This window comes from Siniperca chuatsi, linkage group LG2 (assembly GCF_020085105.1).
Source record: "Siniperca chuatsi isolate FFG_IHB_CAS linkage group LG2, ASM2008510v1, whole genome shotgun sequence".
Classification (NCBI taxonomy): domain Eukaryota; kingdom Metazoa; phylum Chordata; class Actinopteri; order Centrarchiformes; family Sinipercidae; genus Siniperca; species Siniperca chuatsi.
Genome location: NC_058043.1, coordinates 27,805,252 through 27,868,802, shown reverse-complemented (window position 1 = coordinate 27,868,802; position 63,551 = coordinate 27,805,252). Strand labels below are relative to the sequence as shown.

Sequence of the window (63,551 nt, the reverse complement as noted above, 5' to 3'; positions counted from 1 at the left end):
ATCCAAGTGGACTCCTATAACAAAATGTGATAGACAGCAACACACTTTCCAATGCAAAACTCTGAATATTAAAATAAAAAGTATGGAAAAAGCACATAGTATTTGGTGGAACACATATCTTGTCCACATGTTAAACTGAACACAAAATAAACTGCAATTTTTCTTCCGACCAAAACGGTCATACATAGACGAGTTTCCAAGCTACTTGTTTCTCACATGTTAAGTTTTGCCTGTATAACCTGCAGGACACTCAGCTGGAGAAAGGCACGTTTTAGCAGAGGGGGAACTAATTTCTCCTCTGGTGGACAATACAATCTATCTATCGATCTATCAATCTATCTATCTATCTAATAAGAGGCTGGCATAAATCTAGTGTTATAGTATGGTAAACAGCAAGATTTTCATATATGCTGATGTTAATTTTTTTTTCTAGTATTACTTGTGTGAAGAGGGCTTCTGTGCTGTTAACCTGTGCTGCCTGTTGATAGTTTGGGACAAAGTCATTTCTCAAGAGCTTACTTTGCCTAGTCTCAGTTTGCATTATCTGTGCTTCTAGCTGCCGTTTCTCACCATGTGTCATATTAGATAGCAATAACCAACAGATGTCTATCAAATGGTGGCGCGTAGTAAAAAAGATTTGCATTTGCCAGGATGAATACAACATTCAAATTTATCTCATTTTACTGGTTTCTAGGAAGTTCCTTTATTTCTAAATACAATGTGTTATACAATACAGTGTTTGTGTGTAGGAACAAGCTGCTCTGAGTGATTAGTGCTTTACGCATTTAGACACAAAGTTTGTTCCACTGACAGGCCTGGAAAACTGCTCTATCCAAGTAGCCGGCCATCATTCACGCTGCAAATCATGCACGAGTCTGACAGCTTGGCATGGCTCCAAACGTGTGTTTCCATTTGGGAGCCATCCAAACAAAACCTTGAGTGCTCAGCCAAACTCCTAATGAGCGATCCAGGGAACTGGAGGTAGGCTAACGTGAACTCATTCACTTGGATGACCCTGGGCTTCAGGAGAATTTTTTTACCCTAGAATCCAAATACCACAGCAGAGGAGAAGGAATCCACTCCGAGGTCGAACTGAAATGTACTCTGTCACATCAACAAGATTATTTAGCCCTAAAGAACACAGTCTGACAGCTTTGCCGTTCAGTGTTTGAGGTGGAGATGAGATAATGAAGTGCTGAAAGCATTACTTTCAACTCTTTTTCCAACTGGGGATCCTGTGTTGCCAGTATAAATTTGCAACTACACCTCTGTTGCTGCTGCTGTTACTTCTGTCAAATTAAACGCTTACAACACCCCAAAATCTGCAAATCTATCTCTTCCTCTTCACAAAGTGCCACTACAATACAACTCCAGTGTTTGCAGTCACCTGGCCTTGCTGGCAAATATTCGGTGACCTCTTTATTGTGAAAGAGTTACTAATGCAGGAGACATTTTATGCACCAACTACTGAGACAAAGACTGTTTGAAGGAGCAGCGTTCACAGACTGACACATGAGGAGACCATTTCATAAAACACCTGATGTCAGGAGGAGTGTGCAACGTTATCAACTCACAGATAACATAATCGGCTGTGGTTTACAGGGATTTCACCTGTCAGTTTCTGTGAAGTTGCTCATAACGCCCTGATGTTTGTCTGTGTACACGTTCTAGACGATGATTTGGAGGCTTCTGATCTTCATGGAGGCCTGCTGTAGCTGCAGCTGCAGCGCTCCCAACAGCGACTGATAATGAAGACGATGCAGAAGAAGAAGAAGAGGAAGAGGAGGGGGGGGATTTGAAATCTGAGGGGAGGCAAAATAAAAGTGCTTCTGCTGTGACATTTAATTCACAAGCGAGTGGTTGTTATGCACTGGTGTGATTGAAAAGTGCCTTAGCTGCTGCCTGTTTATTTTCCAAGGTTTAAATGTAGCAGTGAAAACCCCTCTTCTCTGCAGCAGGGAGCATAATGAGATGTTGAGAGGAGATAGAGCGCAGTATGTATGAGCCCCAGTCTTATTTCAGGCTCCGATGAGGACGTTTGTCTGGATTCAGGAGCGGGGGCGGAAGAATGGGGGCATATGGGATGTTACAATCCTGTTGAAGATGTCAGTACCTACAAGGGCTGTGAGCGGTGCCAACCGACGGTGCCCCGCTGCCAACTGGCACGGCCGGCGCTGCATATTGAGCGTCTCTCCTGCAGCGCCCACAGAGCAATGTGGGCCCCTCGGAGTCAGCGAGCCAGTGAATCATTTATGTTCTCGCTCCAACTTGCCAACGCTTGTATGACACACTTTTTGCGATGTACTGTAAGGAGATTTAGGGGTAAGACAAATATATCTGCAAAATGGAAATGCTGTAGCTTTGTTTGCAGCAGTCATGAATTGCAGTTTTGTTTACATCACCAACCAAGCAGCCTCCCTCTCGCTTCCCTCTCAGCCTCAGTCAGACTGCTGTTTTCAGTCTTATTGAGATGCAGGGGACTTACAGGCAGAACCCCCCCCCCCCAAAAAAAAAAGATCATCCCACTCTCTCTACATCACCTCGCTACACCTTACCACACCACCCCAACCAGCCAAGACAGAATGAAGTGGAGGGGGTGTCTGTTGGCTTAAAGATAGAAATTGCCTCTGCTCCTCTCATATATTTCATCAGCATTGGAACTCACCTCCATTCTTGGGAATTAATGGCTAGGATTTCTATGAATGTGAAAGCAGGCTGCTGTGCTGTTATGCACCTCTGCTGCTTCGTGCTGCCGTGGAAACAGGGAGGCAGCCAGCTACAGCAGACAGACACTTAACCAAAAATCATTAACACACTCTATCATCTTAGTCAGTTCAGTAAGTCTACAGTGACCTTGTAATGCTTTGTATTTTTTACATTTACAGTTGCTCTAGTTTGCTCTACTCATGTAAAGATACTGTTGACCAAACCATTGGTTCTTTATATTAGACACTTGGTGACTGTGTCCATATTAACAGGCTGCCAACAGTGTCATTCAGTTTCACTGTCAGTGGGTCTACTGGTTTGTGCACCCTTTTCCTCCCAAGTTTGGAATGTCCAGTTACCCTGTGCTGGTGTCCGCCAACAGGTAAAATTTACCCGCTGCTGTTTTTCGATTGTATGTAACTTTATTTCAATACAATATTCAACCCCCCCTTTCCTAAAAGTGTGTTATGTAGCACCCCCAAATTGTCAAGATAAAGCCAGTTTTTAAAAATGGGCATTTATCCCTATAAGCACCAGCGGGTAAAATTTACCCCGATAGAAGACGCAGTCATTTTCATCTTATTAATTTTGTGCATTTAGATTTTAGACATTATTGGCGCCTTTTGTCTACTACACACAAGCAGGAAGAACACCTTAGATTATTGTTCTACATTATTATTATTAAAATTTTCATGTAGGCCTATAAAAACACTGCAATAGTCAATCGTTTTTTCTAAATTGTATGCTGCATTTAAATTCAGACTATGTTTAGAATATAACTACAACAGCGCGGAGTGGATGACATCAAAAGAGCCACCGCGCACGGACGTGCCCCTCAGGAGAAAATGACCTGTATGGTGAAGGTGGAATGCAAACGCAATAAAACATTCTGTAAATGCTGAGTTGCTGTTTGTGGGAAGTGCACACAAAAGGTGCTGAATGTCTGAGCAAAGTGCGTTTGAGCAACACGTAGCAGAAATAATCATAAAATCAATGCGTTCTAGGCCAATAGGTAATATTGGCGGTTTTAGGTGTACAGCGACTCCTGGCGGAAATCGAACCCTCAGCCACCCCTCTGGTGAATGTTTTTCCCTTGCCCTTCTCATCAATGTGTTCAATGACCGGTTAAATATTCGATGTCTTTGTTTTATTTTCTCCTGTTGGAATCTCCTCTTTCTCCTCTTTGTTTGACCCAGCATTCAGATTTACCTGTATGGATCATCCATACATGCATTATTTTAGTGAGTACTAGGGTCAGGTTAAAAAGTCACCTTGCTCGTAGGCCTGCTGGGAATTTCTAGTCCTCTCAGTAATTCCTGGGTCTGCTCTGGGGTCACCTCCTCCCAGCAGGCTTTGCATGGAAATGGAAACACTTCAGGGATATCCTTACCAGGTGCAGGAACCATGTCGCCTCTCAGTATGGAGGAGCAACGGCTTGATACCTAGGTCCTCATGTATCTCTACCACTGAGTGTGAGGCCAGCCATTAGTCTCCTCAGTCTCCAGCTCAGTACCCAGAGCTCATGAACATTCGGGAGGTCAAGGAAGAAAGTAGATCAAGGTAAATCAAGAGCTTTGCTTAGTGGCTTTTCTTTTTCCATTATGGTCTGGAACAATGCCAGTATTGCTGAGGTCACTGCACCTAACAATCCCTGAATACGACTCTAATTCATCCCCTTAAGCCGACCGCTCCCCTCTTACCTGGATTGGACAGGTTTCTGTTTTCTTGCAGAGAACATTGACCTCAGAGTTTGACCTACTGACCTTCACATTGACTGAGGCAAACTATTCTAATATACACTGGAGATTCCAGTCAAGTCTGGTGAAGGGGCGGCTGCATGAATATCACAACCTGCAGAGGGGACCAGACACATCATTGTCACATTCCAATACCAATCTTAAATATACTTGATTTAATATCAGAAAACCCAACACAACTCCAACTTGGAGATGATAGAGACCCACAAAACATTTTGAAGCAGTATTAGCAAATTTCCATTATTCCTCCATTATCTGAGTGGATCAAAAGCTGGTCTACTCTTCTCCAACTTTAGGGCAAAATCTGTATTGTTCCTAAATCTGAGGCTCAAATTTTTGTCTCAGTTGCAGCACTTTGGCATAGGCTTGCCCGAGGAGGCTGAACAGTGTGATCCCTGGACACCAGCGGTGGATAAGCATTTCGATCTTTTACTTAGGTAAAAGCAGCAATGCCACAGTGCAAAAATACTCAAGTAATACAAGTAAAAGCCATGCATTCAAAATCTTACTTAAGTAAAAGTACAAAAGTATTAGCATCAAAATAAACTTAAAGTACCAAAAGTAAAAGTAATCATTATGCAGAACGGCCCATTTCAGAATCATGTATGTCATATTACTGGATTATAATTAGTAATGCATTAATGTGTACATCACTTTAATGTTGCAGCTGGTAAAGGTGGGGCTAATTTTAATTACATTATACACTGCTGGGTAGCTTATCCTATGATAATATATCATAATTTATTACTTCATGTATATTTTGTATTACTAATCTAAATCTGCAAAGTAACTAGAAACTAAAGCTGTCAAATAAATGTAGTGGAGTAAAAAGTACAATATTTGCCTCCAAAATGTAGTGGAGTAGAAGTAACATAAAATGGAAATATTCAAGTAAAGTACAAGTACCTCAAAATAATACCTAAGTACAGTACTTGAGTAAAAGTACTTAGTTATATTCCACCACTGCTGGACACCCGCATTAGAAAAGAAAAGACAGAAAGAAAAATTCTGAAAAAGCATGCTTGTCCTTTGTTGGTAGTCCACAAATAGAGTGGCATTGTAAATTTTCCTCAGCACATTCTCTGTTTCTTTATGTATAACCATGTCCATGAATGATTTCTTAATATCATTAGTAAATATACTGAATGACCAGCAGAGAGACTAATGATTGTGATTTTTAGTAACCTAAAAACAGAATTTTACAAAGAGGATTTCTGGACGTTCAGTTGTGTGTGTGCCTGTATGTGTCTTTGTGTCTGTGTTTTGGTTTTGGCCATTATTAAAGGGATAAACATATACATACCCAGATAGAATACCTGGCAGATGGGGAGTTTTCCTTGAACGTGACTTTGTTGGCAGATTTCTGCCCATCAAGCTTCCGAGGAGGATGCAGACAGAAACAGGGAAGGCTCAATCAGTCAAATACCGTGTATCTGTTTCATCACCAACCAGTAGAAATCCAGGCTCCTTCTCGCCTGCACAGCAGGAGAGCTGGAAACATATTCATTTGGGCTTAGTCTGCAACCAGAGCCAGATTCTCCATGCACTACCAGCCACAAGGAAGCCAGAATAAATAGTGTGATTTAAAGTGAAAACTTGCTAAATAAACCCGTTATTGATGAACATGTTTTGGAAACAAAATAATTAAAGGTAACATGCAATTTTTTTTAAACTGTAGGACTCCCACTGGGTCCATCCACTTTTGACAAACTCAAATCCAGGCAGTATAACTGAACGAGCTGTGAGACATGTGTGTGTGTGTGTGTGTGTGTGTGTGTCTTTGCACTTGGCCAGTCTCCAGCAGTGTGGACTGAGGATGTAATCTTAGAGGGCAATTTTTATTGAAAATTCAAGTATTCCCAACTCTGTGGTTTCGTCTGCCAGTAATTTTGTTGAACCATATCACTGGTGTCGGGTGAAAAGCTTGTATCTCCAAGATGTTGACTTATCAGGATCTAAAAAAAAATTAGCCTTGTGGTTCTGGATGGTGCTGCAGTTTGGACTTTATAAAGTGTTTTGAAAGGGTTTTTATTAGTCTGAGGGGCTAGAAAATGGTGTTAGTCAATACAAAAACATTTAAATTTTCAGCTAATCTTAAAGTGTGAAAATTGTCAAATAAGAGATGGAAATTGCCAACCACAAAGTCCACTCAGTAGCTGGTCTGGAGCTTTTGATCGTATTGCACAGTCTTCCTGAGCAGATGGAGTCTCCCAGTTGCCACTGAATGAAATTTCTTTGAGCACTTTAAGGACTGCTCGTCCATGTTGGCCTAAAATGTGAGATTGAAAGTTCATTCATTTATGTTTCCAAGGTCGGGATTGAACTGGACATCCAAGGTTTTCATATGGACTCTTTGCTCTAATAACTTACAGTACATGCACACTTTTCAAGACAGCCACACATTTTATACAGAGTACACTTCAAAATGCATTTAAATCCCATAAAAGCTAAGGGGGAAAAACTTCACTGGTGTTGTTTTGGCAGACCAGCAGTAATCTCATCTCAGTGAATTTTAACAACAATACATTATGCTAAGAGATGCTTCATCACCACCTACTCAGCTTGATGAAGAATAGTAAAAACTTGATGACGTGAGATAAAACAAAGGCAGAAAAACACCCAGCAGGAAAAGAAAGTGCAGCCTATTACTTTATGTAGTCCACCTCTGCCATCTTGTGGTTAAACTAGTATAAAGAAAGGTTTCAGTTGAACTCCAACCTTGCTTCTGAGCTATAAACCATTTTTAATCCCAGCATAAATCAGTGCTGCAGCCTGGCTATTCCCTGAGCGCTGGACCCTGTTGTGACAGCGGCCCTGGTCCCAGTCAATTAGGCCATTGATTGAGTTGTCAGGGGTGGAGGGGAGTGATGATATGATGTGATCAGTGGTGACACCCAGTGGTAATGTGTCGCTCCTGGTGCTTGCCGCTCCATCCAGCTCATTTGGCCCCTGCATCTCCCTCCGCTTAATCAGATATGACAAGCTCCCCGGGCCTCCACTTACAAAACAATCACAGGCAACTGGCCGACCTGTCGCACCCCAGTCCGTCGTCCTGTTGAACGTTGGCCATTAAGGGGATGATGTGTGCCTCTTTGCTCATTTGAGCTCTCCTCTTAATTGTAAACACATTATTCTCAAGACAGTCTTGGAAACACAGCAGATGTCTAATTGGCGTGTTAATTATCATTATGCTCCACTTATGAGTCTGTCGACAGTACTCTGGCACTAAACCGGAGCTGCTGTCAGATGGTGCAGTTTTTTCAGAGCCATTTTTGAGGCTCCCCAAACTCTCTAATTAGATCCATGCCTAATCATCAAACCATAATATCAAACAGGCTGTGAATATTTGAGCATCTCCAGTTTGAGTGCCTCTGGTTATAAAAATGATTCCTCAAGACTGTCTCGGTGTAACAGAGCAAGTTATTAAAAGTCGTCACTCCATTTCAGCACCAGCTGACCTGACAGGCACTCCGCTGTGCAGGGTTTCGTCTTCAGCTGAGGGTCGAGCATCAGGCAGTGCAGGCTTCTGTCTTCAGACTCCTGTCATCCTGTCTTTCCTTTTCTCACCAGTAGAGGAGGTGCCATTTCATCTTCTGTCTGTCTTCCTGCTGCCTGCCGGTCTTGCTGGAAATATCCTAGCTACAGCTGGCCAAATAGGCTTGTAGTGATGCTGCATTATGCATTTCCAAACATTACATAGAATGACCCTTCAAGATGTAATTCCGGAGAGATTTCTCAACCTAAACTTTCCCAAGATGAAGATCGGGTTTGATTCCAACCTGTGGCCCTTTGCTGCATGTCATCCCCCCTCTCTCTCTCTCCCGCCTTTCCTGTCTATATCTTCAGCTGTTGCTGTCAAATAAAGGCAAAATATGCACCTGCATACACCTGCATTCAGTATGTTTTCTTCAATCATTTATTCATGTTTTCCCTTTAATTTGTCATCCATTTGTGGCTCTGTGCTGCTTGGATCATCCGTGTATTTCACCCCACATCCTTCCAAATTTATGCAGTGCAAACCAGCACTCAAAAATCACTCAACTTTATTTCAAATTGGAACCAAGATACATGATATGGATGTTAATTTCTTTGACATCATCAGTCACGCTAGTGGCTCTAGGGATGGCGATGTCAGTCAGTCCACCACTTTGGTACAGACTCAAATATTTCAACAACTACCGGTGTGGATTGCCATAACAATTTGTACAGACATTCATGGTCCCCAGAGCACGTATCCTACTGACTTTGGTGGTCCTCTAACGTTCCTTCTAGCGCCACCATGGGGTGATTTTAAGTGAAATGTCTCGACAACTACAGTATTTTAAAATTCACAGTAAGAACACACCATTAACACACTGTTCCTTTTCCTAAAATAACTATGGAATAACTACTGTTTTAGGCCTTAGATTTCACAACTTAAATGTATTGAATTTTAAATGTGGGCTCTCAAAAAGCCATATGTCATGCCACAGATTAAGTACAGTAATTTGTCCTCTAACATGAAATAGTGGGTCTAAGTTTAGCGCACACAGCACTCCAAATCCCCTCAGATGGGTATCTCCTCCTTTTAACAGACTGATATTTATAGGGGGGCCATCTGAATAATTGATCTGGAAGTTGAAGTAGCCGGCCACTGCGTCACGAGGGCACAAAGAAAAGCCTGATAGCTGTGCCGGATGGAGTTACTGGAGCAGAAGTTTCTGACAAAGACGGAGGAGTGAGTGCAGCACTCTGCTCCGCTCTCTGCTGCTGAAGCTGACAGCTATTTGGAGCTTGTGGTTGGTTCTTTTCGTTCTTCATTATTCTCCCCTATGTGAGCTAAAGATCACAGTCGTTGTTCTGGAGCGTAATTTCATTTAACCACATTATTACACATGTTTGAACTCTGGCACAATGTTCTAAATTTGCACACATTTGCACATATTAAATTACTGTAGGGGGAATTCTAAATGAGTCAAACATTTACACTGCAGAAAATGCAAACATGTATAAAGAAGGTACAGCATGTTCCCATGACAGTGCAAGAGCAAAACACTTTTCTGTTTCTTGTTGACCTGCCTTTTCTTGTGTTTTCTCACTGCACAATGCAACCCCCTTATAGTGACTCAACATTGGTGGCCCCTTTCATTTTGCACTAATAAGATCCCCTTCATCTTTAATGAACATAAGCACCAAGGTCGTGTAATTGGTGAACATGGCATCATCATAGTGTGCAGCAAGATATTGAAAAGTCATAAAAATGTCATATGAATATTCAGGCAGCTCCACGCTGCCTGAGATGGACAACAACAGCTGTGCCCTTACATCTTCATCCTTCTACATCATCCTAATTATGGGGATATGTTAATTGGGCATCTGTTGCCTGGAGTCAAATTCATCTTTTTCTCTCTCTCTCTCTGCCTTTCTCCCTGCCTCTCTCTCCCTGTACTCATCCCTGCTTTCTGCCTCTCTGACTGACTGAGCTGCCTCTGAGGTGGAATCAGCTCTCTGTCCAAGCGTGCACCACCACCAGCATTACAAATGTGCACATACATGCATGGAAACTATAAACAGCAGCGCCACACATGCACTCCTCTCATGCATTTTAAGTCGTGCGACTGGCGAGATGCATGCACGCAAATGCAGCATATGGAGGTGGTGGCAGTCTTTGTCAGTTGTAAGTGGTTGAAGGCGTCAGCTTGAGCTGTGAGTCAATTAAGGAAACATACAATTTTCAGGGAGTAAATATGCAAAACACCGGCTGCTGTTCCTCTCTTCGACGTGGATCTAACGCAACACACATTCGGTGGTTGCTTTTATTCAAAGTGACTCGCAGTTCTGTGAGACCTTCGATTTTTAGCGTGGCAGCGAATCAAGCAGTGTTGATGCAGGTAGGGAGCTACACTGTCTAGTAAAGGCTAGTGTAGTAGAGGTTGCTTGAGGATCAGTGTTGGAGCGTAACGTTTCACAGAGAAAGTGAGTGCTGGAGTGTCACTTTGTGATAAATGTTTAAGAGGCTCTTCAGTTTCCTGTCCTCGCATGATGTCTCGGGCTGAGAGGACGGGATCCTGGTGTGTGTGGCAGCCACAGAGAAGCGTCTTCATCTCCTCCCATGAACCCCACTGTGACAGGCTGAAAGCATTCCAACCCAACCTCAGGTCTCAGGTACACGTTCCTGTCATTATTTGGTCGATGAGGCATGCTCATAACTTTATGCTTCATGTCCTCAGTATTGTGCCTGAGTAAATGACATTCTATGTTTACAAACAAATTACGGGTTTTTTACCAGTGGTTCCCAAACTTTTTGAAACCATCATATGTCACATTTGACACATATAAACTAATATCAATATTAAATGAAACAATATAGGCCTATAGTCAAAAAAAGGTCAGCTGTTTTATGTTGCTGTGCAGATTTGGAGATAAATATCACTGCCGCATCTGACAGTTTTTTCTTGAAGATGAGCTATTCCGGTGTGGGACATCTAGCTACTATCCACAGAATCCACAAAAGGCCATAAGCCAATAAGCTTTCAGTCTATTTTCAGTTATTTTGGCTGGCTCAGGTTCGGTCATCTCAGACCGTGATGAGGGCTGAGATGGTGTTTCTCAGTGGTGACAAAGCTTTCCATGGTTTGCTCTAACAGTCGCTATTTCTGACCACTACGTACCTGGAAAACTCTGTATATTTTACAGGGTTTTAATACAGTGATTTCGACGTTTATTGCTTATTTCTTCCATTTTAATACATTTGATACCATAATATGAAAATGTAGTTAATGTAAATGTCACCTCGTTGTTTTTAATGAGGTGAAATGTAATAAGTAAATTAAGTAAAATTAATAAATAAACAGTTTTCAGAAAGAAAAACGTGTTAAAATAAAATAAACTAAAAATATATCAATGATAATTAATTATTGGGTCTCCATAAAAATTATATTCCTGACAGTGTGAAGGAGAACATTAAAGGTCTGTCAGAGGAAGCAAACTCCGGCCTCTGGCATAAATGTCAATGGAGTGGCTACGCCCATCTAACCTGCGACCTCCACCCCCCTCACTTGTTACATATAGGGCGCAGTACTTCCTAAAGGGTGGCATTGGATTCAATCGTAATTGTCAATATAGACTTAAGAAGTAGAGGTCTTCATAGGACCTCAGGGCTGGGTCTAATACCTGAGTGGGATTTGTGTAAACTCAGCTCTGATAATGTGGCACATCATGGAGAAAAACGTTTTTTTTAGGTGAGATGTAGTGTGTAAAAGGTGGAGTGAAGGAAAAACTACTGGCTACACTCGGATTAGTTGATACTGATACTTTTATTCCAAATGTGGATTCTAGTTGAGCTCTCTTGACCTTCACTGCTCAACATTAGTAGATCCTTTTGATTTTTGCCTGCAATAGTCATTAAGCTCAAAATATTTAATAGAGTTCTGATTTAATGCCACCAGACATTGTTAATACAGGTGTAAAGATTCCTGTGATGGCTGATAAGTCACCTCGGATCAGCTCGTTTTCATAGTGGTGCCTAAAATCCACTGTGCACATCCAGGTATTAATTAGAATTCACATTTAAATAATTCTCACCTCTGAGCAGGAAAGAGAGTTCTTTTAAACCACTTTAAGTACAATTTTTCACTTGTTGTTCTTTGACAGCAGCGACACCTCAAGCTCTCTGTTTCCTTGGACCTTGGAGGCTGTACAGGGTTCATTTGTGGCTGTGTTACATGGAGATTTGCCGTTCTCTGATGATACATCCTCTGCTCAATTAGCCGTGCTGACGCCAACGCCTCCCCGAAGATACCTTGGAGGCAGACAAGATGAAGCAACACAGGATCCTGGGAAGCCAGGGGACTATTTTGAGTGACTCACAGCTTTGGCTCACTGCCCACATACGAAGGTGCGATCGTGGTGTGTATAGAGATGGGGAGCGAGGGGAGAGCGAGGCCCACTTGTGTGACTGCTCTCCCAGGTGAGAGAGGGAGTCCTTGAGAAATCACGACACATTGTTCTCTGAGCTTTCCTGCAACAGAAAGGCACACAAATCCCTATGCTCTGGTAGACTTTGTGTTTCTAGTAGGTAAAGCAGGAGAGTATTGTAAATGCAATGTTGTATTATATGCATACTTGCATGGATATATACTGTATATATATATATAGTAAGCATTGGTCACACAGTTAATCTGTGCAAAAACACCCAAGCGAGCATTCAGCACCACAGATGAAGACAAAATATAAAAAAATAATTGGATCTGCATTAAAATTGCGACAAAAAGCCTGGTAAACATAACATGATTGCAGAGAATACAGAGAAATAGTCTACAGCCATGCTAGCAGCTCTGTGCTGCACAGTGGCGCAGGTAGTATGTTTACCACGTTCACCATCTTAGTTTAGTGTGTTAGCAGGCAAACATTTGCTAATTAGCAGCTGAGACTGATGGGGATGTCATAAAATTTTGTCCTGATGATGGCACTAGATGAAAAGTTAAGGGATCACCAAAGTTTTTACAAATCCTCTGGGAACCATTAATGTCTGTGGCAAATTTCAAGGCAATCAATCCGATATTGGTTGAAATATTTCAGTCTGGACCAAAGTGGTTGATCAACTGACTGACCGGCAAAAAATACACTGAGACACACAGGGAAACATGGCAATACTGATGCAGACAGATAAGATGCAGGCTTACATTAAAGTGTGCAGGATGGGGAAAAATCATATGTAAGTGGACAACAAAGCAAAAAATATGCTACATAAAATCAGTGACACAAAACTGACAGATTCTCTGCAGAAGGGTGGAGAAAAGAGGAACAGATGTGTGTCATATTCAAAAAAAAATCTTGGAAAATAGTCTCTTGATAAAGACAGTAAGCATAGCTCCACTTTAGCAAACAAAAAAACTGACTACAGAGGCACATCGGGTTTCACACTGAGCTTTTCTTTTATCTTGTGCTGTACTCACCACACAACCCCCCAGAGGATGTAGGGAATCTCTGCTCTATATCATCTTTTTTTTCCCCCCTCTCGCAGTAAAATGTCCTGCCGTGATTCTGGATATCACAGCGGGCCAGTTGTTGGCACAGCACTAGAGAGAGAAGTGCTATGCAAGGGATTGTAGTGCTTCTGGTCATTTCTCTGTATCTACACTACTTTGCAGTCCAGGAGATGGGAGTCAGCCAAGAACAATGTAATCACACACTGAAAGCAAGAGCAGGAGGTTGATCAGACAAAGAGAAATGCATGCTTACAAGAATATGTAAAAACATTTCCCACAATATTCGACAGATGTGGTGGAACTTGATAAATAAATATATGAGTTATTAGGGTGGGAAAATACATCCTCTCTCTCCCTCTCAGTTTGACATTTTCTTTCAGTTTGTTACCTTTTGCCAGAATGAAACCTCACTTCTTCAATGGTCTCCTTCACCTCTGCAGTGTTTGAGTAATTCAAGGACGACAGAAACATCTGGCATACTTTACATCAGAAAAATATACATCACCAGAAGGTCAGCTATCTACTCGATGCATGGCTTTCATAACTTACATTTCATTATTACACAGGTATTGCAAGGTAACTATCTTAACTAAAAGAAGTAAATCTGCTGTGTTGTGTCACATTGTTTCATCACATCCAAGGGATGTTTTTGTTTATTCACCCTTTTTCTTCACAAAGCAGTTCCTCTGAGACTGAAGTCTATTTTACAAGAGTCCATGAATAAATCACTAAAAACAAGTACAAACAAAAAAAGACACAATTCTCACAAACAAGCTGTGCAAAACACTGACACAGTCACAGTGAAGACGTTGAGAATAACAAAGAAGCAATGTTTTGAGGGAATGAACAGGAGGAAGAATAATAGACAGGGGTACAGTATATAAAAGATAGGTGTATGCTGTCACATTTTGTAGCTCAAAATGATCCGTGGGACTCCAGCAGGTGCTCAGTTTATGGCCCAAGTTCTGTCTCTGTCTCTCGGCCCACAGACACTCTCAATATCAAAGATATACAGTATATATACTATACATATATACATATATATATATGTGTGTGTGTGTATATATATATACTATACATACATATATATATATATATATATATCAACAAATCAACAAACCACTTGCTATACCACACTGTGCTACACATAGCTATGCTATGCTATGCTATGCTATGCTATGCTATGCTATACTCTACTATACTACACTATACTATGCTATGTTATACTATACTGTACTATGCTATGCTATACTTTCCTACACTGTTATACTACATTATACTATACTATGCTATGCTATACTGTGCTATAGTATATTATAGTATACTACACTATACTATACTATTCTGTTATATCCTATATTACACTGTGCTATGCTATGCTATACTATACTATGCTACACAATGCCATGCTATGCTATACTATACTGTTATACTATGCTACTATACTATACTACTATGCTTTACTATACCATGCTATGCTGTAATATACAATATCATACTACACTACCTTTCATACCTTTCATGTTGCCTATTGAAAAAAACATCTTAAAAATAAGTCTGTATTACAAAAAAAATGAAATACTAATACTAGTCTAAATACTTGAGGTGGTCTTACAGTCCCATGGCAAAACACGCTTGTTTAGATAAATAGCACATAAAACTTAACAAAAGACTTTTTGTGGCATTAGGTCTGAGAGTCTACTAGTCCAGTAGGATCTATAATGATGACATCTGGAGCACACAGTTATAGTATTAGCTTTTTAATAAGGTTTCGATATAAAGCATGTCAGTTGTCCTGTCTGTTGAGGCACCGGTTTGAGATCTGAGTTGGCTGATGCATGGAGATTCCTTCATCCTTAGTTTACTGGTCCAATGTAATTTTATCTTTAGCTTGTTTGCAGTACTTCATGAGAGAAACTATTGTCCTTTATGGTTTTTCCACTTGGATTTCCACATCAATATTCCCTGTGTTTCCTTATTCTATGTGTTGTTTATAGGCCACATCACTTCCTGGGATGCTTTACACCGCTCTGGAAGAAGTCTATTTCTTAGATAGTTCACTTACCCCCCTTCAGAAATCAACAGTGATTATTAAATTAGTTGCAGTGTGGAGCCTAGCTCCACTCTTGAAGTCATCATTAAGCATTCCTTTGATTCACATTGACTCAGAGAAAAAGATCATCCCTGCTCTGTGCCCGTGCTCTCCCGTGGCTTTGTAAAGTCTAATTTTTGGCACAAAAATTGAAAACTCAAATTGCGTTGGACCTGCAACCGGCAGCCAGCTCAGTGGGACGCCTCCATCCTTTTAAATTCAGTCTATATGAAGGGCAAGTAGGGGTTTTTAGAGCAGCTTTGTTGACAGTTTTATTTTATTTCTTTCCCCCACATTTAGAAAATGTGTTTCTCTGTGTAGCCTACTGTTTACATCATCCCTCTGCTGGAGTTTTAGAAGAATCTCTCTTTTCTTCTGCTTTTCTGTGAAAGCCCTTTTCCCCCCTCACCGTGTGCCACATCCCCCAGAGCTCTCAGCTGTGTGCCCTATTTTTAGAGGAGCACTCTGGCAATTTAGCTGAACAATGCTGCAGTCGCATCTTTGCTTCCATGTGATCTGGTGGGATGTTGACTACAGGCATTACATTTGCATTGTATGTTTGGGTGAAGCCTATATTTCCGGACCTAAAAGCCTCTCTTAAGTATTGATACATTCAGTAAAATCTTATTCATTATAGCGAAAGGCATGCTCACAGAGTAATGTGCAAGCGATAACTGGATGAAAAAAACAATTAAGGTTAGGGATTTCTGTCATGTAAGAGCAATGTTTTTTCCACACGCTACTCTGCTGACTTTAAGACTAAATAAATCTCAACTAGGAGCACAAACAAATACCCTAGCTGCATATAAAAATGACTATGAGTGTCCCGCCCAAGGTTCACCATTATTGAACTGCATTACTATATTAACAGCCAGGCTGGGTTAATTAAATGGAAACCCTGTCGTGGCCTATAATTCAATGGAAGCAAGCTCAATTAACCACCTAATTAGAAGCAGAGCTTGCAAGAACCATGTGAATTCACCTTGTGTCTAATCCAATTTATTGATCGATGCTGCTCTGATAGAACTAAGAGTCACACAAAATGCAATAAGCCAACAGAGACACAAAGAGGAGGACATACATTGATCAGAGTATAATTAATAAATGATGTTGTTCTTGCTTATTTGTTGTTTTTATTTGCCTCCTAAGTACTTTTGTTGGCTGAATGAGAACCAGGATCTTTAGGTCAGTGTGCTTAGCTGTCCTTGACTTCCTGCTCCAAAGAGATGAATCCAGCGCAGAGATGTTATCGTCAGCGCATCTTGAAACAGAGCACTTACCCCTGAAACATGAAAAAAGTACTTGAAGAGCTCTTTCCTTCTGCTGAACATGAATAAACACAGCGGGGTCTTTTTCAGAAGATGCTAGATGCAAGTGAAGGCAGGCAGGGAGAAGCTGCAGGTGGACGCTGTACTCAGAGGAGTCCTACGTGGGAGGAAGGGAGTCTGATGAATGGGATGAGAGCCATTAAAGTGACATTGACAAAAAGGCAGGAAGTCAGATTATCATCTGGAGAGAGGGAAGTGTATTAGAGGTGATAGCCTTGGCCGGCGGCAGGTGAAATGCAGAGATCTGGGAGAAGTAAACGGCAGGCTGGGTCTTTAATCATCAGGCTTCCTCCGCGTGAGCTGGGAGTTCAGAGCCAGTGGGACTGGAGAGGAGTCAAGAACACCTTATATTTTTTTATACACAGACATACTTGCACATATTGCTTTTATGGCCCCGTGTTGGCAATAGCCATGGTGAGAGGCATTATGTTTTTGGGTTGTCCGTCCGTCCCATGTCTCAGGAACGTCTTGAGGGAATTTCTTCAAATTTGACACAAACGTCCACTTGGACTCAAGGATGAACTGATTAGAATTTGGTTGTCAAAGGTCAAAGGTCAAGGTCACTGTGATCTCACAAAACAAGTTTTTGGCCATAACTCAAGAATTGATGACCATATTTTACAGTTGGTCAGACAATAAATTGGTGACACTTTTGACTCAAAGGTCACTGTGACCTCAATATGACCTTGACAAACACGTTTGGCCAGAACTCAAGAACTGATGCGATAATTATGACAAAATTTCACACAGATGTTCAATGGGATACAACGATGAAGTGATGACTTTTTTACCCAAAAGGTCAAAGGTCAACTTTACTGTTTGTACTTTTTTGGCCATTACTCAGCACCATAACTCAGGAACAGAAGGGGAGATTGTGACCAGATTTCACAGTTGGTCAGACACTGAATAGGTGACACTTTTGACTCAAAGGTCAAAGGTCATTGTGACCTCAAAATAGGATTTTAGCGTTTCGAGTGTCATTGGAATCACATAACTGTAAACAACTGTGAGTGAGTGAGTTTCAACTACAGCTCAACTACAGCTCATAGCATGGTGGCCCTGAGAGTCAAAACACAACAACATTTCACAAAACATGACATTTCAAAAAACAAAACAATATTGGGATCACAGGCACTCCACCATTTGAATTCATTCATTTGTGGGACTTTAACTGATCTTTTATTAGGAGACCATGTGCTCTTTTGTTCTGTAAACAAAGGAGAGCCATGGAACTCAGTCTCCCACATTTCTCCAGGTATTCACATGTAGGTGTGAACTCCCCCCATGGACCCATCTTCCAGCTACTATTGGTCTGGCTGACCTGTGACCCATGATGTCACCAGGTCAATAAAAGGGTCACCGGCCATTGTTCTCTCAAGAGTGAATCATTTGCCAACCTCTATGTTGAACTCCAAATCCTTCAACCTACTAGCTATTAATGGTAATTTTGGTTATAGTTATTCATTTTATTATTAATCTGAGTTCCAAATTGATAGTTTAGTGTATTTTATGAGACTGAATCAATTAATTAGCTATCTTTTTCTCTTGTTTATCCCAACAACAACATTTCACAAAACACAACGACATTTCACAAAACACAAGATTTCACAAAACACAACAACATTTCAGAAACCACAACGACATTTAAGAAAACACAACATTTCACAAAACACAACATTTCACATAACACAACAACATTTTAGATTACGGAAAAAAGAGGGACAGCACTTCTTGTTTGTGATTGGACAGAACCCAAGTTCTGTAGACAGTTTAATGTCATTTCCTGTTTGTATAGCCAAGCCAAACCTAGCCTACTGCTCTCGGCAAGGTCCTTGCACAAATCTTAAACTGAGTTTGAAAGGCTGGAAGAGGAGATTGAAATCATAAGAGAATATTTTAACAAAGGACATGATGTAACCTAATTCCTGATATGCTTTCAACTTATCATGACATTAAAATGTCCCATGGGACCAGGGAGCACGCTTGAAAGAATTAGGACTGAGGAGACGGGGTGGCTAGCTTACCCTTTAGAATCATACTATTAGAGCGCAGACAAATGTTTGGATACAGAACTGGCTGACTTTACAGCAGAAACATAGCCTCTGTGTTAAAAGGGAGACAGTAATACGAATGCTTCGTGAACTGAACCCATGCGGAACTTTGTCACGGACACATCGTAGGCTTGTAGACGGGTATATGTATCATGACCTGGTTTATGTTTTCCTGTTTTATTTTGTATACTCACCTCTCCTCATGTGTTATGTAGTTTCACTTCCTGTGTTTCCTGCCAGTTTTGATTGTTTGCCCCGCCTTGAATAGTTTCACCTGTCTAATTATCTTCCCCCACTTGTGTATTTACTCTCTGTGATTCCTTTGTTCCTTGTCCGTTCATCTTGGTTTGTGTGACTACATTCCAGCCATTTCCCCTGTGTTTGGTCCTTGTGTTTTGGACTGTTTCTTTGGACCTTGCCTGTTCATTGGACTTTGGATTTTCTGCCTGCTCCTTAACAGATTTGGTTGCCTTTGTTTGGACTGACTTTCCTGTTTTTGATCTCTGCCTACCAGCCAGCTAGTTGCCAGCATGCTAGCCTCCGGACTGCTAGCCTCCAGCATGCTAGGAACTGGACTACTAGCCTACAGCATGCTAGCAACCAGCATCCTAGCGTCCAGCCTGCGACTTGGCCTGCACACCAGTCTGCACCCCAGCATGCTAGCCATCAGCATACTAGTGACCAGCATGCTAACCTGTCGGTTAGGCTTGGGTTTGTGAGCTTGCAGCCTACAAGTCCTGAGCCGGCTCCATCCCCAAACCCGTACCTGGGCACCCGCCTGGCCCGGGGAGGTCCTCGGAGTATCAGCCAGTTTTCCTGTCTTCATGGCAGAAGACAAAACCTCTCCTTGGGTCACCTTGCCACCATGTCGGTCCGGTCCAAGCCTAGTACAGTCAGCTTTTGATCCTCACTGCTGCCCAGCACCATGGAGGTCCCGCTGCCCAGCGCCCCAGAGGCTCAGCTGCCCAGTGCCACAGAGATTCAGCTGTCCAGTGTCACAGCTGACTTCAGTCCTGCCTGGTCCCCAGACTGCGGTCCGGCTGACTCCAGCTTCTGGCTCTCCATCTGTGGACTGGCCAACTCCTTCTCCTGGTATCCAGTTGGCAGCCTTGCCGAGACCCAGTCTCGGTTGGGCCACAACCATGTCCTGTTCCAGTTGGGCTGCAACCACGTCCTGTTCCAGTTGGTCTGCAACCACGTCCTGTCTCAGTTGGGCCGCAGCCACGTCCTCTGCTGGTTGGGCCGCAACCACGTCCTGTCCCGGTTGGGTTGCAGCCACGTCCTGTCTGGGTTGGACCACAGCCACGTCCTCTCCCAGCTGGACCACAGCCACCTGATCCTGTTGGGCTGGAGCAACTTTCTGCTCCTGCTGGGTCGCAGCAATCTCAAGTCCCCGCTGGGCCGCAGCAATCTTCTGCCCCTGCTGGGCTGCAGCAGTCCTCTGATCCTGCTGAGCCTCTGTAGTCTCTTGCTTCCTGCTGAGCTGCAGCAGGCACCAGTTCCTGAGCTACAGCTGTCCCCTGTTCCTATGCTGGAGCAATCCGTTATTCCTGTGCTGCAGCTGTCTCCTGTCACTGAGCTGCTGCTGTGTCCAGTTCCTGCAGAGCTGCTGCTGTGTCCAGTTCCTGTGCTGCAGCAGTCTGCTGTTTCTGCTGAGCTGCAGCAGTCTGCTGTTTCTGCTGAGCTGCAGCAATCTCCAGTTCCTGTGCTGCAGCAATCCACTGAGTCTGACCTGCATCAGTTCCTGAGCTGCAGTCATCTCCTGTTCCAGTGCTGCAGCAATCTGCTGTTCCTGAGCTGCAGCAGAGTTGATCCTGAACCTCCTGAGCTGCAGCAACATTTTGCCTGCCCTGCCACTTGTCTCCAGTTCTGCAGCCCTGTTGCCGGCCTCCTGCTCAGATCTCTAGCTGCTGGTCTCTGGTCTGGCACTCCATTGGCTAGACCCCGGTCCTGATCACCAGCCATGTTGCCAGTCACCAGCTCGACCTCCTGAAGAGCTTTGCCTTCGCCACTGGCCTCCAGCCTGGCCTCTAGAGGGGTTTCATCTTCACCGCCAGCCTCCAGCCTGGCCTCGAGATGTGTTTTGCCCTTGTCACTAGCCTCCTGCCTGGCCTCTAGTTGGGTTTTGCCTTCGTCGCTGGCCTCTTGCCTGGCCTCCAGAGAGGTTCCGCTTTCGCCGCCGACCTCCAGAGGGGTTTTGTCTTCAATGTTGGCCTCCAGCCCAACCTCTATAGGCGCTCCGTCTTTGCCGCTGGCGTCCTGCCCTACCTCCAGAGGTGTTCTGCCTTCGCCACTGACCTCCAGAGGGGTTTGGTCTTCGCCTCCGGCCACCAGTCCGACCTCCAGAGGGGTTCCGCCTATGTGGTCAGCCTCCTGGTCGCCCTCCTGAGTGGCTCCATCTACATCAGCAGTGTCCAGGTTGTCGTCCAGACCTGCTCTGCCCATCTGTCCAGGCATCAGACCGTCCGCTTGAGGCCTTCTGCTCCGCACCTATCCAGCCCCCAGGCCATCCACCTGAGATCTCCTGCTCGGCCACGGTCCAGATCTCCATTCTTCTGCTCCCAGGTTACTTGCCCCTGAGTCCCTCCTCCAGACCCCCTCCTCCCACCACCCACCCAGTTCGACTTGGTTCTTTGAGACTTTTTATTGAGGGGGGGATACTGTCGTGTTGACTTTCCTGGCCTTTGATCTCTGCCTGCCTGACCATCCATGTAAGCCTTCATCCATCATTAAATCATTGAACTTAACCAGCTCTGTCTCTGTGTCTGCAATTAGGCCAGATTCCTCGTTTTACCTGTTGCCCTGTTTTGGCCCTCTTCTGAACGTGATAGTATGACAAATTAAAACCATTTGGACGAGTTCTCCTGCAGAATCATGTGGCTCAAATGTGGACCAACAAACAACAACCCTGAATTAATAAAAAAACAACTTCTATATCCAAACATTATTGTTTAGTGCAATGAGATAACTTCTGTTATGAATTGGCGCTATTATAAATAAAATTGAATTGAATTGTTTCAGACAGAGGGTTTAGTAAAAACTTAACTAGTTTGTTAACAGTGATATGTGGGAAACTCTTTTCCGTTCCAGAAAGAGAGGTAACTTAACTGACTCTGAGCCTGCTCGCTGGCAGGTTTACTTCAACAACATGACTGCTTTCACGATCAATCTGTCATCAATGTAAGGACAGAGACAGCAATCTCTAGACAACATGGATTCATCCTCAGCTCTGAATAAAATATATACATTTGTCGCGTGGTTGTCACGCAAGGGAGCAGTAAACACAAGGAATAAGACCCAAATGCAGGCAACGGAGGCAGGCTGGTAAAGTGCAATGATTTAATAAAGAATAAAGGCTTCCACGGGTTTCAGGCAGGCAGTGGTCAAAACCAGGGAATCAGTCCAACTAGGCAAACAAATCCGACAGGGAGCAGGCAAAGTTCAAAATTCCATAATCCAGGCAAGGTCCAAGGGAACAAAGAATCAACTCAACAGAACTCACAGATAAGAAATGCCAGGATGCTTGACACAGGGACAAAGTACAACCGAAAATGCACATGACAAGGACAACGAAGTGACAATGAACAAAGGAAAAATCCCAGACTAAATACACTTAGGTTGGGGAGACAACGAGACACAGGTGCAATCAATCAAGACGGGGTCAACAATCTAAACTGGAGGGAAAGCAAACAAAGACAGGAAGTAAAACCACAAGACACATGAGGAGAGGAGAACACTACAAAGTAAAATAGGAAACAGGACAATACCCCCAAAACTATGACAACATTATACAACACTGTGACTGTGTGGGCATTACAGTAAGGCAGCTGTCAGATTGTCAACAGTTCCCCTGTACTGAAACAACTGTATGATCATAAGTATTTTCAGATTTTTATATTTACATCAGTACCATAACGGTTGAGCTCAATGCAGCTGGCTACATGGCTAGCTATCCACAAGTACCTCAGCGAAGTGTCTCATAATAGGGCTAACGTTAGACTGCTATATGAGATGACACCCTCAATAACAGTCACGTTTTGGGTCTAAACATTATAATGAGCAGATTTACAGTAGTTCTGAACTTTAATTTAGTGCGCATGCGCCAATGTGCATGCTGCCTGTTGCCGTAGTTATAGTGTATTATATTTTTTGCTTAGTACTTCTATTCCTGTGTGCACTGACGTGATAGTGAGCTGCTGTAACAAAAGAGTTTCCCCTCGGGGAATCAATAAAGTATTTCTGATTCTAATTTTAATTTACCTTCGACATGCCTTATTGGCAATATACTGGGATCCCACGTCCACTCTGTTCTTAAAGATGAGCAACCATCTTTTTATAAGCGGACCAGTCCGGCACAATCAACTTGCCCTGCATAAACTTGTACTGGCCCCAGGCCATCGGTTATGTCGGACCCTGGCCCACTTCCAAATCCCCTCTGATATGCATCTTTGTTAAAACGTTAAATTGTTTGAGGGAACTATAACTTTAGGTAACTGGACGCAACTGTCACTAATGCTAATGTAGCTCCTCAGGGACTGTCGCTGTTATTTTTCTAATTTTAACAATCTATCCGGTGACAACTCATTAGTTAAGGTTGTAAGGACTATGGCTATCGGTCGTTGTTTATTTTGTTTAAATATACAGAACTGTCATTTTATGGGTTATTGTTGTTCGGACTATTAAGTTAAGATAGCTATTATGTGCTAACGTCAGTGTCCGTTTTTTCCACACTAACTAGCAACTGGCAAAAATGAAATAAAAAAAGACTTTTGACAAAGGGCATTTGGTTAGTTTTGGTCTTTTCATTGGATTTGCTGACAATATAGAATATCACCACCTTTTCCTTTAATGTAACTTCTTTTTTGCATAAAAGCCATTAATGTGATAATAACTGTTATCCTGAATTATCCTAACTTTTTCGTTAATGTAATAAACGTTAGGCTGGCTTTTTTATTCTCTTGATATAATAGTTATATCTATTACTATAGCTATTACATAAACAGATAGGTTTGCAATGACACTAACATAGCCTCAAATGTGTAAAAAAGTTTTTAAAAGTGTACCAAATTCCTATTCATTTACTACTACTTTCCATAAATGACACTAAGTTAGATGGTTTTAACATTATAGGCAGAGGTGTTTATATTTAGCATTGCTGAAGAAAAGAAAAACTGTTTACCCTTGAGATTTCTAAACCCTTTTTTTCATGTATTAAGCAAAGTGACAGAGTGAAGGCTTTGGTTTGAAATGTTTCCAAGTGTCGCATCACCTTAGCAGCAGAGAGGAGTGTGTGTGTGTGTGTGTGTGTGTGTGTGTGTGTGTGTGTGTGATGTCCTGCCACGTCAGATCCAGGGAAGTCTGTCAGGAACGATATAGTGCTATTCTGATTCATCCCATTTTAAGCCCAAAAGCATCAACTGCAATTCAACCTTTAAGCTCAGACACAAATATATAAATAACTGTCACAACTTCCCTTTTGTTAAACTTCTTCTGTCCGTATTCATATTCCTTATTGTCAGACTGGCACATCTGCACAGCCTCCATCATAGAATCAGGACAAAGCAGTCAGCTGTTCCCCTGTAGGCATATACATGCTTGCTTAGCCATCTTTGAGTTTTTATATCAGTGTTACACACAAAGCTGCACGTGTCATTGTGAGTGTGAGAAACAGGGACAGTGCTTGCCTTCAGAGCATCTTTGATCCCCCTTGTGCTGCTGTCACAGTCCATCCTGTGTGTAGTAGACACTGGACATTTCAATATAAACAATATTAAAAAACCTGTAAGATGGCTTTGTATTCCTGTGCTGATAGCCAATATTAATCCAGATGACTCACTACATATACTGATCTTCATCATGTGTAACAGTTGGCAACAGACATTATGGGCAGACGATTTAATTTGGCCAAATATGAGCCTCATATAATATAGAACAAGCACAAAACCCAAACAAGCCCATATTACGTTCAAGGCTCATGTTATTAGCTCAGTACAGCTAAAAAGTAGAAATAGGTGATATGGCTGAAAAATAATGTCATGATATTAATCTTAATTAATCTTTGATGAAATGGCTTCATAAAGATTTTTTATTCAGAACAATAAATTATATTGACCAGTCATTAAAAAATGAAATTAGATTTACAGAGTTTAGTGAAAACATAATCAAGCATTTTAAAGACATATTTTTGCACAAAATATAATAATAACGCACCAGGACATGTTGTGTGTACCTCTTTCTGACCTTTGTTTGGATAGACACAACCTTCTCATATGGTGTGGGACAAAGTGACTAAAATGAGTAGTATAGAAGGCAGAGTGGTGGAGACCTTGTTCAGAACTGCATTTGTCAACCCGTTAGCCATGTCACTGAGCTGCTGGGAGGGTCTGGTAAGGCAGGGGCGGGGTGGAGAAGCCCTGCAGGAATTTTGGCACTACCTCAATCACCACCTTTAGGTGGCTAAAGAGTTTGGAGCTGGGTGCTTCCAGGTGCTTCTCTTTCAGGCTCATGCCAAATTCATACGTCTCATCTTAGGATGTCAGTAGGTAACAGTCATTAAAACTGTTTAAAAACACTTAAGTACCACCAAGACACCACAACCATTGTACTTGCAAGCTTGATGGCAGAGGTGATTTTGGACGATTCTGCAAAACTCCGGATTATGATGAGTGACGACGCTGTTTTACGTTCAGTGGCAACGTGTTTAAAATTCTCCCTTTCTACAATATCTGTGTATGACAAGGTTAGGGAAATATTGTGCTTACTGTTAATAAAAACACAAACTGCAGGTCTGTGAACTCCAGTCTCCTGCATGAAGTCTTATATGTCTTTATTACAGACAGTGGAGAGCTGACAGGAAATGAAGGAGAGAGAGGTGCAACAAAGGTCCCCAGCTGGATTCCAATCAAGGATGTTGTGGTTTGTGGTCGGCATCTTAACCTTTAAGCCATGGGGGTACCCCTGGACAAAAGCTTTTATAGCTGGTCTGAATGGCCGCTGGGTGAAAAGCCTGTCCTCATAGAGAGGGGGGGAGATGTGAAAATCGTTCAGACAGTCTCTCTTCAAAGGCATTCATGGTGCTGCGCTTGCTTGAACACATAGAAAAAAAAGAGAGCTTGAGAGAGATCTTAGATAGGTGGAATTTGAACTTCGAAGTTCAAATCCTGCATACTTTCTCACCTCAGCATACCTGGCCAATCACTTTGTGAAGTGGGCATGAATATCTGTTTGCCCGTTTAGTCAAAAATTGTCAGATGCAGTCTCCCCTATCCCAACATCGGAAAGATATAGAGAGATCTACTGACCACCTGACAGGCACTTGGTAAAAGCAATTGTATAATGTGGACATAATTCCTAGGGATACTACATGTTTTTTAAATGAAAACAAGGAGTGCTGGCCTCTGGTGAGTTGAGGACCATTCAGGCTTCATCCTCAACATCCCTCATTTTCATGCTGACATTCACACCCCACACCAACAAGATTTGAGATGTGATGTGCAGCTTTACATATTCACATGTTGACCTTGTGGCACAAATGAACAATGTGTCTTCATGGTGAACAGATTGTGAAGTCTTCACTGTTACACTACATTAAACTATATACTGTATTTCAGCTTGACCATCTCAATAAAGAATAACTAGTCCATAGTCCACCTTGCATGAATAAGGGCCCACCCAGGACCCCCTTATGGTAGATCCAGGCATACAATAAGGGTCTATAGATGAGAATGTTGGTGTGAAAAACATTTTATATTTTTTCACAAGACACTCTCATCCCAAATGAGCAAAAAGTGAAGAATCTGATTTCCCGGAAATAGAATAAAATGAAAGGATAATCAAATTGTCTGCAAAGATAAAAGTGAAAGGCAATGTACTATTCCACAGCATCTTGCATAATATATGTGATGCTCTTGTACAGGGCGGAAATTGTCTTTCTAAAAATATTAGGGGAATAAAGGGAAATGTGTTTGAATGGGAAGCTGGGAATAATTGCATGCCCCTTATAACCACAATATAACCAGAGTTTTTCTTTTACTTTTTGTGATAGATTGAATAAAATAATATATTTTCTAACTTTGTGATTCAATTGTGTCAGACATGCAGCATTTTCTTTTTGACTCAGCACTGAAGTTTGAGCAAAACACTGAAATATATTATCCACGGTTTGGTTCATTTTATGTGACAAGCTTTATTTTAATGTGCAATACAGTTTTTTCTTGGAGAGTATGCTGGTAGATTTTAATGCAATTAAGCTAAACCGTATAGAGCGCGTACCAGGTATTATTACCGCGTGTATTACTGCATGTCATCTCCTCTCTCTCCCCCATCTTTCCTGTCTTTATATATTGTCGCTGTTGAATTAAAAAAAAAGCAGAAATGCCAAAAAAATTTAATTATAATAAATAAATAAATAGTTTAGTTATTACACTTGTGATTTGTATCAAGACTGAGATTTTGTTTTCAGAAGTTACAAATCTGCATGTTATAGATAACAAACTTGGGATTACTAAATTTTGTACAATTTCAGACACAGACCGAATTTTTTACAGAAAACATAATGAAGGCTTATACAATAACAATGTAGTAATAGTACATTATTTATTTCCGAGATAAAGAATGCATTTTGAGCAGCTTACGAGTTCAGACATGCTGGGCTGCAGAAGTCACACTGTCTGAAACAGCCAGTACACTCACACCTCTCACTGTGAATTCACACTTATTCCTTGTATGATTCATTCACAGAGACAAAAAAAGCGGAGTATTATTTCACAGATTAAACGGTGGGTAAAATGTGGGTATTATGTAGCTTGATCAGAACTAGCGGGGTAACGCAAAGCTACTATCTGTAGCTATATCTGTTTCTGTCACAAAAAGCTGTAATGATATCTGGGGCACGTTCAATCTGAAAACGGTGTGGTGGGTGTGTCGCAATCACAACGATGTGTGTATAAACCCCGCCGTTAAATAAACTAATGTCTGAACTCTAGGTTGAACATATGGATTTTATCTCAGGCAGACAGCAACTTCCCCATCAAGAAGAACAGTGTTGGCGAGGTTCAAGCGAAGGACTGACAGATGTCATTTCCATTTGAATTTTGACACCAAAACAGCAAGGTGACAAGTAAATGTAAATGCAACAGACTGGGGGTGCTGTTTCGCTGACACATTGAATTGCCAATTGTAAAATGAATTGCCATTTGAATAAAGAAAACCAGAAAACCATGGCAATATGAAATGCAATTGCGTGAGCTTATATTTAAATTTTTATTCAAAATAATTCAAAATGCATTTTCAAATTGGCACATTGAATTGCCAATTGCAAAATGTGTTACTATTTGAATAGAGGCCAAAAAACATCCATAGAGGTTCGACACAAAGAAACAAACTTACCTCGTTTCTCAATGTTTAGATCCGAAGGTTTCAGCTCTAGTCAAAGGATTCAAGTATCAACAGACAGCAACGTTTTTAATCAACATTTTAAAGTGGAAGTAGGCAACTTTTGATCATAACAGAACACAGTAACTTTCACCACTGCTCAGAGTGGTGAGTTATTTGTGTACCTCCCCCCTATTAATACTGTGAAGTGATTCGCTGAATTAAAAAGTGATTGACAACTGGTTCAGGTGGCGTATTGGTGAAATTAGTTTTTGACTGACAGTGAATTGTAAGACACTGATTGGCCAAATTAAAAAATGATTGACAGTTACCACGCCCTCTCAAAGTCTCTCGTCTGCAGAGATACAAACTGGCGTGGCTTATACAGAAGTGGTTAGAAATAGTCTCATCTGCTACATTTCTGCATTTCCAATCCATTTCTACTCCTCATACATATCTCTATATGTTAAGCAACAAAAACAATACAATATTTTAACCATGTACCTGAATTAATCTAATAACACAATGTATTTGAACACCACCTTCAAAAAAATAATAAATAAGCCCAAACTGAGTCTAAATAACTGTTAATGGTCCCATTGGAAATTATAAGTGGAAATAGAATGGGATGTTAGCAGAAAAACACAAGTCATCATTGAATTTCGTCATATTGCATGATTTTCTTTATAAACTGGAGGTGGAGTATGGTTGCCCAGATGAATGTTGGTTTGTGGTGTCTATGATGAAAAATGAGAAAGCTAGTGACAAAAAAAACGGGCCATAACCCTATTCTGACTAAGGTTTATGGTAGGCAGAGATATGCTGGGAATTATGAACGTGTCATTTGTCCCACACTAACAGGTGCAACAAAGCTAACAAGAGAGCGAGGGAGATGTCAGTCAAACACAGACTGGTTGCACCCACACAGTCCTGAAAAGAGGTCTAATCAGCCAAATAAGTGAAGTCACCTGTGTGGGTGTACCTTGAGCGTGAAGGCCTTTAAATAGTTGTTACGATTAACATGTTAGCCTACTTACACAACCAGCACACGTAACATTAGCATTCATTTGGAGTCCTGTTTCTGTCACCTTGACGAAACTAAGTCCAATATTAACTCTCCTTTTAACCTTGGTTTGGTCTCCATCAACTCCTGTAAATAAGTGAATTCCTCATTATTATTTTTTTAGCGATAACTGTTCTTAGAAGAGCTCCTCATTGTCAAACGTAGCTCATCAAACCACAGAACAGGCAGTTTTTCTTCATGCTGTGGTGTTGTTTCGTTCCCTTCACAAATGACTGTGCAGTCAAGTGTGGTGTTCCCTTTGTAATTAAGAAGCCAGACCTAGCTGCTGTAATTCTGTACATGAATAACAGCGCTCATTAACACCCAGTGAAGCTATCTATGGACCAGTCTGCATATTTATGCACAGTAACTGCTGTTCCAATTCTCCCCACGGACGCTGTGTGTTTACTCATTGAGGTTGTTCGACATGCTGCACAACCTCTCAGGATATAGCCGTGCATCATGTTTTTACCCTCCTCAAACAAATGTGTTTGAGGAGTGATAAAAACAATTTGTAGTCGGGGTCTGATTCCATTACAAGATGCAACAGCGAGATTAAAACAAAAAACAAACAAAACAAAAAAAATCAAGGCTCCCAGGCTTTACCCAGATGAAAAAGAAGAAGCACGCAGTCACTGAAATATCACTCAGTCACAGCTTTCATACTTTCCATCCATGAACCCTCTGGAGGGTAGAGAAGGAGGAGGGAAATCTTCCTCGATATACAGGACACCTCCTGTATATCAGGGAAGGTTTGCCAGGTCTTGTCTTTAATGAGGGGAGCATGGTGGTATCCAGGACTCTGCTGTTCATCTCTTACCCTGGAGCGGTTGTCTTGGGTAAGCAAGCTGAGGACGGGTGCCAAGGCTCAGAGAGGCAAAAAATACATGAAAATGTATTTGATTAAAAAAAACTCTTTAATTGTATTAATTTGAGGAACATCATTTTAATGCACAGTATATACCTTTTGGGCATCCTGGCCTACCAAGACGCAGACCATCCAGTATAATCACAGTGTCCCCTGTTGGATTCTGGCTGGGGACCTTTGTTGAATGTCATGTCCCTTTCACTCTTCCCACATTTCCCATCTATCTCTCAGTGGTGAAATGTAACTAAGTACATTTACTCAAGTACTGTACTTAAAAAAAATTGAGGTATCTGTACTTTACTTGAGTATTTCCATTTCATGACATTTCTACTTCTACAGTACTCCACTGCATTTCAGAGGGAAATAATCTACTTTTTACTCCACCACATTAATCTGACAGCTGTAGGTATAAGTTACTTCACAAAATGGACCTACCCAGTGGTATGTAGTAAAATTTGAGCTTAAATGATTAGTTGATTAATCAGTTAGTTGATTAGTCAATTATCAAAACATTCACCAGCGACTATTTTGTTAACTGATTAATTGTTTAAGTCATTTTTCATGCCCAAATGTAAAACATTTCATGGTTTCAGCTTCTCAAATGTGCCGATCTGCTTTTTCTTGTTTTGAACTGAATCATTTTGAGGTGTGGACTGCTGGTCGGACAAAACATGACATTGTGAAGGTGTCACTTATAGCTCTGTGTAATTGTGATGGACAGTTCTTAATATTTTCTTACATTTTACTAATCAAATGATAAATGGACTGATCAAGAAAATCACCAGCAGATTAATCCATAATAAAAAAATAATGATTAGTTGCAGCCCTGTATAAAATAGTTAAAAGTGAGCTCCACCTCAACCACCTACAAGAGTAAAATGCTGCTTCAACATTAATGCATGAGTAACAATAATCTAATGAGTATTTTTACGGTATGGTAATGGTACTTTTACTTAAGTAAATGATCTGAATAGTTCTTCCACCTCCGCTATCTCTGCTGTAAAGGCAAACATGCCCCCCCAAAAACTACATACACATCATATTCCAAAATGACATAAAATAGTTTAGATCCATCATTGTACTGCCAAATAGCCTTAGGAGGACACCACTTACACCTGGCATTAACATGAGATCTGTATCTCGATATCCTTAGAAAAATTGCACGTTGCATGCAAGTTGTAAATGTAGTCAGAACACACTGGGATCGGAGTGCAATCGGATGGGACAGCCCACGTATGGAGGTGGTCTGGCTCGCATTGCGATCAGATCTCAGCCAGGTGTAAATGCAGTCAGTACTGTGTGTACACATTCTTCAGAAAAAATCTGACCAGCAAATTGAAAGGTCAGATAACTCCACCTCCTACTGTTAGCTCAAGCAAGCCCGGCAAAAGCTACAAGTAGCTTTTGTAGTAGCCGTAGCCGTAGCCGTAGTAGCTAGTAGCCGTAGCTAGCAAGTCTTCCCTCACAAAAAGTGATTTGAAAATGAATGACATCCATTCATGGCATTGCTTTTCTTGACTCGACCTTGCCTTACTATTTTACACATTGAGATCCAATCAAAATGCAGCAGAATCAAGATAATTGGAAAGCTTATTGATACTGAGTGTAAGGCCCGTGGATCGGATGTCATTATCCAGATAATGTCTACAGATAGAGATACAGGTCCCATGTTAATACCAGGTGCAAATGTGGCCTAAATGTGTCATTCATGAAAACTAGATCCCACCTGAGAGCTAATCTGTCCCAAATTAGATTGTAGCAGTGAGATTACAAACTGTAGAAAAACATAGACATAATGTAGACATAGACATAACATAGCATCATCCATAGCTTTCCTAAGAAATGTTCTGAAGCCTGCATTTGGATTTAGTGCTCGTCACTTGTATGGAGCCTGGTTGGAGGTGAAGTGGGACAAGCAAGCAGCAACCACCACATCTGAGTGTGCTAGGCAGAGACAGCCTAGGGCACGTCCCGAAATGTAATTATCTTGATCAATTAAAATAAATAAACAATTACCCAAGTGCTTGCACAGCCACACATGACTTAATCAGTGTGAAATAGGTCTTTTAGCAGCTATGGTGAAACTTGGTGCTGTGCTGTTCTGAGCTCCAGAACATCCAAAAGCTGACACCTCAGGTATCAAACCTGTATGTACTACTTTTTTAAACATTCAACCTCAAAAGATAAAACCACAGAGGAAAGGGAGGCAGATTAGGACCCCGATGTTCCTGAAGGATAACAGATATTTAAGGCCACGATTGCCTCCTTGGAAGGAACTGACTGACCCACGTCTGCACTTCTGCTCTGTTCGTGCGTGGTCTGCATCTTCAAATACACTCCCTACACTAATTTTGCAGCTCCAGCAAACTTAGTCTTGACAAGTTGTTTTTGTGTTAGTCTGTGCCTCAGAGACTCTATTGGGGGTTAGTTAAGGTTGTTTTCTTTAAATGTAAAAACCTCTTTACTGGAGTCAAAGCTGATGTGATTCTGTCAGTCCAAATGGAGAAAAGCCTTGAAACTTTTTGGGAAAAGATGTGGGACATGCAAAGTCATTGCTCTGTGGCTTAAATGATGGTTGCAGTGGTCCTGTGTTATTGTAGCATTTATTATGTGTCTTCCCAAGCTTGCAAAGTTCCAGCATATGGAGACTGCAGTCCTATTTCTGCTGTTACAGAGAATACCATGTGCATAGCGCCATGTGTATATGCTCGCTAGTTACTGAATAAGGTCATGAAACTCCTGGGCACAATTAGTCTTCATTAGTAATGCACAGGTCAGCTGTGACATCATCCAGATCTTCCCGCATATAGAGCTCAGCCACCCGTGTGCCCAACGTAATTAAGTTCAGAAACCTGCAGCTGCATAATGATAATTTATTAATAATGCACTACAAAAGGTGATCTCTAACCAACAAAAACTGAATGCAATAAACAATGTTGCTGCTATGTATATGAATGGACATTAGCTTATAGTGACGGCTTCCTAAATGAGTAGCTCAGACCATGCCAATACATGGCGTGGGGCGGGAGACTCTTGATGGACCGCTACGACCCACAAGGCGAGGATCACGTGACCAACGCAGAGAGCCAAAGGCATCAGTAGGCACATTTTTCGTTGCCTTGCTTGTTTACTTGCACTGTTGAAGAAAGCAGCAGGTTTGAACCCAAAAGCACGACACAGTCAGAGTAAAATAAAACTTGTCAAAAGCAGGCATGGGTGAAAACTAGGACCAAGACCGTCAATAACAGGCAAACCTATCCAGACAGGGGTAAGACAGAGAATCATCAATCCGAGGGTCAGGCAATAAGTTGACAGGCAGAATTGTACAGGCAAAAACATGGGCTGGAGAGCTAGACGGATGCATACTTGACAATCTGGCAAAGACAGAGTGGAAGTGGACAGGTATATATATACTGCCAGGTAGATTAGAGAAATGAGAAGTGGGTAACTGGAGTAACTGGGTGGGGAAGGTCAGGTGAGGGGAATGGCGGGAAAGGGGTTATGAGTGTTAGTGGATGGCAGAGAAAAACAGAGCAGACAACTGAATGAATACTAAGATCTGTATGAAGTCGTGACAAGAACCGTCCCCAGAAAATTTGTAAAACTCTCTACAGCAAAGGGAAAAACAGAGTAAAGCCCGTTAATGAACGCGCTGCATTTGATTATTGAGAAATCTGGGGGTGACTAAGGGCTTCATGGGTGTAATAGAATTTATGACACTTTGAAGTATGGTTACAAAAAGGAGGCCTCAGGCCCTGTGATTATGTTGTTTTGGATTATGGGGGACTGGATGTTCCTATCATAAGACAGAAGCGTCCCAGAAGTCTCTGTTCTTCTTATACTGATAACTTGGAACGGAGACAGTCTCTTTCTTTGTCTCATCTTTCTACTGATTTATGATAGATGATGTAACCTATAAACCACCACCGTTCTGCCGTTCTGTACCTTTCGGATGTAAACTAAGTATTGTGTTGGCTGTGCACTGTGTATCGTGTACATGCTGCCCCAATGATTCCCTGTCGACAGATACTGTATGTTTTTAATAAACCCATATATTCATGTAAGGACAACTGAGGTTCATCGAGTAATTTCTTTATTCAATTGAGCACCATCTCTTCAGTACAAGTTTTTCTTCAACAATTATTCTTTCACTTAGTTTTGACAAATTGTGATTTGAACAATGCAAAAATGTTCAAGTGTGAAAACGATGATGATCACGAAAGAAACAAACTAAAGACTTGTTGCAAGCTAACCGCCCTCCAAAACATCACATCCATTATGAATATTCATGCAAACATTAGTTAATCAGATTTTGAATACCCACATTTAGGGAGCCTTTCAAAATATTGCTAGTTACTTTTCAATTTCTATATTACAGCTCTATTATAATGTATTGGTCGGATGCCCTTCAAAAGACTTCCAGCAGCTCTTTTCACAGTGTCTGCTGAAGAAATATCAGATAATCAAGAGGACACAGCTCAGTGCCACTGTAACTTTTAGACAATAAATATAATTTACAATAATCAATCCCTTCTGAAATGTGACAGCCAAATAACAACTCATAAAACAGCATTATCAAACATTATCAAAGTGACGTTTTCAGGGAATGTACACTCTTGAATACATTGAGGAGTGAGATAAGATGCAACAGTTTTCAACCTGACTCAGTTAGTCTGATTGAAAGCTCCAGAACAGCTCTCACCTTGGGGTGGCCAGAGTACGAGTCAGCAATAATATTTTAATAAAATATATTTTAATAACATATGAAGCTCTGCAGACATGACTGCTTTGGTGGCGTGCCACCTTTTTCTACCTTTGAACTGATTTGTATTTTTCTTCCTATCCTGTTTCAGTTTCATTCCTTGAAATTATTTTGTGCTTGTGTGGCGCACCTTTACTGAACTATACATAATGCAGCATTTGTTATTTACACAAACAGAGCCCAAGGCCACTAAAATGCACAATTTTCATAGTCATCCCCTTGATAAATATCAATCAACCCACATGTTGTAGCTCTGTAGGATCCTTTACACATCATGTCATGGCCCGGCTCCGATCACGGTCAGGACTTATCCGCCATGACAGTCCACTTACTCAGGCCCTCAAATGACCTAACCCATGTGATGAAGTGTCAGGCCCAGGAGCCATCCGAGCTTCCCATGCCACTGTATGTTAGCATCTTGCCTCAGCGCACAGAAACACAACATGTATCCACCAGTCTCAGTAACTCCTGTGGGTTAACTTACAAAGGACCTGACCCCAGCATTCTCTGGCATGCCTCAAGTGAGAGATATGACATGTTCCCCATCCTTTTAGCCATGCACAGGAAGTCATGGTTGAAATTGCACAAATCAGCTCATATACTTGTACACAGGCTGAACTATTATAGGTATTAAGGCACTCTTTTATGGAGAAAATAAGAGAAAATTCTGGCAGAGAATTAAAACAAGAATGTGAAAGTCGTAATAGCAATAGCCTCATGCATTTCTGCCATCTTAACCTTTTTGAAATCATGTCTATTAAAAACTACTTCAACTTTTTGAGAGCTTGGCCCATTGGTCCCCTCGCACGACATATGATGAGAGGATTGGCACAAAAAACACCCCTGTGTCTCCAGTGGCTTTAAAATACAGCATGTCAAGTAGCTGTTGTGAGTTAATGAGCATCTGTAGCATATATCTGTATCTTGGCAGTCTTTTTTAACTTAATGAGACATCTAAAGCTGCCAGGCTTGTTTACTTGTTTACATCACTAACAATGTCTTCATCATTAGTGAACTCCATCATGAATATTGGGGAAGGTGACCAAACTCCCAAAAGTTCAGCATAGTTCTTTAACAGTAAATGCCTATATCAAACTAGCACAAAGATGTGTTTGGTTTGGCATTTTCTGTCTTTTGCTGAAGAACCAAATCAGCTGACACATCAAGACAACTATAAACCTCACTGGAACGTGGCAGCGCTATTTGCACACGTTTCCCTCTGCAAAGAAAAAAAACATTAACCAGACAGACAGATATTGTAGACCCGACTCACATTGAATTTTGAATAGCAGATGCTTTATGCACACTGAATAGCTGCAAATCATTCTTTGTACTCTCAACAGCAGCCCTCTTCTTTATCATATGTAGACACTCAAACATGTAAATAGATAGGTGGATATGAATGTGAGTAAAGATATATATAATGTATCTGCCAATTTAAATACTTACATTCTCTCAGGCTTTTGTTTGTATATTTATGCCCTTATCATCAGATGAAGGCAGCCATGTTTATATAGGAAATTAAGGACATGCCACACAGAAAGCACCAAAGCTCAGTTTCAAACTGTCACTGTTGGGACAGGGCTAACTGCTGATAAAGATATGTTGCGCTGTGGGCTATTTAGTGACACTTTCATGTCCAACCACGTTTAATCATATGTGTGTCATGTATCTAACTGCTTCGAACTTAAATGGTTATGAGACTGTGGGATCTATCAGTGGGAATCAGCACAATGCTGCCGTCACATTATCATCATCTTATTGAAGCTACAATATAATGTGACTGTGATTTACTGTATCAGTATCGCTGTATGAGTTTACAAGATGATCAAACCATCACCAATGACAAATACGATTAATTTCAAGAATCAGTATGTCATCTTGAATGACAAGCCATTGAGATATAAATAAAATATTGCATAAATGCATGTCAATACATTAAAATTTCAACGTGATAAGTACTGCACCATTAAGGGACAATATTTTACACACATTTGCCAAGATGTATATATAATAGTTAAGCACAAGGCTTCAGACTTCTCAAAACTTGTAAAAGGCATTAAAATTGGTAATTCTGGTTTACTAAATAATAACCAACGTCGTAGAGAGTGAAGAGTAAAAGAAATATGAAATATGGTCCACACATCTGACTTGACACTAGTGTGTCTGTTGAATAATGATGGAAACTGGAAAGATGGTACATTTTTTATGCTACAATGACTTGGGCTTTACATAGCTGATTGCTTTTTATTAGTCTGCGCTACAGATGTTTCCTAACAACCGATTTACACATTACTAAAGTCTTTACTAGCTCAGACATTTCTGTAATTGTAATGCTGCAACCCGATTTAGTAAACCACTAGTTTGACGCTAGCTAGTAGTTACTAAGAACTTAAGAAGGACTTTATGACCAAATTTAGTGATGGGTTTACAAATGGATGGTTCAACCCAATCCAATAGAGTCAACTTAAACTTTAAGATATACATTTCAGAGCAGGATCCTCATTGTTTGAGGCCATCGGAGCTATTGCTGCCTTTCTCTTGCTCATTTACACTACCAATGTTACATTTCTTAGATAGCACTGATTATAAAATTAACTCTCTTTGTGCTGTGTTTCGACTCTCACTGTTACAACCAAGCTAATCTTGAGCTCCAGTAAATTAGCATAATGTCTGAACATGATGTGATGATTTACAAGCTGCTCTGTGAGAACCCCAACAACTCCCAATACAGCATGCAAAAGTCTCTGTAATCAAAGCAAGGAGTTATTTATATATCAAGGTGTGATGGAATTGTAGATGATGCAAAAGTGTGGACTATTCTGACAGAAAGAATGGAAATGACTTTTAGACTGTCACGTAAGTACGAGGTGTGAATAGATGAAGGCTGTGATAGAAAGCCTTTGTGGAAGGAAGGCATGAAAGCAAGGACATCTCCAAGAATGGATTAGCTATGACCTTGTGTGGTGATGGAAGACAGCAGTGATTTTCATTTAGTAAATATGATGGAAAGCAAATGACAGGTGTTGTACTCAATGTAAAATTTATTCCATTTTGTGGATGTCATGAATACATGTCAATGGGACCAAAATCATGCTCATATCAACAAGAGGCAATGGAATCCAGCAGAAACCCTTTGTCTATAATGTTGACACTCCTCCTCCACATGTGGGAACAACCTTTATGCATCTAATCTAAAATTATCCAAGAGGATTAGAGATAAATTAGATGAAACTGTTATTTCAAAATTCTACTTAGCAAACCTCCCATGTGCAAAATTTCTCGCAAAATGGCATCAATATTAAACTTCACCACCTTGAACGAGTGGTTCAGAATGATTTCCCCAGAAACATAATTGGCAGCTGTTCTCGTGTCCTTCGGTTTTTGTACATCCAGTCCTGTTATTTCAACAGCCAAGGACAATATTTATGCTCTTACAGTATGCTACTGTATGAAAGACTAAAAAGTGGGGAGCAAGGTGAGGCGCCCTCTGAGCTGCTTTGATAGAATGTTAATTTTCCACAAAGATGAAGAGAAGAAGAAGAGAGAAAAACAGCAGATTATGTGCGAGAGAGGGATGCTGGCATGTTGTACGGCAAAATAAGGTTGGAGGCCTGCTGGGAGCGTGATGCGGCAACAGCAGTAACATTATGTCATCCAAGGGGCTGATCCTCTGATGACATGCCCTGGCAGAAAGAATCTAATGTTTGCCACAACCCCATAATCTAGTGGCATGTGTTCCTCACATGTTTATGGATGTGGAGCAAATGAGATGAGTGAATGACGGCAGCTCTGGCTGTACTACAGTCTGTGAATCCAAAATGTCTCTGTAAATCCTGCAGAAAACGACATTGTGCGCCCTCCTGCACTCTGCTGGGTCAGCTGCCCAGGGAAATGTCTTTTGTCAAGGATGTAAGCACTATGTCATGCCTCTCTTTCTTCAATAGATCATAACCATTAGTGTAAAAACAACACGCTGCCAAAAGGGGGATCCTGGGAGCCATTAATCTCTGTTGGCACACTGAGGAGCCGAGGATGTCAAGCCTGTCTGTCAGGTTGCCAGAAAATCCCGTCTTGATGCTTTTTTTCTTCGTGCCCCTCAATCCCTCGCTCCTCCATCAACCCCCTCAACAAATGATTGTCCCCCTCTATATCTCTCATTACTTAAGCTGTAACTTGGCATTATCAGTACAATAATGAGAGCTGCAAAAGACAAGGCAGAGATGTATACACTGAATTCTTCCAGGAGACTACATACAAGTGCCATCATTCTATGATTCACTGTGGAAATCAACTTTAAGGCTTCAGTTGTTTGAATTTTCAGAAGTGGATTTTGTCCTCATGATTTCCCTGGCAAACACAAGAATGTGGAAGCAGTGAGCATGTGGATGATAAAAATGTTTCTGGTAATAAATTACTTTTTTAATTTAGGAGATCATATTCTAAACAAAGTTGGGTAATTAGAGAAGCAAATGAGAGAAAGAAACCTAAAATAATAGTAATAATCAATTCATATGTCATAAAGGCAAATAATTATTAGTTCTGTCTGCTGGCAACAGTTAAAAAAGTTGCAAAACCTCAGTGTTGCCATAAAGTTTAAAACTAGCAATCACTTGAGGCAGTGAACCAAATTTGATTTTACTGATGCAGCTTCACTTCAAACCAGATGGATCCATTTTGTTCAAATAGTCTCTCAGTTTTAAGGCCCTTGGCTCCTATTCTGTGTTTACTCTGTTCTTTGATTTAACTATGCTCCTCACTTCAGAACAACATGTAAAACAACTCAGTGCAAATGCTCTTCTAAGACAGAAAATTATGCTTCTCTGCAATGGCTGTGAGTGCAGTAGCTGTGACCTCTCCGTCACCTGCATTTTCTGAAATGTTTGTTTCCTTCCTGTGTTTAAAGAATAAAAGCCTCTGTCCAGGGATTGGTCTATACAAGCAGTCCAGTTTATTGTATTACCTTGATAATAAGTAATACAGTGTATATATACTGTTTTGTTTACTTTTACTGCCACCACAGAAGCAGCACGTTGAGATGGACAAGGACATGCTGTTATTGTACCTGGATATTGTTCATTTCAACCCTCAGTTAATAAAACCCATGTGAAATCAATATACTTCTGAGTGATGGATGCATTTTGGACTGGATTCAGACCACATCACAGCACCAAGACTGCACTGATAAGGGTGTTACTGTAAATGACATCTGTCCGAATACTGATTAAATATCACTTTGGTGCTGCTTAACCCTAGAGTAGCCTTTGATACTGTTGACCATAAAATACCTCTCGACATATTAGAAAAGTGGGTTCATATCTCAAAGGCAGAGGCTATATTGTTACGACTGGTGATGATAATTCAGAGTGGATCAGCATGATATGTAAAGTCCCCCAGGGTTTGACTCTTGGGCCTCTATTATTTAAACTGTGCATGCTCCCACTGGCCAAATCATGCAAGACAACATGATTGATCATAGCTATGCAGATGACACCCAAATTTACTTAGCTCTTGTGCCAAATGATACGGTCCTTTTGTGCCGGTGCTTAGAGCAAGTAAATAGCTGGATGCAGTTAAATCTCCTTCAGTTAAATAAAGACAACCCTGAAGTCGTTGTGTTTTAGCCTGGCATTGCCAGACTAATTCGCAAATGCGTATTAGTCTGGAACATCTAAGTTCATTTTCGATTTCCAAGGGTCGTTATCAATGGGCGCAGACCAAAATGCCTCTGGACGCAATTGGAAAAACCTACAACCAATCAGAGCAGCAAAACGTGTGACGTGTGACTGTAATTTATAGTATCAAACCCGCCCCATATTAGATAAACAGTTGTGATTGGGCCAACCAGATCCAGGACAGGTGGAAAGTGCTGTTGTTAGTTTATAAATCACTTAGCAACCTTGGGACAAAATACATTTCTGATCTGCTTGAAGAGTATAAACCGAGTAGGTCCCTTAGATGTTTAGGAAGCAGTCAGCTTACCAGTACCTTTTGTCAAAACTGAACAATGTGAAGCTGCTATTAACTACTATGCTATACACAGATGTAACCAACTTCCAGATGATCTTAAATATGCCCCAACTTTCCTTGCCCTGCATGATTTCCATTGTTTAATCTAATAGTTGAGATGAAGTAGGGCATTAATGGGTCACTGTTGCATGCTAGATTCTTGTCATCCTGTGTAACTCAGTTGTCACTGTCACTGCCATGCTGTGATGAAGACAGATTTAGCTCAGAAGTGTTGATAGGCCATGTCAGTCGGCAACACATGAGGTGTCAATGTTCTGAAACACACTGACTTCAGGCGATGGCAGTACTTTGCGACTTTACTACACTGATCTGAGATCTCCACAGGTTGCTCACTCAGTCCATCCATATTTGTTTGCAATGTTTTTCCATGTCAGGTTTTGAACTTTTCTTTTGCCACTTATCACCTTTAAAACGCCTAACATTGAATCTGACTGGAGAAAAACATGCAAATGTGGTTATTTGAAAAGTTGTACAGTGAATCTCTGTAATTCGAAGTGTGACAACTGTTAAACAGCTATTAAAAATCAGACACTATTATCAAGGGCTGCAAAGATTTTCAACTTGATGACAATGATACTGACATAGAAAATGAGCAAATCATCACATTTGAGAAGTTTGAACTTTTCCTTGGTAGATTGCTTAAAAGAGTAATTGATTATTTATTTAGGATCCCCATTAGTTATTACCGCAGTAACAACTATTCTTCCTGGGGGCCACACAAAAGACAAACAAGACAAAACATTCAAACATCACATTACAGATAGTCCACAGAAACAAAACAAAATTAAATAAAAATATGAGAGAAAAGTACATTCATAATGTCACCTCATGGTTAAAACAAATAATAGAGTTAGTAAGATAGGTAACCGCTAATACTAGTGTACAGTGAAGCATTACCCAAGTTAGCACCACAAGTGTAATCAACCTTCATATACAGAATCTCATATGTAGCCCAAGCTGATTTCTTTCTGAATAATTGCTGTTCTTCATCAATTCAATTTTCATCAAACTTGTTTAAATATAATTTTCTGTCAATCAGTCAATTAATTGTTTCAGCACTGCTATTTTGGAATCAGGCCACTAGAGAGATCACCACACTCATCCTGAGATTTATTATAATTGGAGCATTCATTCACCCACACTGAAGGGTTAGGGTAGGGTAAGTATGTCAAGTTGAAATGACTTGGAATCAACATTATACAGTATAATGGGCTGATATACAGTTGTTTATCTGTAATGACAAGTGCAGTGGCCTCAGAAATTCACATCCATGAATTAAAGCTGCTTTCATTGTGAATACTGTTAAGAGTGGGTTTGAAAGGATAGGTTAAAAACTGTGGCCTTGGTGTGTGAAAAGGTGTGGAGGGAAAAAGGAGTGTAACAGGAAGCCACACCGAATCTGTCTGCACTGATTCTGACCATCTTTAGCACATCTGAGCGTAAAATAAGCTTTTAATGAAAACGTGACTTCATCGTAAAGGAAAGAAGCATTGACAGAAAAATTAAAGGCAGTGGCATTGTCATGTTAGAGTTTACCTTGGTCTTGTTTTTTTTTTCTTTCTAGCCCTGGTGAGGTGATGCTGGTGTGAGTGAGTCACAGAGTTTCTGAATGGCGGGCTGGGTTTATAAACCTCAGCCAGCCCTCAACACATGAGTTTAGAGGCCACTTGTCTCTGCGGTCTGTCACGTAGGCACATGCAGCAAAGTCCGACAGCCTCGGCATCCTTACTTTTCGTCCCGGAGGGCACGGGAGCACAAAGACTCTTCATCATGAAGTGCTTCTTCCTACTTCTCTTCTCCCTGTTGTTGGTGTCCCACGGATCTTCAGCAGTCATCACAGGGGTAAGTGGGAGCAAACAAGTGGATACCTCACGGGGCATTGGAAAGCTCTCGGTGTGATGGGAATATGCAGAACAAGTACTTGCTTATCAAACTGCTATTTTCATAAAAGAAAATGTTGCCTGATGTGCACTGCTAAATATTTTCCTTACTGGCAAAAACTTAGCATTAGTTATACCATCACGAATGCAGTCATTTTTTAACACTTCAAATGGAGGATACTTTGGTATGAAATTAAACTCTTCAACACAAAAGAAGCAGAAACAAATAAGATCATTACAGTAAAGGACAAATACATATAAAATACATATATAAAGTGACACTGGAGGAAAAAGACTTGTACAGTGTGTCTTATTTATGCTTAGACCAAAGGCTTGTAACATTCATCCTTTTATCGTAATTTTTTCCCCCCAGTTTAAAATTGTGGCAAATTATTCTCCAAATAATTATGTAAAGTATTTTTCTGTGCTTAAAATGTATAGCTAAATGCTGGAAAAATGTAAAAATATCTTGTACTGAAAATTAATCATTATACAGTATAATGTAGAAATATGTAGAAGACTTACCAAAGAAGAAGACAAAAAATTATTTTTTGTGTGAAATAAAATAAATGTCAGATATGTCACACGTAGTCTCAAGGGCTATTAAAATGTAAAATGACAAGTGCAGCATATCTATCAGTTTGTCCATAAGTATATATCAATTTATAACAACCCACCAGTGAGGTTGCAAACTTATTCTTTGAATGATTTCCCTATCCAGGCCAGGATTTACATAATTCCAATTAACATAAATAATGGCCATAACCTGCTAATAAAACACCCATCCCTGTCACAACAACCGTTGCTGATGTGAGTAGAAAGAGGAGCATGCAGCCATAAAACAGAAAGTGATTTTCATCCACGTCTGTCACATGAAATCACTTCTGTTCCTCTTCATTGTGTTCCCCTCATCTCATCCGAAGTGAGAGCTATCACTCAGCTTCTCATTCAGACACTCAAAACAATAAATCACCACCTATCCTGAAGTGTTTTGTTGAGGTATGATATGACTAATGGTGTAATAACACTACCATTAGCATTAGCATGATATACTATTAAAGTAACACTAGTTTGCAGTGTGTATTGCACTGCTGCTAACACATTTCTCACCGATCTAACAGCTCACTACCACACTATACCTGCCGTTTCCTGTTAATATAATAATTATTACATGATTGTGTTTAATTACATTACATATCACTACATTTTTTTATAATTACCTATTACATCTCTCCTTTGATTAGACATAGCACCAGTTACACCGGTGAACTTTTGACCACATTTTATTTGTGACAAATTTCAAACCTGAAACTGAAATGGTCTCATAATATAAAGCTGATATTAACAGAAAATAATAAAGTTAATAATGAGAAACTTTAATAAGATTAATAAGGAACTGACTTTTATTTAACTAGAGCACATCATTAATCACTAGCTGGAAATTGTTATTACATTAAGATTTAAATGTCGGTCCAAAGCTACATGTCCATAAAACTAATCAGTCTTGGTCTACATAAGTCATTAATACGCTTAATTAAATCACAGCATCTAAACTTGTGTGCATTGGTGTGTGTGTGTGTGTGTTGTTGTTGTTTGTGTATATGCACATGTGCGTGTATAGGCCTGTGAGAAGGACTCTCAGTGTGGAGGAGGGATGTGTTGTGCAGTGAGTTTGTGGATCCGGAGCCTGCGTATGTGCACACCCATGGGACAGGAAGGAGACGACTGTCACCCTATGAGCCACAAGGTGAGATCATCTACAGAGGTACTCTCATCTCATCTGTGAGGCGTCACACATCATTGATTTGCCTCCATACAGTGGTGTCATGGTAGAGATGATGGAGCAGAGGATTTTCTGTAAATGAAATTTGGTTAACGTCTGTCTACTTGACACTGTGGCCTGTTGCTACTTTAAAATTGAGGTTGCCAATGTTGTGATTTTGCTTTTGTGTGATCACTTACAAAGCACCTAGACCCTCGCCTTCAAAATTCACACAAGAGGCCCGAAAAACAACCTTCCACTGCATCCATTATGCCTGATGAAAATGAAATGAATCTCAAACTAAAGGTGTCTGCTTCCAGGTTCCTTTCTTTGGGAAAAGACTCCACCATACTTGCCCCTGCCTGCCAAACCTGTCATGCATCACCACAGAGGAGGGGAGATCCAAATGTCTCTCACCATACAAGTATCCAGACTACTACCTCTACTACCTCTGAGGACCAACACTTGCAGTTACACTATTTGCTACCTGCACTGTAACTATCTGCCTTTAAAAGCCTGTTTCCACTTTGTTTGTTTGTTTAATTTTTATTTTGAATAAAGATATATATTTAATAATGCATAATTTTGGTTCAGGTTGAATTAAACTATATATTTAAAGGAAAATCCAGTTGCTGGTCTTTGCACCCTTGGATTTTAGAGTCAATAAAATATTTAACATGATACCAGGTGGGGAAGGATGACTGCTCCCTGCTGTCACTGATGAGTGTTGTGTTGTAAATATTACAAGACTGCACCGTATGCTGCAGTTTCTACCTAAACATTTTTATGTTCACATATTTTTATGTGACTCGTAGTGAATACTTCCCCTGGTTTTATTCAGTGTTGTTATTCATGTATTATTGGATTTTTGAGTGCAATCAAAATGCCCATGGGAACAAGCCTTCTTCTTTATTTGTGTTTGGCAACAAGAATAATCTTGATTTCAAATGGTCTATGTTACACTGGGTTATACTGTACTGCATGTCTCCCAGTACTCTGCAGCAGTGGAGTTTTTGATGAGCTTTCATCTGCCCTCTAGGGAAACATGAGGAGAAACACACATTATTTCACTTGTAGTAAAATAACATGCTGAGTGAGATGTGCAAGTTGCACAATATCCACTCATAACCAAAATGCACATGTGACAGTATATGTCCGTGCTTAACTGCTTTCCTAACCGCAAAGTACAAAAATAAAAACTGTGAGAACATTTTAATTGGGGTTAAAAGATGAGGGGAGATGGACCTTTCCTCACATTCACCTTGGCAGCAGGTCTTTATAACCAGGAAACACTAAGACAGCTATGAAATTAATCACTGTCAGGGTATGATTCAAAGCATTTGTTCAAGGCTCAGAGCTATAATTAGATTTGTCCAATGACTCACATCAATCTTATACTTGGAAAATGGATATTGGTCTTCTGTGGCTCTAGACATGAGAGCATTCAAACAGCCTGAAATCCTCAGTGGAGTGATCTGTGATTAGGCAATGCCCCAGATAATGGAAGTCTAAAACTAGAGTACATGAAAGAATACAAAGTCCAGGGGAGCAGATACTGGTAACATCTCAATAACGTCAGACAGAATTTGTTCTAATTTACTCTAGCAGTGTAACAACATGCAAAATATGAACTATGACTATCAAAATGAACCATGAACTGTCTGGAGCCTTGAAAAAGTTGTGATTCATGTCACCCAATAAGAGCTTAAAACAATAAGTCAAATAATCAATCAGTTAATTGACAGAACACTTTTTAAGTAATTTTTAAGTGTAAATGTGCTTCTTAAATGTGAGAATTTGCTGCTTTTCTTTGTCTTATGGGATACTAAACTGGACATTACAGTTCCACGCCAACTGAGCAAACTCAATCTGCTAATGAGGACTGCGGGATACAGGGGAAAGTTCCAGAACAAGCAAGTGGACCTTCAGTTGAGACTGTTATTGTTGTTGAGATTGTTTGGGTTTTGGACTGTTGGTCAGACAAAGCAAGCAATTCGAAGACGTCATCTTGGGCTGTAGGAAAGTGTGATAGGAATTTTTCACATTTTTTTGACATTTTAAATAACAAACCATTAATCATTTAATTAATCAATAATTAAAACAATCATTAGTTGCAACCTTCAAGGGGAACTCCACCGATTTTATACATCAAAGTCTTGGGGAGCACTACTGCATATGTGAAAAAAGGTGTATAAAGCCTTTTGTGGCTGCCTCAAGTGATGTCACCAGAGTCATCGTCAGCTGGGTCTGAAAACACCTTTGAAACTGAATAAAATCTGGGGGTATGGAGTTAGAAAGAAGTGAGCTCACCAGACCTCTGTAGCCCGCTCCTCATGTCTACTTGAGTCTAGTGGCTCGAGGCTACATTAGCCGCTACTAGCATGACACACCTAAATCTTTGACTGACTGAACTGACTGAACTGTTACCAGCTAGAGTTGCATTGTGGGTAATGTAGGCACCAAGTTTGGACAAGGAAGACGAATGCATGGAATAAAAAACATGATCTCTGGTTCTGCTGCATCACCTTTTTTTAACTGTGCATTGTGAATCCGACAATGTTGCAATGCAAGCGCAATGCTAAATCGATGGAGTACTCTTAGAAATGTGATCATTTCTTAGAAGGTAAAGTTAATAACAGCGCCGAATCCTTGGATACCCAACCCAGTCGAACCTCATCAGATGATACTGTTTTTAAAAAGCTACATTTCCAGCTGCCCAAACTGTATTTTAGGAAAACCCAGTGAGGAGGACAGAGGTCATCATAGTTGCTTAGTGGTTAGAAAGACTGAAAAGGCCAATAAAAGAGCCAGCAGTAAAAGCCCAGCAAAGACAACCACATTTCCCCAGCATCACAACGGAGCCTGCATGCCCTGAAGACAACACGATGTACCAAAAATACCCGACCTGCATTTGCATTGCGCAAGAGTATGTGCAGGTGAGCCGCTTCTGCAGCTGAGGAGCCACAGCAATTACACCATGAGCAGAGCACAGCCAGCTGTCAGGAACGAGCAGGCATGTTGTGATGCTAATGGTTATGAATGCACTGAGGGCAGATAGTGCGTTGAGGAGCTTGGTTGTTGTGTGGCAGATCAGAGTGACGGAGGAGCCGGAGCTCAGAAACACCTCACTAAATCACAGTGATTAAAATGTGTACTGAGAGAACTGCTCAACCCTTAAAAGCTGTGGTTTGGTGTAATTGAAGCCAATGTCAATGAATGCAACAGCAATTAGCTGAAGCAATAGCCTGCTGCTGGCCTAAGGAGGGAGGAGGGGATCGGGGTTTGAGGGAGTTTGATTAAAAAGCAGGTGCCATGCAAACAGCCTATTGAAACAAATATAATTAAGTGTTTAATAAGTGCTCTGTTTAAAGCAATGACTACCACACTTGTAAAGGAAAAATTAACCTCTAACCTTTTAACTAAGCAGGTACAAGCAATTTGTTATGCCGTCAATATGAAGGTCTAAATGCTGTTTCAAAGCTTTCTCCACATGGCCAAGAATTTTATTGAGTCTTAAAACACTGGAATCTGCCTAAAATACACTGACCACATGCACATTTTTAATTGTAGAATGTAACTTCCCTCAGGTTATTAAAGGGGCACTTTTTTTTTACACATGAAGTTCAGTTTACTCGTTACAAGGAGTCCTATTAGGTCCTTAAAAACAGATGTATAATGTCTTTTGTGGCTCTGGAGGAGCTTTCTAAAGTCTGAAAATTAACCCTGATGATGTCATCAGGGTTAGGGTTAGGGCTTGAGACTTTCACACAAAGTGGGCATTACAAACTGGAGGCATGGGGTTTGAAAGAAGAGGGCATTTAGATGCTATTCAGCTGCTTTAAGGGAAATTGACCCATTCTAAAGACTAAAAATCAAGATATCTCGGCCTCTGTTGCTTCAATTTTGACCATTCATCTTTTAATCTGTCTCTTGTGAGTCCCCCAACATTATGGAAGTGTAATGGTAAATTGCTGGAGTGCCCCTTTAAAACTTCAAAGGTCCCAGAATAAATATCAAGGACATGACATTGGTGTAGCCTACTTAAATGTAGCTGCCCTGACATGGAGAAATCCACAATAAGAACACTAAGATATCAATGTCTGTATTGATTTCTCAGCCAATTTGTTCGAATATGGGGTGGAACTCTCACTTTTTCTCAACTGGAAAATCTTTTTTCATTTAAAGACATAGCCTGAGATGCAATCAAGAGCGGAACCAGATCAAGAAAAGACATCTTGTTAAAAACAGATTAGAGCCCAAACAACTTATCATCCATTTCTTATTTATTTGCTAAGAAATACAAACAATGCAAACATCCTTTCCAAAGAACCAAATTGTTAACACTTTCAGTGTCCCAATGTCCATATCGTTAGAAAAAGAATATCTGTATATCCTGCTGGGAATGTGAATCCACCCATTGCTCAACACAACTGACCCATGAAGAAGAAGAAGAAGAATTTGCAAAATACCTTTAAAGTGAGTTTTAACACCTTTTCAACACATAGAATCCTAAGAGATTATGAAATATACAACATATCTGGTTAAAAAAGCAGAAGGAAAGAGGGAAAAGGGCTTCACGGTATTTACAAATGTGACATTGTCCTCATTAAAAATATACTGAGATCTGTATCTCATTTGTGGTATCCAAACGATTAGAAACCAAGTGTGTCACAGATGCTAGAGACACTGACTCTAATCAGCTGATAAAATAGTTCTGTTGTGTTTTAGGCATCAGTTCTGCAAAAGGCAAACAACCTCAAATGGGTGTGCTGGGATATAATTTCAAAATATACAAACAAATAGCCCAAGTGACATTCATGTACAATATTGTAGTGGACCAAAAAGGTTGCTATACTCCATAGGGCATAAGAAATGTCTCCAAAGTAGGACATAACATGACACATGACTGTCATAGAGGCTATACCATTTGGAATGAATGCCACCTCCAGTACATGCAGAGGTGAAAATTAAAATGTGGCTTAACCATGATGCCCAGTTGGTGAGGCAGACGACCTCAAACACATTACATTTCTATAAAAGCATCACATTATGCTTCCATCCCTTAATATGACTAGCTTTAATTAGTCTGATTCTAATAAGCAAATCAAATTAAAACAGTGGGTAGGCCTAAAACCTTTGTCACAAATTAAAAAAAAATATGTGTAAATTGAACTGAAGTGGGTTCACCCTCCACAACATCCCTGCCTGCTTGTACAAACACATTTTGGGGACCAGTCTGTGTAGCCTACATTCGGAATCAAGATGTAATGTGTCTTTGGCAGTATTTTGGGGCCATAACGGTTCAAATGACAAAGTATGGCTCCATGGGTGTCTGTGTTCCCAGGCAGCAGGGGAAACAGGCTCTGAGGCGCATCCGGAGCTCCTTGTTGAACAGGAAGCTGATGATGGGGTTCGCTCCCGCCTGGGCGAAGCTCATCCACACCGCAGCGGTCAGGTAGAGCTGCGGGACCGGAGCTCCCTGCACGAATATTCTCAGGTAGCAGGCGCTTATATAAGGAGCCCAAAGAATGAGGAAGGTCAGTGTGATCATGTAGTACATCTTCCCGATCCGTTTCTCCATCTTAAACTCATCCAGCACCAGCAACCTCCTGTTGCCGAGGTGCGAAGCTTGCCTGATGCCCACCAGCGTCGGCGGGGTGGGTCCGCGGCCGAAGCCGGCGATCCAGTTGGCGGCGGCCTGCCCGGTGGCTCCGGGGCCGTGGAAGGTCCAGTTCTGGCTGATGGCGGGGACCAGCTGAGCCGGCTTCATCTTGCGGTGGTCGTAGACGAAGCACAGCATCTTTATGTAAACCACATGGGTCGTCCCCACGATGACGGCCAGCATCAACATGAAGCCCAGCGTGTCGTTCGCCTTCACGTAGCGGTGCTCGAAGATGCACTGCTCCTCCTCACGGATGAATTTGTAGGTGCCCACGTCGAAAACCGGAGGGAAAGCCATGGCCACGGAGAGAGTCCACACCATGCAGATCACCGCCACGCACGTACACAGATTCATCCGCTTGTAGTAAAACCTGTGGTGGGCGATCGCCATGTAGCGGGTGATGCTGACGCAGAAGAGCAGGAAGGCGACGTGGAAGCAGAAGAGCACCGACATGAAGGCGACGATCTTGCAGCTGAGCGCGCCGTACGGCCAGGCGGAGCCGCCGCTGATCGCTGCCATCACGAAGGGGAAACAGACGGCAGAGCGGACCACGTCTGCCAGGCACAGGTCCAGGAGGAAATAGTAGGGAGCCTTGTGCAGCGAGCTGTCCTTCAGCAGCAGCAGCGACAGCGACGCGTTACCCAGCAGGCTGATGCCCATGATCAGACCCAGGGAGGCCAGCTTGACCGCAGAGGCCGTGGACGCATAGTTCTGTAACGGGCTGCTCCCCCCAAACTCACTCGTGTTTGCCATCTATGCAGCCGAGGTAGTGTGTGTTCCCACATCAATTCATCGACGAGCGGTTGTATCCTGCCAAGGCTGAAAGGAAAACAAAATCAACACGATCCGCCGCTTTAGCAGAAACCCCACTCAGGAATTAAATTCCACTCAGAAGCGTCCGTTCAACATCGGCTCACATGCATGTGCTGTGATCCCCACCAAAAACAAACAAAAAGCATTCAACATTTCTTTTTTTCTTCTTCTTGTCCTTCATCTCACAAGAGTCCGGCACAAAAAGCATCCCTGTCTGTTGTTCCATTCTCTGCTGAGTAGAGGCAGCCCGGTTGGGGTTTATACACCATCACGGAAGGCATCCGTTCAGCAGACAACAGAAAACACATCTCAATTTCCACCGATGGCGGAGGTCTCCTGTTCGTCTTCTTGAGGAATAAAAAAACGGACAGTGTTTTGCGGAAGCATGGCGCAATTACGCACCCACAGCCTCATCAACGACAGCTAAAACCTAAAGTTATAGGCCTGACAGAGGCTGCAAAAGCGAACATGTTTGGAAAAGCTGCGCGGAGGTCGGAAGCTCGCAGAGGTGGGAGCGCCGGTACGGGTCTAACGGTGGATCTCACACAGCAGCGTCTAGCCTATGCGACGCACGTCCGCTTGCATGCAGAGAGCAGGCCTGGGATCAGTCAGGAGTCTCACCTTAGCCTTGTCTATTGCAATCTATAGGGAGTCTGTCTCCATGCACTGATGAGATGCAAATGTTGACAGACTGACAGCGATGTTAATATTAATATTAAAAACAACTTTGATCATACATTTTAAGGGGAATACTATACAAATATAGGATTGATACATATTATATAATTATCTTATGAGTATTATAAGAGAGTCAAGCTCACTTTATTGTCCATTGATGTCAGCTTATAGTCTTAATTATGGACACACATTTTGAAACACACAAATGCACAAACAGCCCATAATATTACTGTGTGAATATCTCTTTAGTAAAATGAGTTTATTGAAAGATAAAAATAAATAAATAAATAAAAAAGACAGAATTGTGGGAAATGATAAAAGTCAAATACTTAACACGATTCATGGTCATAGGTCATTGTCCCTATATGCAACACAGCTGCGTGCGCTGTAACTGTAACTCATGTCTAGTGTTTCACACTAAACTATGCAGTCATTTTATCTCTTATTTATAATGTGCCAAATAAACACGGGGGTGGACTGTTAACCTTCGATCTCTGTTATGAACTATGAGGTTAAAATAAACATATTTGATGCCTACTTGAATCAGTGAATTAGAGATCTTCTGAGAGAATTATTCTGTTTAAAATCCATGTTTTTGCGCCGTTAACATCCTGAACACACAGTTGTGTTCACCTTGGCTCCTTGGATTCAACTGTGACAGCCCTTAAACAAAGATATGTCTTTTTTTTATGAGGCCATAAGAGAATAATATAACACACTTGTGTAAAATACAACAACCAAAACAAAATATTGATCCACCAAGCAAAAAGACTATCACCAGTACTATCCAGACTACTACTCCAGATCTTCTGTATTCCCGCTCTCTGTCCTTATTGTTTTGAATGATGCAAGTATAAGGTACACTGAACAACTGACAGTCAACAGTTCAAAAGTGCATCACCCATTAATTACAATGATTCGTGTCTGTCATGTGGTTATGTTTTGCTCTAAGTCAACCTAACAGTCAGTGAGGTATTCACTTGCTGTTTGTTTGAACTTTAGAAAAGGCTAAATTAACTGTTTTACTGACCGATACGCCACTTAAGCTCTCCCAAAATCAACGCACGTAGCTACAGTTTAGAATGAAAGGTATCAGCTATAGCTGACGCGAGAGACTGAAGGATGACGCAGACAGAGCTAACAGTGTGGGTTCAAATAAGGTAAATAGTTTAACAGAATACAGCAGAAGTGTGCAGAATGGTATCTCAGAAGATAATTATGCAGAGGAAAAGTGAGTCTGACAAAGACGGTTATATATATATTATATTATAGAAAAATGGCAGATGACTTTACAAGTGGCTTGAAAACAGCTGAAGAGACCTTTTGCATTCTGAAAAAACAACAACCTTGAACTCAGAGAAAAATAAAAGGTCATCTGTTTTCTTGAAAAGCACTACCTAACTGCAATGTGACCTTTCAGGATAAAGAAAACCCAGTACCAAATAATCTAGATTATGTTACAGGTCTCTCAACAATACTATCTTGCTCTCAGCAGAACTTGTGTACTTTGAACTACAGTTGCCACCATGTGACAAGGCTGCACCTGCTGCTGCAGTGATTCACCAGCACCCCCTGCAGCCAGCTCCAAGGAGCATCATGACAAGGAATCAGACAGATCAGCGCTCAGTGCTGTTTTACAGACAAATATTGGCTTTGCTGGGAGAATTAACACTCGTATCAGGACCAAAAATGAAACCACAACTGACCAGAACCCACATTGGTCATGCCTGAGCTTTCCCTTCCAAGCCTGGACAGGTTTTCTTATATGACCCTGTGACCACACCGGAGCCTGATCCAATCAAGTCCAGAGGAATAATTCAAGAAGGAAGTTCTAAATCCCAGTAACATCACTGGATCAATCAAATGGTTCCAACTTTCAAATGGGCTGGTGTAGGTTCAAAGTGGCTAGGTTTAGCACTGAGGTTAGACACATATGTTTTGGGGCTCTTATGGTGTAACACTGTTGATGGTTAAAAGTGGCAATAACAAGTTAATTTCCTACATGTGAAAACATAATTTCATGCAGAAATTCTTATGTTTGGGTATTAGATTAGAGGGGGTTAAGTTTAACAACGGTTTTGGTGCAGTTACGTTCACAGTAAGGATCTAGCCGGATGGATAACGGCAGAGATTTGCTGGAGCTTTGAAAACTCACTTCTTGCTTGCTTGAGTGCTTAAATGCCCAAAGAATACTATAAACACTTTGGCAAAATAAAATATCAACACACTATCATATAATAGTATAATCGTATAATTAAAATATGCACATTTGTCTTTGCATTGCATTGCTAGGCCTGTTAAAGCTTGATAAGCTGAAATAGACAGAGCTCCCTGGGGAGGGGGCTCCGCCAACAACTCTGTTGTTGGAGTTTGCAAAGTACTTTCTCCAAAGTACCCTAAAATAGGCAAAAAAGGCCTTGAGAACGAAGATAGTGTAATGAGATCATGCGTCACATGACAAACATCACTCACTCGTTCCTGGTTTTCAGATAAGACATGCTTGCTTAGTACTCGGTGCACTTCTCGACTATATATATTGAGGTAGAGGTAGTAAAAAATTCACTAAGAATAGTGCAATTCCCAGACTCATTTAACAAATGTCTAGCCCCATGAAATTTCTATGCAAGGGACTCTGAGCCTTGACTAGCCAAGTTGTTCTCTCCTAGTGGGGCCAATAAAAAAACAACAATAAATGTACAATAGATTGGCCCTAGAGACAGTAGACCTCTGGTCAAAACACACGTAATATACTATAAAAGCCGTTTCGCAATGAAGGGAAAAACTGAATCTTGCTTCTGGAGGTAACGTTCAACATTGAAATAACATCAAGAATAATGGTGAAAAAGTGATGCTTTAACTCAGAGTCAGAATGAACTTTATTGGCCAAGTATGTAAGTTCATACAGAAATGTGACTTTGTTTGTCTCTCAGTGTACCCATACACATCACAGAGGACAGAAAGATACAAATATAGACTAAACAAAGCTAAAGAAAATAGGTAATTATAAATATAGACATATAGCTATCATGTCCAGGCAAGTAGGTATGAAAATATATATGTAATCAACTGGACTACAAACAGACAATATCAGCACACAGCATGGCGCAGTCGATATTGTATTTTTGAGGCTGATGCGATTATTGACATTAGGAAGACACGTTACAGGTGCAATATAAACTTGTCCTTGCGTTCTGGTTGACATGTAATGTGAATTTCTTGTGACTTATCAGCTGATGTACATGTCCATACAGAAATATCTGTGATAAGCAAAAATCAGCTGATATCAGGGCCTGGCCAATGTATCGGTCAAGCTCTAATATAAGCCCACAGGTCACATTGTTACTGTTCCTGTAAATACAGAGTTGCGGTCTGGTTGGTGTACAAGTGCATAGCACAGTTAAGAACCTGTGGTAACCTCAGTTTGTAAAAGTAGCCTAACCTAAATTTTAAAGTCAAATTCTACTAGATGTAGAATTGCAAACAACAATTGTAAAAAAAAAAAAAAAAAAAAAGAAAGAAAGAAAGAAAATAAAGAAACTCTTTACTACTACATCATCGCTATTTCATGCTGATATTTTCTAGCCTGGTAGTTTATTTTGCCATATTTCTGCATGATGGAGCTAAACTGGCGGGAGATGATTCAGGTCAGTTTCTGCTACCCGAAAAAACAGGCAGAGTGACACCTCGTCCGCTTTTCCCGCTCTCTGGGATGGACCAACTGCGACGTTTCTGCCCAGTGACGCAGTTACGTCACCAGTCGGTAGGCGGAAAAGCGGCAGTGTGTTTCTGTATCTGGAGATAAAGCCAAACCGGGTGTTTTTATTAAGGAGATACATAGAGGGGATATACAAAGATTAGCTTTCTACGTGCTGAAATGGCGGTTCCTGTGGGTCAGACAGATCTACAGATGGACAGAGGCGCCCTGAGCGGCCAGACGGTTTCCTCCGAAAACAACATTGACATCGACGAGAAAGAGTTGGAAAAAATCACAAAGAAACACCGAGAAGACGATACGTCTACGCTGCCTTTGCACTCACCTTGGACGTTTTGGCTGGACAGGTAATATTTTGTCCCTTCTTCCGCGTTGTTTGTGAGTTTAGAGCACAGGACGAGCAGGAATGATGGAGGAAAAATACAATTCAAGGCCACAGCTTTCCACAGGCCTCCTTGAGCAAATGTACCGGGAGACTGTTTGCGTTTAACATGACCTCCTTCTATTTACAGTACCGTGTCTGACACCACAGAGAAGTTATACTTTTCACGGCTATGTTGTTAACAAAGGCAGTGACTCCTACGTAACACGGTGGACATGTCATTTATTGGTATTTAAACATGCAATTCAAGTTACTTTTAGCTCGGTTAGCCTGAGAGAGTTTGGGGTGAAAATGAGAGTGGGTTTTCAGTTTTCTGAAAAGTGGCACAGTTGAAGAATGCAGACTTCACCTTTCCCAATAGCCAGAAATGTAGGCTAGTGTAAACTGATGCCAGACTGTAATACATTGTACCTTTGCTTGGGACACTTTCTTATCAAAATAAGAGTCCCTGGTGTCTCTTGACTTGTCATTAATTAGCCTATGCTTTGTTTATTGTTTAATCGTTTGCCCCGGAAACAAAGGTTTCCAAAGTGTGGATGACACCGAGGTTTGATTAGTCGTCTTTTATGCTCAACGTGTTGACTTGAAAGGAGTGAAATATTAATGAAATACATATTGAAACTTGACACTGAAGAATCCCCAGACTACAGACCCCATTAAGACTGAAACAATTAGGCCAGAGTCAATTAACTTAGTCAATCAGCTGTAAAAAAAAAAAAATAAAATAAAAAATAAGTCAGCAACCAATTTAAATAATGTTTTAATCATTACAGTTGTTTTATCAAGCAGAAAAGACTTAGTATTCTCTGGTTCCTGCTTCTCAAATGTGACGATTCGCTGCTTTTCTGTGTTTTTTATATGATTTTAAACCGAACATGTTAGGGTTTTGGATTGTTGGTCTGACAAAAAGAAGACATTTGAATATGTCACATGGGGCTCTCAGAACTTGTGAGGGCCATTTTTCACTCTTTTTAAAGATGAAACAGTTAACAGAAAAAACAATCAACAGTTTAATCAATAATGAAATTAATTGTTAGTTGCAGCTCTAATTAAAACAGCCTGGTGTCTGTAAAATTAAGACTGTTGTTGGGGCTATTTAAATTAGTAGTTTGGAATAGGGATTATGATCTTGTAAAAGTGCATGTCTAAAGAAGCCATGGTTTACAAAATGTGGAAATGAAAAAATAACAAATGTGATCCAGCATAAAATAGGCTACATGAAGATTATCCGAGGTATGATTTGTGCTAAACCTCTCTTCAAAAAATGGACTCCGTTCTAAAGCTTGTCAACACTCATTAAAATAGATTAGCTGACCAAAAAAACCAAAAAACAAAACATGAACCCTGACCCTCCATGTTTTGCGCGTGAGCAGCACAGTCAGTGTGTTTCTTCCCTTGTTCTGTCACTTTATCATCACTGTCAAAACGGTTTCCACTCGTTCTTCTAGGTCATTACCAGGCACGACGGCTGCAGAATGTGAATCCAATCTGAAGAAGATCTACACCGTGCAAACTGTTCAGGTGAGATGTGGTGTCAGCTTAAAGAGCTTCATCATCTTAAGAGCAGAGAGAGATCAAATGCATGACTTGGCTAAGAGTCGAATTCGCTTGATGCAAGGGAATAAGCAGTTCACTGGCACTTAAAGCTGCAGTAGGCACAATTGGTGGTGGTGGGGGGAGGGGGGGAGATCTACCCATTTTATCGTGAAACATGAACATGTGGTGAGCGGGTTATTGACACCATATTACATCAGCTTTTTTTAGTGAAATTCAAAATGTTTTAAACTATTGTTGCTATTGTTACCTCATGTGTAAAGTTCTTGTTGATTAACATATTGTTGTGTGGCAAGAGTGACAGTAGCCTCTGATCTGCAGGTCTACTATACACTGAATGATGCAGTGCATACATTACTGCATTTTGAAATGGTATTATTATTAGTAGTAGTAGTAGTAGTAGTAGTAGTAGTAGTATGTTAAGGAAAAGTCAGTGTATTGTTTTCTTGGAGACTTTCAACATGTAAACTAAAGTAAACTAAGCATACGGTTTGTCCCGTCGTCATCAGATTCCAGGATTGAAACCTGCTACCTGTCTATTAATGGGCAGATAAGTTAGTAATATTTTGCGATGGTGTTTAAGTTCTGTTTACATCGCTAATTTTTGTAAACATAGAAGTGAAACAGGCTTGTAGTTTCAGTTTGAATAAGCTGAGACACACAAATACAGTAAGTCAAACTCTTTGATTATATGGGAATATGTTCATTGTACTGATTGGGACATTAAAGCAAAAATCCAAAGCTTTTCGATTAGTTGTCAACTGTTAAATTAATCGGCAACTATTTTGATCGATTAATCGGTTTGAGTCATTTTTTAAGAAAAAAAAGAGTCAAAATTCTCTGATTCCAGATTCTTAAATGTGAATATTTTCTGGTTTCTTTACTCCTCTGTGACTGTAAACTGAATATCTTTGGGTTGTGGACAAAACAAGACATTTGAGGACGTCGTCTTGGGCTTTGGGAAACACTGGTCGACAATTTTTCACCATTTTCTGACTAATCGATTAATCAAGAAAATTATCGACAGATTGATCGACAACACAAATAATTGTTAGTTGCAGCCCTACTTTTAATGCTTTCCTTTTAGCATGGTGGCTCTTTTTAGATTTGGCTTAGCCATTTTCAATATCTGAATCAGCTTTATTGGCCAGGTATGTGTACACATACAAGGAATTTGACTCCGGTTTTCCGTTGCTCTCAATGTACATACGCAGAAATAGACAACAAGGACAACAAGCTCAACAAGGTAGACAAACTTTAAGCTACTATGTGCAATATAGATATATATATTTTAAGTACAAAGTACAAAAAACAACAGTAACATTTATAAATAGTAAGACATGTAGAGTGCAAATGGTGCTGAAATAAATATGGTTAATATAACAGGTTGCTTTATATACATGAGGTAGATGGATATGACAGTATATACAGTATGCACAGCATGCGTAGATTTAGAAGTGATAATATTTACATAAACAATGAGAAAAATGTACAGGTACAGTGGATGTTTTTGTCACAGGATTATTGCACAGGGATTGTTCCTGACACTATGTGACTGGTGTTAAGTGTTCATCAGAGTGATGGCCTGTGGGTAGAAACTGTCCTTGTGGCTGGTTGTTTTGACGCACAGTGCTCTGTAGCGCCTACCAGAGGGGAGAAGTTGAACAGGTTGTGATGGATCTGTAGTGATGTTTCCTGACTCTGGACATGTGTAAGTCCTGAATGGAGGGCAGGTCAGCACCGATGATATTTTTCTGCAGTTCTGACTGTAGTCTGTTTCTGTCCTGTTTGGTGGCCGATCCAAACCAGACCGTGATGGATGTGCAGAGAGCAGACTGGATTATTGCAGAGTAGAACTGGATCAGCAGCTCCTGAGGCAGGTTGAACTTCCTGAGCTGGCGCAGGAAGTACATCCTCTGCTGGGCCTTTTTGATGATGGTGTCGATGTTGGACGCCCACTGAAAATCTGCTATTGTATCACAGAACAGTAACTTTCTCTTGGAGCTTTAAGAAAGAAAAGCAACTCTTTTCAACATTACCTATCTGCTTTTCTGTTTGCAGATGTTCTGGAGTGTATACAACAACATCCCTCCAGTCACAGCCCTGCCTATGAGATGCAGCTATCACTTAATGCGTGGAGAACGGAGGCCGCTGTGGTGAGTCTATTGTAAATATTAACAGGGGCAGATTACAGATTACTGTTGCTCGTACAATAGCTGCCATGTAATGAAATGTTACAATGTAATACAAATTTTCCTCCAGTTGCATTGGAAAAACTGATAATGTAATAATTACAACACAAAACCCATTCAACTTGTGTAAAATACATTTACCTAAGTATGTCATAAAAGCTTGAATTATTACATTGTTATATTTGGAATCATTACATCGTTATTCATGCATATATTCAAGGTACTGTTTGGAGATTTTGAACTCTAGTAGCGCTATGGAGCAGGGGTTTTTTTTTATGTGTAGGTGCCCGTTTTGTTTGTCTTGTGCACATGCACGAGGATGCACATGCGCTTTGGTGACGCAATACACATTCCTCGCCATGGTTCACGCTATTTCAGCAGGTGGCGGCAATACACCAAAAAAGACAGGGAAGAACTGCAAGCTAGTAAACATGGATGTAAACAAGGAAGTATTTAAAATACTTTCAAAATAGGTTTTGCAAGTGTTTTATGAGGAAGGAAATGCATTGAACATGTTTGTTAGACAAACATGGGTACATTTTGGTGAGTAACACTTAATTAAAACATTAACAGGTTTTACAGCCCATTCTGATGGTCATTTTTTGTATTGTGATGACTTCTCTTCTCTATGTCTCTTGAATTAAGTTTAAGTAAAATATGTATTTAATCATGTAAAACTGGTCACTCGGTTAGGATTGCATATTATAGTGAGTATGAATTTATTTTCTATCTTTCACACCAACAGGGAAGAAGAAAGCAACGCAAAAGGAGGGGTATGGAAGATGAAAATACCAAAAGAAAGCGCTGTAGGTGTTGTGCTCTGTTTAGCTACTTTTCACATAACGATATCACGTAATAATAAAAATACCTGAATTATTAATTAGCTGCTCTGTGTTCTTTTTGTTTCAGTCTGCAGTTTGGAAAGAACTGTTACTTGCTACTATTGGGGAGCAGTTTGCAGATTACTGTGCCTCAGGTGAGCTAATATAAGTCCATACTTGATATTTTATGTTTGTGTTTTCAGGGGGAGAAGATATATTCCTCTTTGATGAAAGAAATATGCTTTCCCCCCAACATAGCAGTTGAGTTGATGAGTATTTGTTTACTGTCTGTTGTGTCTGCTGTCTCTTTTTTGTTTCCTTTTTATTTTCCAGACGATGAGGTTGTTGGTGTCAGTGTTAGCGTTCGAGACCGGGAAGATGTTGTACAAGTCTGGAATAGAGATGCATCACTTGCTAATGAAGCAAATATCTTGGCCAAAGTCTATGAGCTCCTCCCGTATATATCTTTTAAAGCTGTTTTTTATAAGTGTAAGTATTTTTTTCTACTTGCGTGTATTATACCTTTTTGGATTTAGAAATGGGAATGAGCTTAGGCTTTACAGATGCCTTGTCAGAAACTATTGTGTATCATGAATCAAGTCCGACTGTAGAAAAAAGTATGCATCTATACTAGGGATTTAAGTATGCACCTTTTGAAGCACAGATTTCCACCCAGAGCATGTAAGCATGCCAGAGGATGATTTAAGGAGTGTACATGGCTCTCGGCTAATCAGGACTGAACTGACGTTGCAGAAAAGGCATAGCACATACGTAGTTAAACATTATAATGAGCTACAATGTAAAGTAATTAGGTTATACTGGTGCTTAAAATCTGCCTGAGATTGTATTGTTTGAACTGCTTAACCTGCAAGCAGAGAGGGATTTTGTAGACTCATTATACCAGTTTTTAAACATTTTCTTTTGATGTTGAAATCTGGGGATGGGTATACGCTTTTTATTTTTTTCTCCCTTTCTTTTTTTTTTTTTTTTTTTAGATTCAAAAAACAAAAAAAAGTAATTCTGTAGCCAAGCTCCAAATGGTGTCTTGCATGGCATGTAAAATGAGGGGTGTATACTCACCATGAATCACTTTGCCTTTTTCAGCTCACATGGAACATCACGCCTTTGAAGGAGGACGCTCAAGACATTAGATTGCAATGGACTTTTTGTTTTATTTTAACCTGAACTCTGTACCTGCCTTGACGCAAAGGTGCTGTCCACCAACTAATCAAGGATATTATTTTGCATTCAACAAGGAAATGTTATCAATATATTTTTATAACTTTTAATGACTGATGCCGTGTTTCATTTTGATGTAGGTCGTGAGGCTCTGAAGAAAGCTCAGAGAATGTATAGCATAAATCTCATCCACAGTTATTAGTTCATGTTGGTTTTGACTTCCTCCTATACTGAACTGCACTGTCATGGTCCTTTTCTCTGCTCGGCCTATGGACCTCACGATATATTCCTGGTATAGAGGTAGCAGCTACATAATCGAGTGTTTTTTAACAGTTTGAAACGTAAGACATCTCAATTTCATGTTTTAATTAAGTCAGCTCATTCAGTGCCAAATGTTTTAGTCAGCTGGAGTGTTTCCCCACTTCTGACGATAGAGCGAATGTCCCATTTGGTTTCTTGAAACGTCATGAACTGTACATCAAACTTAAATCGGGGTAACACATGACTACCTATTCAAATCACAGTGTCCCTCAGTTATAAAGCCGTCATAGGGAATCAGAACATATCCCAGCACAGATATAGCCCTAAGAAATTCAAGATTTGGTTTGTGAGATGTTTTTTTCCAGCTTTAGTTAAGGAGCAAAACCCACTCTGAAAGGTGCCTCTTTGAATGTTCTCAGCCGCACCACATTTGACATTCCTCTCAACACGCGTGTTGAACGTAGACCCTCTGCTCTCCTAAATGGAGTCACGGATTGTTTAGTTTGTTACTCTGAAGTGATACTACACATTTTTGTTCTCAACTAGTGGTGCTCCTTAGTACTTGTCTGTACTTGTTTCCCATACCAATAAATCTAGTTTGCTTTACTGGACTGTGTCCTTATAACCGTAACACAGAGAAAAATGCAGCATAGTTTGCTTCAAAGGAAGTAGTGAGGTCATGATATTCCCATATTTAGCACGATATCTAGATACAATATACCAAATTTTATCTTAAGAAAATGAGACAGATGTGGTGAGATTTAATAGTCATTGAGTCAATGTAGACTGCTGCTACAAAGAAAAGTACACTTTAAACAATAAGTTACACCCTATGTGATCATGTCCATAATGATAAATACCACCACTATTAATCCCTTTTCATATCTGGGCCATTTTTCTGAGACTTCTCTAACACAGTTAACATACTATAGTTTTATTGCAGTGTAGGCTACAGTAAACTGAATGCTTCTGGTATTATCGGTTGTCACACCACTTTTATAGTTCAACTTTGGGCTGGTTGATAAGTTAGGTATAAGGGGACAATAATTCCTTTGTAAATGTGATTTTTGCAGTGACATGGACAAAGTAAATAAAATGGAAATGAAAATACAATAATCATCTGTGTTTCTTCTTGCACAGTAGAATCATCAACAACAAATATCTGTGAAAGGACAGTGTTGCCAGTGTGTTTTAATATCTAAATGCCAAGCCATTTAGTGCTGATTAATCACATTTAATTGTAGCAGTTGCACATTATACTCTTACTGGTATGTCTCCTAAGGTAAGATGGGAAATACCTCTCAAAGAAGTCTTGTAAAGGTCAGGAAAGCAGTGAGTAGCAATGGCTCTGCAGTTAAAGTAAAAAACATGTATGAATGATGAATTAACAGTTAATACAAGATTGATAACCTACTCGTGCTTTTCAATTCTATTTGATTTGCCTCAGTGTGTTAATAGGTAACATGTACAAACCCACCCCAGTAATCTCAATAGTAGCTGATGCTGTTTAAAGTTCCTAGTTGGGAATGCTCAGCCATCTTTGGTCAGTGAAGGATAAGAGCATTCAACAGGGTATCCGCAGATCCTTAAAAGGTCTTGAATTTGATTACTTTTAAATGTAAGGCCTTAAAATGTCTTAAGTCTTATTTTTAATTAT

The 63,551-nt window shown here is 40.6% G+C and overlaps 3 protein-coding genes across 5 annotated transcripts; 2 read left to right on the top strand and 1 right to left on the bottom strand.

The window, feature by feature from the left end:
* Positions 1 to 10,451: 10,451 nt before the first annotated feature.
* prok2 (prokineticin 2) lies at positions 10,452 to 45,153 on the top strand. Of its 2 annotated transcripts, XM_044175952.1 has the most exons (4): positions 10,452 to 10,607; positions 42,563 to 42,840; positions 44,500 to 44,625; positions 44,961 to 45,153. In XM_044175952.1, the coding sequence occupies exons 2-4, from the start codon at positions 42,649 to 42,651 to the stop codon at positions 45,093 to 45,095; spliced, it is 453 nt and encodes a 150-aa protein (XP_044031887.1). In that variant the 5' UTR covers positions 10,452 to 10,607; positions 42,563 to 42,648; the 3' UTR covers positions 45,096 to 45,153. The 2 variants fall into 2 exon arrangements, with proteins under 2 accessions (XP_044031887.1, XP_044031878.1); XM_044175943.1 differs by lacking the exon at positions 10,452 to 10,607 and having other exon boundaries at positions 42,495 to 42,840.
* Positions 45,154 to 48,905: 3,752 nt separating this feature from the next.
* Positions 48,906 to 55,323, bottom strand: gpr27 (G protein-coupled receptor 27). The gene has a single exon (XM_044181833.1). It carries the CDS (start codon positions 51,053 to 51,055, stop codon positions 49,943 to 49,945), a length of 1,113 nt encoding a protein of 370 aa, XP_044037768.1. The 5' UTR covers positions 51,056 to 55,323; the 3' UTR covers positions 48,906 to 49,942.
* A 200-nt stretch (positions 55,324 to 55,523) lies between these two features.
* On the top strand, positions 55,524 to 63,007 carry LOC122869152 (eukaryotic translation initiation factor 4E type 3-like). Of its 2 annotated transcripts, XR_006376260.1 has the most exons (8): positions 55,524 to 55,852; positions 57,336 to 57,408; positions 59,503 to 59,597; positions 60,379 to 60,439; positions 60,543 to 60,609; positions 60,788 to 60,943; positions 61,559 to 61,664; positions 61,774 to 63,007. XR_006376260.1 is itself a non-coding variant. In XM_044181846.1 (7 exons), the coding sequence occupies exons 1-7, from the start codon at positions 55,668 to 55,670 to the stop codon at positions 61,603 to 61,605; spliced, it is 684 nt and encodes a 227-aa protein (XP_044037781.1). In that variant the 5' UTR covers positions 55,524 to 55,667; the 3' UTR covers positions 61,606 to 63,007. The 2 variants fall into 2 exon arrangements, 1 of the variants encoding a protein (XP_044037781.1); XM_044181846.1 differs by having other exon boundaries at positions 61,559 to 63,007.
* The last annotated feature ends 544 nt before the right edge of the window (positions 63,008 to 63,551 follow it).

What these genes read in the sequence shown, in the direction of transcription:
- LOC122869152 (XM_044181846.1), top strand. Translation starts at nt 55,668, where the DNA reads ATGGCGGTTCCTGTGGGTCAGACAGATCTACAGATGGACAGAGGCGCC. An exon ending in TGGACGTTTTGGCTGGACAG is followed by an intron (nt 55,853 to 57,335) that starts GTAATATTTTGT and finishes TCGTTCTTCTAG; the next exon opens with GTCATTACCAGGCACGACGG. An exon ending in AAATACCAAAAGAAAGCGCT is followed by an intron (nt 60,440 to 60,542) that starts GTAGGTGTTGTG and finishes TTTTTGTTTCAG; the next exon opens with TCTGCAGTTTGGAAAGAACT.
- gpr27 (XM_044181833.1), bottom strand. Translation starts at nt 51,055, where the DNA reads ATGGCAAACACGAGTGAGTTTGGGGGGAGCAGCCCGTTACAGAACTAT.
- prok2 (XM_044175952.1), top strand. Translation starts at nt 42,649, where the DNA reads ATGAGTTTAGAGGCCACTTGTCTCTGCGGTCTGTCACGTAGGCACATG. An exon ending in CTTCAGCAGTCATCACAGGG is followed by an intron (nt 42,841 to 44,499) that starts GTAAGTGGGAGC and finishes GTGCGTGTATAG; the next exon opens with GCCTGTGAGAAGGACTCTCA. An exon ending in GTCACCCTATGAGCCACAAG is followed by an intron (nt 44,626 to 44,960) that starts GTGAGATCATCT and finishes GTCTGCTTCCAG; the next exon opens with GTTCCTTTCTTTGGGAAAAG.